The sequence below is a fragment of the Hibiscus syriacus genome, unplaced genomic scaffold (assembly GCF_006381635.1).
Source record: "Hibiscus syriacus cultivar Baekdansim isolate YM2019G1 unplaced genomic scaffold, ASM638163v2 tig00110387_pilon, whole genome shotgun sequence".
Taxonomy (NCBI): Eukaryota; Viridiplantae; Streptophyta; class Magnoliopsida; order Malvales; family Malvaceae; genus Hibiscus; species Hibiscus syriacus.
The window spans coordinates 7,769,364-7,827,537 of NW_024062717.1; the positions used below are offsets into that span (position 1 = coordinate 7,769,364).

The 58,174-nt window shown below is 36.5% G+C and overlaps 2 protein-coding genes, 1 long non-coding RNA gene, 3 other non-coding genes and 3 pseudogenes across 6 annotated transcripts; 7 read left to right on the forward strand and 2 right to left on the reverse strand.

Moving 5' to 3' along the window:
• Nucleotides 1-657: 657 nt before the first annotated feature.
• TRNAD-GUC lies at nucleotides 658-729 on the forward strand. Its single transcript has one exon. It is a non-coding gene; the product is annotated as a tRNA-Asp (tRNA).
• A 4,605-nt stretch (nucleotides 730-5,334) lies between these two features.
• Nucleotides 5,335-5,408, forward strand: TRNAI-AAU. Its single transcript has one exon. It is a non-coding gene; the product is annotated as a tRNA-Ile (tRNA).
• Nucleotides 5,409-10,437: 5,029 nt separating this feature from the next.
• LOC120122792 lies at nucleotides 10,438-13,401 on the forward strand (annotated as a pseudogene).
• A 3,009-nt stretch (nucleotides 13,402-16,410) lies between these two features.
• LOC120122830 lies at nucleotides 16,411-16,502 on the reverse strand. Its single transcript, XR_005516125.1, has one exon. It is a non-coding gene; the product is annotated as a small nucleolar RNA Z101 (small nucleolar RNA).
• A 2,588-nt stretch (nucleotides 16,503-19,090) lies between these two features.
• LOC120122700 lies at nucleotides 19,091-19,729 on the forward strand. Its single transcript, XR_005516104.1, has 3 exons — nucleotides 19,091-19,324; nucleotides 19,446-19,486; nucleotides 19,665-19,729. It is a non-coding gene; the product is annotated as an uncharacterized LOC120122700 (long non-coding RNA).
• A 326-nt stretch (nucleotides 19,730-20,055) lies between these two features.
• Nucleotides 20,056-21,676, forward strand: LOC120122793 (aspartokinase 1, chloroplastic-like). The gene is given in 8 exon segments (XM_039141877.1): nucleotides 20,056-20,211; nucleotides 20,315-20,410; nucleotides 20,667-20,697; nucleotides 20,700-20,782; nucleotides 20,961-21,080; nucleotides 21,159-21,251; nucleotides 21,338-21,454; nucleotides 21,581-21,676. Coding segments are annotated over 8 exon segments (789 nt in total). The 3' UTR covers nucleotides 21,674-21,676.
• Nucleotides 21,677-27,292: 5,616 nt separating this feature from the next.
• Nucleotides 27,293-28,817, forward strand: LOC120122794 (annotated as a pseudogene).
• Nucleotides 28,818-29,626: 809 nt separating this feature from the next.
• LOC120122580 lies at nucleotides 29,627-32,147 on the reverse strand (annotated as a pseudogene).
• Nucleotides 32,148-32,457: 310 nt separating this feature from the next.
• Nucleotides 32,458-34,455, forward strand: LOC120122581. The gene is made up of 2 exons (XM_039141710.1): nucleotides 32,458-32,906; nucleotides 33,394-34,455. The coding sequence occupies exons 1-2, from the start codon at nucleotides 32,526-32,528 to the stop codon at nucleotides 34,339-34,341; spliced, it is 1,329 nt and encodes a 442-aa protein (XP_038997641.1). The 5' UTR covers nucleotides 32,458-32,525; the 3' UTR covers nucleotides 34,342-34,455.
• The last annotated feature ends 23,719 nt before the right edge of the window (nucleotides 34,456-58,174 follow it).

The following is a 58,174-nucleotide window of genomic DNA, read 5'->3' on the forward strand; positions in this document are numbered from 1 at the left end:
GGTACTTAAATCGCTTCGGATTTTCTCTCTGTTTTCTGAAGCTTACTTTTCAAATCAAAACTATTTCGAAATTGGTCCGGATATTGTTATGGTTAATGTTTGAAGAAGGATTTGCTTATTGAAGCATATTCAACTTCCCGATAACACACTTAGCAAAATTGTTTGCAAAGAGGAAACTAAGATCGGAATCAGTTGTTGTTGAAACGACACAATCCGAGTTGGCAGCGAAGAATTGTTCTTGTAAGCTTACGTGAATCTTGAAGTAAACATTTGTTTCGATGATCTGAGGAATTTGAGGCGAAGCTGAAGTCTGAGGCTGCTTTCACAATAAGTTTCTCTTTATCTTAATCTCTTTAATTTGTTTATTTAATTATTATTTTTATTTAATTCTTATTTTTTATTTTAACCACAACTTTAAAAAAAATCCCCCTTTTATATTTATTACTATTAATATTTATTATTATATTATTTTTCTTTTTTTTAATATATCTTTTCAACTTAATCTGAAATTTTATCTTTTTCTAAAATCAAGAAAGAGTTTTATTAAATCAGAAACACCACAGTCTCTGTGGATCGACCCTGCTTCTCTATACTACATTTTCATTTTTATTTATTAAGAAGCTAGGAATTATTTTGATAACAAACGACGGTTATCAAATTGTTGTGGTATAGTGGTAAGTATTCCCGCCTGTCACGCGGGTGACCCGGGTTCGATCCCCGGCAACGGCGCCAATTTGATAACCGTCGTTTTGCTATCAAAATAATTCCTGGCTTCTTAATAAATAAAAATGAAAATGTAGTATAGAGAAGCAGGGTCGATCCACAGGGACTGTGGTGTTTCTGATTTAATAAAACTCTTTCTTGATTTTAGAAAAAGATAGAATTCCAGATGAAGTTGAAAAGATATATTAAAAAATAATATAATAATAAATATTAATAGTAATAAATATAAAAGGGGGATTTTTTTAAAAGTTGTGGTTAAAATAAAAAATACGAATTAAATAAAAGAAAAAAATGATTAAATAAACAAATTAAAGAGATTAAGATAAAGATAAACTTATTGTGAAAGCAACCTTAGACTTCAGCTTCGCCTCAAATTCCTCGGATCATCGAAACAAATTTTTACTTCAAGATTCACGTAAGCTTACAAGAACAATTCTTCGCTGCCAACTCGGATTGTGTCGTTTCAACAACAATTAATTCCGATCTCAGTTTCCTCTTAGCAAATAATTTTGCTAAGCGTGTTCTCGGGAAGTTAAATATGCTTCAATAAGCAAATCCTTCTTCAAACATTAACCATAACAATATCCGGACGAATGTCGAAATAGTTTTGATTTGAAAAGTAAGATTCAGAAAACAGAGAGAAAATCCGAAGCGATTTAAGTACCTTACAATTCTCACGTTTGGAATTGAGCCTTCGTTTTAGTCTTCGGCTTGAAAGAAAATTAGCTAAGCATGATCAAAGTCATACTTAGCATAATAGAAAAGTATGCGAAAAATAGAGAGAAAGCTAGAGAGAAAAAGAATATTTTATTCTCAAATGAAAGAGATATGTTTATAGGCTCACCCTTAGAGGGTATTTATAGCATTCAAAATCCTAAAAACAAGTTAAAACATCTTAAATCCTAATTAAAATACTTAAAACTATTTAAAATAAAATACCTAAAAAATATAATATTCTAAATCCTAATTAAAATACTAAAACCTATTTAAACTAAAATACAAAGATAAAGATAAAATATAAAAATAATATCCTAAACTTAATTAAAACTAAAAACCTATTTAAACTAAAATACAAAGATAAAATATAATGTTCAAATATTATCCTAAATTTGAGTTTAATCCAAATCCGAATTCCAGCCAGCTTTGATTCTGAAAATAAAAAATCTGCAGAATTGTGTCCTTTTTGTGCAATTTCCATAATCTTATGTCCTATACAGAAAATGAATTAAAATGAACAAATAAGCCACAAAAATCAATGATTAAAGAGTAATTTAAAAGTAAAATATTAATTAAATTAAGTACTTATCAATCGCCAAGGGCATCATTGGTTGGGAAAGTTGCAGAAGAGGTATGGACTGGTGATGATGTTACTTTTTGATCACTTACAGATTTTTGGTTGTCCTGCTTATGTGCATGTACCTGCTGATGAGAGATCCAAACTTGATGCAAAATCGGAGGAGTCCATTTTTCTGGGTTACAAGACAGGTGTCAAAGGATTCAAGTTCTGGGATCCAATTGCGAAGAAAATTGTGATCAGTAGAGATGTTGTTTTTGATGAACAACTCATGTTGCAACAGAAAAAAGACATGACAGTGGTGGATTTCAACCAGTTTCCACTTGAAAAAAACAAAAACTTCTCAACCGACTTTTGGTGGTTCTGCTACGGTTGATTTGCAGGATTATAGTATCGCCAGAGACAGGGTGAGACGGACGAATATAAAGCCTCCGAACAAATTGAGTTTTGAAGACTTGGTCTCTTTTGCACTTATTGTTAGCAGTGATGTTTCAGTTACTTTTCATGATGTTGTTACTAGTCAGGAAAACAACAAGTGGATGGCTGCCATGGTTGAGGAGATGGAGTCTTTGAATCACAATCGTACATGGGAGTTAGTTTGCCTTCTTGAGTAAGAAGTCGATTGGTTGCAAATGGGTGTATAAGAAGAAACCAGCAATAACAAAAAAAGAGGGGGAGAAGTTCAAGGCTCATTTGGTAGCAAAGGGTTTTTCAATGCAGAAAGGAGTTGATTATGATGGAAATTTTTCAAATGTGGTCAGACACACTTCAATCCGAGTAGTACTTGCACTGGTGGCTAGTTGGGATTTGTATTTAGAGCAGATGAATGTTAAAACTATTTTTTTGCATGGTGATTTAGAGGAGCAGATCTACATGTAGCAACCTGAAGGTTTCACTCAAGCTGGAAACGAGAATTTAGTTTGCAAATTGAAGAAATCTTTGTACGGGTTGAAACAGTCTCTGAGACAATGGTACAAATGGTTTGACTCATATATGATCAAGATTGACTACAACCAATGTGAGTATAATTGTTGTGTCTATGTTAAGAACCTTGATGATGGTTCTTTTATTTTTCTATTACTGTATGTTGATGATATGTTAATTGCTGTGAAGAACACGGATGATGTTATCGGTTTGAAAACTTTATTGAGTCAGGAATTTGATATGAAAGATTTAGGTGCTGCAAAGAAAATTCTTGGAATGGAAATTTGCAGGGACAGAGACTCAAGGAAATTTTGGATATCTCAATGGGGTTATGTTGAGACAATGTTAGAAAAAATTTGCAATGAGTAGCGCAAAACCAGTGAGCACTCTATTGGTGAATCACTTTAAGCACTCATCAGAATAGTGTCCTAAGACAGATAAGGAAGCTGAAGGTATGGAAAAGGTTTCGTATTCTAATGATATTGGTTGCTTGATGTATGCAATGGTATGTACTCGTCCTGATTTAGCTCATGATGTTAGTCAAGTTTGTAAGTACATGTCTAAACCTGATAAGCAACATTGGGAAGCAGTCAAGTGGATCTTTAGGTACTTAAAGGGTACTGTGGGACATGGAATTGTTTTTGGTAGTCAACGGGATAATCCTTTGGTTGTAGGATATGTGGATTCAGACTATGCGAGTGACTTGGATAATAGAAGATCTACGACAGGGTATGTCTTTACTCTTGGCGGAGGGCCTATTTGTTGGAAGTCTACTGTTCAATCTGTTGTGGCATTATCTACAACTGAAGTTGAATACATGGCAGCGGCTGAAGCTGCAAAAGAAGCTTTATGGCTTACTAGTTTAGTGAAAGAGTTGGGTGTTCAGCAAGGTGGAGTTCATTTGCTTTGTGACAATCAAAGTACTATTCACTTGGCTAAAAATCAGGTATATCGTGCTAGAACTAAGCATATTGATGTAAGGTTTCACAAGATCAGAGAGTTGGTTGCATCTGGAGAGATTTTGTTTCAGAAGGTACATACTGATGAGAATGCCGTTGATATGTTCACCAAGCCAGTTACGACAGACAAGTTCATGCATTGCTTGGACTTGTTGAGTGTTTTGAGTTCTTAAAGAAGTAAGGTAACCTAACCCGCATTGAATGTTTCCTAAGGGGCAAGATATTCACCAAGGTGGAGATTTGTTAGGTATGGCTCATAAATATACCGAGAAAGTCTCGTAGTGGGGGTTACGATTATGTGGGTTGGGGTGCAGAGGCTGCGACCCCGCGATATGGTACAGGGTTATTTTTGTAAATATGTACCAAAGTTTATTTATTATAAAATGAGATGTAACCTAAACCTATGGGGCATTGAATTGAATAAAAATTCTAGCGCCACCTAAGGCACCGAGGACGTAAGCACATTGTTGAACCTCGTTAAAATTCTTGTGTTCTTTCTGTTTTCTTTACCCGATTATTCAACAGCTTCGTTGTGATTTTTTACGCCGTCTCATTCCTTCCCAAAGCATACTTTCTTTAAAACGCCAATGGGTGTCGCCAACTCTGCTTAGCTTTGTTGTGTTTAGGCCTTGGAATTCTTTATGTATCATCCTAAGACGTTGCTGTGAAAGTAGAGTATTTAGAGTTAGTTGCCAAGGGGGAAATGTGGATGTTATCCAAAGGAATGAGTTTGAGGCTGTAAGTTTTCGGAGAAGCAGAGAATCAATTGACGTGTGTGATGAAGTTCGGTGGTTCCTCAATGGCTTCGGCTGAGCGAATTTTGTATATGCTTAGAAATAAATAATGAATAGAAATAAATTTCCATAAATAAATATTTTGTATTTACATAAGTGTTATATACATATTACATAAGTTTCTTTCAAAGGAAAATTTGGAAAAAATATATAAGAAAAAAAGAGTTTAATATGATGATTTGATTTAGTAATGTTAAGGTACATGAAGGGAGCTATGAAGCAGGATCCTAAAATGAGAGAGCTTGGTTTTGGTCGAACCAGAAATCAAGTATGTGCTCTTCCCGATTTAAGTTCATGTCTTCATGTGCTTTCCATTCAGAAATCAATTTGGATTTGCGCATCATATATATAATTTCAACTAACATCTCTATAACAATTTTGACAAATGTGATTTCTTTCAAAGCTTAGCCAACTCCAAGGCAAACTTCAAAGACCTATAAAACAGCCTTGTGTGGTAACTACACAAAATCGCTGGAATAGCTCAGTTGGTTGGAGCATGTGGCTGTAAGCCACTAGGTCAAAGGTTTAATCCCTCCTCTTAGCGTTGATTTAAGGTCGGATCTCCTGAATCTCCTCCAAATTTCTCTGTGTTATCCTACGTATATAGTTATATAAAGAAATGATTCAACCAAAGCGTAATGGCCTATTAGCTCAGTTGGTTAGAGCGTCGTGCTAATAACGCGAAGGTCGCAGGTTCGAGACCTGCATAGGCCACATTTTACATTTTCCAAATGGCGTCGTCTGCTATGCTATTGTTTCTCCTGACCGAAACTAGAATGGTGAGCTAAGACCAATGCTCTGATCATGGAGGCCAATCCTCCAGCTTAGCTGGAATCAATGTAGTGAGTGGAATAAAGGCAAATAGCAATGGTTCGGACTAATGAAAGCAGGTTCTGATGGGTCCGAACCAAATTGTCTACCTCCAGCAATGAAGTTAAAAAAAGTAGCAATCAAGGACATGGTTGGGAAAAAAGTTCAACTACTGCAGCTGCAGGATGGGGGTAACCAAGCATCAGGAGGATCAAGCATCTTGGGGTTTGAGTATGGTTTTCAGAATCGGACCGGTTAGAGAATCGATTATGCTACCGGTTCATTAATTCAACCGGTCGAATTGGTCCGATCGGTCGGGAAGAACCGGACGACGTCATAATTATTTAAACAATTAAATAAAAATATCAAAATTATTTAATAAAAAATAATTTTTTATATCACAAGTTATATTCAAAGCAAATCATAACATATATAAATTAAAAATCATAAAATCAAGTGAAACAAAATGATTCAAATTAACTAAATATTTAAGATAAAACATATTAAATAATAAATATAATTATATAACTATAATTAAAAAATAAATTTAGGGCTAAAAAAATCATAACAAAATGATATTGTTTGGTTTAATTTTATTTAAAAACAATCCCACATGACTAAAAAACATAGAAAAACATCCCAAAAGTTTAAAGAGTAAAAATATGAGAACAAAACAATCTCACATAGCTAAGAAACATAGAAGAACATCCCAACTAACTTCTATAAATAATAGATGTAATTTCGCATTCAAAATCATGGAGCCTTTTGGTGAGCATTGAGTGAACTATTCTTTCACTTTAATCAAGCTCGAATTTTAGGCTTCAATCGAGCTTCTAAATTTTTTTTAGTTCAAGCCTTTTCGAGTTCAAGTTTCAATATTATATTTCGAGTTCGAGTTGAACTTGATAATTTTTAGCTCGTGAGTTTGAGTCGAGTTGAGCTTACTTTTAAAGTTTTCAAGTTCGAGTCGAGCTCAGCAATACTCGAGTTCGACTTGGCTCGTTTAACAAACGATGTCGTTTGTTTTAATTTTTTTAAATACAAAATTGGCGGTTTTTTACGGTTTTTTCCAGTTTTCAGCTGGTTCGGTTCGAACGGTTCAACGATTCCGACCGGTTCACTAGTAACGGTTCAATCATTATAAATTGAACCGGACTAGGCAACAGTTCCCGGTTGAACCAACCGGTCCGGTCCAATTTTCAAAACAATGGGTTTGAGTAAGTCGAAAGTAGCTTAAATCTCGATGAGCAGAGTCGGGTACGGACGACCTCTCAACACTTCTAAATCTAGAGCTTACAAGAATGGACTTCACAAAAGTAAAGAGGAAAGGCAGAGGCAAAACCTGCTATTGTTTTTAGAAATCAAGCCGTATCAACATTTCACCGATTTACAGGCTCCATTAACGTTACAATCAATACCATGGGTCAAAACCCCTTAAACTTGAAGATTAAATTATTCTCTCAGTCTCATTAAAAACATATTTTTATAAATTATTCCCTTGTCTCATTAAAAACATATTTTTTATTAACTTTTAAGAGTTAAAATTATATTTAAAAATTAAATGATACATAAATAAAATACATGCTTTTATATTTTTTTTTATTAATAATAGATTTTAAATAATGAGAAAAATAGATTATAAATGAGTTAATAATAAAACTCAATTCAATCTTAAATAAGACCGTGAGCTAAGAAATTCAAATTAATTAGATATATAAATGAGTTCTATTTAAATGAGTTAGTGATAAATTTGACTTTAGTAAGTTAAATGAACATGTCAAAAATGATGTTAACTTGTTGTGATTTTCCAATAGATGTTGGATATTGTTTTATTTAATGTTTTTCTTAGAGGTTTTGAACTCAAGTAAATGCGTCTGTAAGATGTCCGTAGGAGGCGTCTGAACATATATTATCTTTTAATTGTCTTAGAATAATTAAAAATATTTTTATATAAAATATTTTTAAACTTTATTTTATCTAATTGATTCAAAATAAAATAAAATTAGAAAAATAGTATTATTTAAATTAATTATAAAATATATAAATTTTAATAGAATATAGTTTTTAAAAATAAAATGAGTTAATGGTAAAACTCGATTCAATCTTAAATAAAACCGTGGGCTAGGAAATTCGAATTAATTAAAAATATAAATGGGTTCTATTTAAATGAGTTGATAAATTTGACTTTAGTAAGTCAGATGAACTTATCAAAAATCATGTCAACAAGTTGCAGTTTTCCAATAGATGTTGGATATTTGATATCCTTTCTCAAGAGGCTTCTTCTTGTACCTTTTGAATTTCCTAGTTATCGGAGAGTTGGAGATACTTATAATTAGATGTGAGTAAAATTCAATTCGACTCGAAAAAACTCGACTTGAATTGACTTCGAGTTGTTATTTCATAAATTTAACTCGACTTGAAAAGAAAAAATTTCAAATTTGAGTCGAGTTATAAAATAAAACTCATTTATATTTCTAATTAATTTTAAAAAAACTATATTATATTAAAATTTATATATTTCTTATTTTAAACAAGACCATAGGCTGGGCTTGAATTACAGAAACAGAAAGTGCAAGATATGTCATAGAGGGATGTATATTTCTTATTTTGTGCAGGGAAACTCATTTATCATATCTCATGGGTTCTTAATGGATATGTGCTCATTGGGATGCTTGTTGCTCTTTTTTACAATGGTGTTTAATGGGTTTTGACGGCAATTGAGGACATGAATTGGTGGGTTGAGCAACCACCTCAAAGTTAATAAACTGAGGCCAAAGTTAATTCAGGAAATCGTCAAGTTGCAAAACGGTTAAAGTGATGATACTAGCAATGTGTAGGTTATTGGGCGATGAGATCAATTGAATCAAGATTGTCTGTACGAAGGTACTAAATTCGGGACAAAAGACAAAAGAGGTGATTGTATCAATAAATATTTATTAACATCTTTTTTATTGTAAGAAAAACATCATGAAGCACGATGATATTCGTGACGATAACGTCACAAAATTGAGAATGAGAGAAGATCGAAGTATAAAATGAGTGACTTATAGAGACGAGTCATGAGAATTAGGTAAAAGTTTGTTCATGACGAGGTCATCATGATATCAAGTGGGGAGAACACATCGCTACAAAATGCAGTTAGTGAAAATCATAGAAAATGGAGTTAATTGCATCATATGTTCTCAAACTATAACCCTTATTTTAAATTAGTCCTTAAATCTTTTATTATTTCATTTTCATCCTAACTATGACTCTCGTTCTAAATTAGTTTTAAACTTTTCAACATTTTAATTCTATCCCTAAACTATGACACTCTTTCTAAATTGGTCTCCAAACTTTTGAATATTCCAATTTCATCCAAATATGTAATTACTTTCAACCATAGTTTAACCTAAAAAAATATTTTTTCAAACATATAATAAATTAACTTGACCTGACGATTTTATTAACAATGGATGTGATCAGAATATACGTAAAATTTGAGATGAAATTGGAATATTCAAAAAGTTTGGAGACCAATTTAGAATGAATGTCATACATTGGGGATGAAATTGAAATCTTCAAAAGTTTGAAGATTAATTTAAAATGATAATCGTAGTTTAGGGATAAAAAATTGAATGTTTAAAAGTTTATGGACTAATTTAAAATAAAAGTTATAATTTAAGGACATGTGGTGCAATTAATTCTAAAAATGATAAACCCAAAAGTATTGTAGTATCTTAGTATAATGTATATTATATCTGTTGGGCTAACCAATGTGTTTGGAAATTGTGTTTAGTATGAAAACTAATATTTCATTACTATTATGGAAGAACTTGGACAAAAATAAAAGTGGGGGAGCCTTTCATTCTTATCGATGATATTACAATTGTGTAATAGTTGGTAAGGTTGACCAAGTTTAGACAATGTATTTATGAAGTGCTAAGGGCACTTGAGTTGGGCGTGTTTAATATATTTGAATACTCATATATCTGAATGCCCCGACAGTGATAAGGTAAAAATGACCACTCACAAAATCATAAGAAAAAAATTGGTGTTAGTGACAACGATAAACGATAAGTTCAGGTTTTCATACCACACAAAAGAATAAGATATTCTTAAGTATAAATCATCTAACTTTCAAGTGAATCAACAGAATTTACAATTAGAGGATCAAAGGGCTAAAAGCGGTGTAATTAAAACAACTCAAGAGGAGTATGTTGAGAAAAGGAAAAGGGTAGGGGTGGTCCTTTGAAAACTCAGAATCCTTGTTTACAAAGCCTAAGGTAGTGTTACAAACTTTTGAGGGCACAAACCCACGGGGTTGGATAAAAAATGCCAAAAAAATGATGGGTTCCTAAAGATTACAAGGTAGTAATAGCTTTGATGTACTTGGTGGTAAGATTCAAACTTCGTTCGACGACTAAATCATGCAAAAACATCGCGTGTATTGGCACGAGTTTGAGATCGACCTTTATCATCAATTCAGTGATCATACATTCCTAGACATAATCAAGGAATTCAACAAACTAATGTAAAGAAGGTCTATTAAGGACAACCGAGAAAAATTCGAAGAGCTAAACTACAAAATCTTACCTTAGGAGGGGAAGTTTTCATTTCCATGTTTGTGAGTGGGTTGAAGGAAAAGTTGAAACCCAAGGTTAAGGTAAAAGCCTTTTGGTAAAAAGGGTTAGTTGAAGCTTGCATATAGGCCAAACTCTATAAACTTTTGGTATAGTATAAAAATAGGAAGCAAAAGAAAAACCTTAGAATCCCACCTTACCCAACACAAGCAAAATTTTCCAAACCCTTGCATAACCCAATTCCTCCAAAACCCAATCAGGTTCCACAAAACATAAACAACCTTGTGGAATATCGAACGGTGAACCTATGATTTAAGTTTGGGGACGAGTACGCACTAGGACATCAATGCAAGCTTAGACATCTTAATTTGATGGATGAAGAGGACTATCAAAAAACGGGCGAGGCTACACCAGAGGAATCAAATGAGACATTGGTATCAAATGAGACATTGGTTCAGGAAGAAGAAAATTCGAAAATCTCCATGAATGCTCTTACCGGGAGCATTGGTCACAATGCATTACGAATTCAAGGTTCGATTAAAGGTCGACCACTCAACATTTTGATTGACAGTGCAAGTGCATAGTTTCCTAACATCTAAGTGGGATAAAGCAGGAACTGAGCTGGTCAACACACACCCTTTGGCCATTACAGTAACCAATGGAAAGTAATTGTTCAGTTCAACCAAGTCTAATCAACTCTGTTGGTTAATGCAGGGTCATTCTTTTAACCATGATTTTTGAGTCCTACACCTAGCTAGTAGTGATATGGTGCTTGGGGTCGATTGGATGCGTAAGTTTAGCCTTATTTTGATGGGCTCAATGATATGACCCTCAGTTTCAAGAAAGATGGGCAACAAATTTTCATACAAGGGCAACACAATTCCATGCTCCTTAAGTCTATGACTAGTGAAAAAATTCAAAATTTGGCAGCTAAGGATCCTGATTTGGAGGAATACAGTAATATCTTTGAAGAACCCAAGATATTGCCACCGCAGAGAACACATGACCACCCTGTTACTCTCAAACATGATGCGTCTCCAATTAATTTACTACCCTACCGTTTTGCTTACATCAAAAAGTCGAAGTGGAGAAGCAAATCAAGGAGTTGTTATCAGCCTCAATTATTCAAGCGAGCAAAAGCCTCTTTGCATCTCCTTTCTTGTTGGTTAAGCAAAAAAGACGTGGCTTGGCCATTTTGTGTTGATTATCGACAACTCAACCAACAAACAATCAAAAATAAATTCCCTACTTTAATGGTTGAAGACCTCCTCAATTAACTTAACGGAGTTGTATTCTTCTCTAAAATAAACTTACGTTTGATTTATTGGTAAATTCAAATTCAGCCGAAAAATATTTACAAGACGGCTTTTGGAACTCACGGGCATTTTATATTTAAGGTAACGACTTTCAACCTTTCGAATGCTCCAACTTCATTTAAATCCATAATGAATGATTTATTTAACCCTTATCTTCAAAAATTTGTTCTTATATCTTTTATGACATTTTAGTATACAGTCCCACCGTAGAAGCCCATGTAGACCATTTGAAGTTGATCTTACAGATACTATAATATATCAGTTAATTGCTAAGAAGTCTAAGTGTTTCTTCGGCCAATCTCAAGTGGAATATCTTGGCCACATTATATCTTCTATTAGGGTGTATACGGATCCTTCGAAGATGACAGCTATGAAGCATTGGCCTTTGCCCAAAAACTTAAAATCACTTGGAAGACTTTTAGGCTTAACCCAAATAAAAAACTGTATACTAAATTTAAATTAATCCAACAAATATATATATTCGACTAATTCAGTCACCGATGCCCTGACATCTTACCAAGAAATTCAAGGTTTCTTGACAGTCATTTCTCCAACATGAACATCATTTTGGCTGATATATGCATTGTAAGTTACTTCTTCTTTAACATGTGTTTGATTCACCCAGGGATTCATAGTGCTTGAATAGCGAAATAACGACTGCTATATCACAGGAAATAACGATATGAAGCAGAGTCACACTAATAGTGATGTATTACGGTTGCAATTTAACTGATAGAAGCCAATCCCACCAATAGCGGGCCGCTATTATGCTATTTAAATTTGTTTAAGAAAAATCAACTTTATTTTAAATAACTCTTTTAGAAAAGATTCAAGACGCAATAGCATCTGTTATATTAGTAACCACGATAAACGCAACGCAATCAAAAACGCGACCGCAATCAGGATAAACGCAACACGACCGCAACCGTAATTTAAATCCCTACAAAAAGGTGGAGTGAAAGAGGATTGGGTGGTTTTTTACCTGTTGAGAATGTCCAACCTCTTGCATCCAAGAACCTGAAGACGATGAACTAGATGAAGACGACGAACTGAAAAAACTCCATTCAGGTTGCAAAGACTGCGGCTTCTTCCGGGCTAAACACAATTCTCAATAAACAGTAACTTTTTACATCAATGAACTTAATAGTTCATCTTTATTGATGTTGACACAGTTAATCAATCATGGGGTAGCAGATGAAGTTATTGAGAAAATGAAGATTGGCACACAAGATTTTTTTAAATTGCTTTTAGAGGAGAAGATGGCTTGTGCATAGATACCAAATGAGATTGAAGGATAGGGTCAAACCTTTTTCCCCTGCCTGTGCCCTCAAGAAATATGAGATTCTGGCCGACCAATCCCCCTTTATTCTGGTAAAATCATCAATGATCGTTCAACTTCATTACCATAATAATAGGGTGTATGTAACTTGAGCTGTTTTCAGGGCAACCTTGGAGAAGTACTCAATGGAGTTGCATAAGGTTTTACAGACCCCGAGATGCTTTCGAGCTTTTCCAAGGATGTAACACAAGGAATAAGAATGAACTATTATCCACCGTGTGCAGAGCCAAGCAAGGTTCTTGATGCATCTCCACACTCTGATGCTAGAGCCTTACACTACTGCTTCAAGATGAACTATTATCGACACACATTGATCGTCAATATCAGCGACGTGATCAAGGTAAAATAACAATATTTGATTCTTTGTAAACTTAGACATAATGGATTGAATATATAACGTGCCTAACCAAAGACTAAATAACAGATTATGAGCCATGGAGAATATAAAAACACAGAACATAGAGCTGTGGTTAATCAGGAGGAAGAGCGGCTGTCAATTGCAGCGCTTCACAGCCTAAAAAAGGGTACTGAGATTGGCCCATTGCCTGATATTGTGAAGACAAACAAAGCATTGTACAAGACTATGCCACTTGAGGAGTTCCTAACACTGACGCTAAGCAGGAAAGTTAATGGGAAACTTTTGTTGGATAAAATGAAGCTCTAGTTCAAAATCTTAGTTTACTTTATCAACTCTTTGTCCATGATAAGTCTAAATTGGTACAAGGTTTGTGATTTGTTCAGATTAAGGACAGCTTAACATTAATGAGAACCAGGGCCCTGTCAACTAGGATATTATGGCCTGTGCTTTTATCATTTGACAATGATTGTGAAGTACTGTAAACATTAACATTCTTGAAGGAAATTAGAGGAGAAACAGAAAGAAAAATGTCAAAGTACGGCGTTCAAGAGACCTACAAAGAAAGAATTTGGTATGAAAATAAATGCATTAATTTGTTCTTACTCGGAGTGTGTGGCCCGTCCTTATCATATGACATTAATGCAGGGTCCATTATAAATTTCCAAAGATTTGATCCCAAGATGCGTGAAGAAGCTTTGAAATAATAATAATAATGAAAAAGAATTTTTTTTTAATATTTACTATAAAAGGGCAAAACGATTTTCATGTCGTTCTGTATTTTTCGAAATTAGAAATGATGGAAAACAACTAAAGGTGCAGGGTACAGTTCAACTTCAGCAGATTGGTTATTTACCTGTTGAGAATGTCCAAGCCCTTGCATCCAAGAACCTCATGAGCGGGGAACAAGAGGGGTAGGTGGGGCAATTACCCCTGAAAATTTTAAATTCTCTTATAATTTATATATTTTCTTTTATATATATATATATATATATATTTTCTATTGACAATAAGTTTTTACCACTTTAAAATTTTATAAGATGGCATTTTAAAATTTTATAAATTCGCTCCTTTTGACATAAAATCTTGCATCCATCAGCGCTCATAAACATTCCATCAAGATACATCAGACCAGAGGTTGAAGCCGAAGTGGTCTCCATAGCTGAATCCCTACATATTCCTATAATCAACGTGAGCGAGCTAGATCATGATGATGAATAGAAAAATCTCCATTTAGCTTGCAAAGACTGGGGTTTCTTCCACGTACCTAATCTAATAAAACTTCACAATTAACAGTCAGTAACTTTATTTTTTCGTAAATGAACTTAGTAGTTCATTTTGGTTGATGGGTAAAAAAGATAATCAATCATGGGATAGCAGATGACGTAATTGAGAAAGTGGTGGACACAGAAGAGTTCTTCTACCTTTGGAGGAGAACACAGCTTGTGGACAGACACCGAGGCCAAGATTTTATTGTATCAGAAGACCAGAAGCTTGATTGGGGCGACATGCTCTTCCTTTGTGGCCTGCCTGCTTGTGCCCTTAAGAAAAATAGGATTATGGCCGATCAATACCCCATCATTCGGGTGAACTCAATAATGATCCTTCAACTTCATGACATTAAGTGTCAAATCAGAGCAACTTCAGTATTCGACGGGGTTACCTTAGGTTACGATGTACCTCAAAAGGCTGATTCCAAAGAACATGGGGACCGATCCTAAGATGCTTTAACGCTTTTTAAGGATGGAACACAAGGAGTAAGAATGAACTATTATTCATCCTGTGCAGTGGCAAGCAAGGTTTTTGGTCTTGCACACCACTTTGATGCTACATAAAATGGGTTGAATATGTAATGCGCCTCTAAGGGAAGAGATGTTATATAAATGCAGATCATGAACAATGGAGAATAAAAGCATAGAACATATAACTGTTGTTAATCGAGATTAAAAGCAGCGGTCAATTGCATCATTTCAAAATCCAAAAATGGGACCCCAGAATTGTCCTTTGCAGGATCTTGTCAACGTTGATTACTCAATCTTGATGGGAATTGCATGATAAATAAAATGAAGAGATTGAAATGCAACAAACAGACGCAAAACTTGGTCCAAGAAAACATAATCGTGTGAAAAGCTAAACCCTGTAAATTTTTCATTTGACGGTGAAGCATTGGAAACCCTTCGAAAAAAGAAGCAATTCTCAATACTTTGGGTTTTGAAGCAAGTTATCCATCAAACTGAATATGGGAGAGATAACTGCACTCTTCTCGAAAAAACATGTTTAATAGAATTTGTATCATCTTTTATAAACTTCAGAGGTCACATTGTTCTCCACTCAAATCTCATCACAGGTCACATCCACCAAAACACTCGAACATGAAATCAAACAAACAAAGAATAAGCCATTATCCTCTTCTCAAAGATATAGGACTATTGTCATCTCTACATAACATAGTCGTAAAGTGGCAATAGGGAAAACAACCACAACCGCACAATAAAAACCAAATTCAGTCAAGTATATTACTCAAAGCTAAGAAATTTATACACAATACGACTGATGCAGAAAAGTCTACTGATTTAATTGATGGCCTGAATTTATACACAATACTCGACCAAATTCAATTAAGTATATTACTCAGAGCCATTACCCTCGAGAGATTTTGTTTGTAGCGTAGCAATGTATATGCCATTGTAGATTTACCCAAAATCTACATTAGTGGTTTTTTCAAACCCCGTCCAAATGCTATTCGTCGATTACAATCATCTCCTTATTCGTCATGAGTTTATTCAGCAGAATAAATTTTCTACTGATGAAAAAATTTGACAATCTAAAGTGAGCAACAAACTTACTAGGTTGAAGGTGTTTAAGGCATTATTCAATATTACGTGGTAGGGCTGAAGAAAATTCAAGCACAATTTGAGTGTGAAGAACCACAATACTCAGGAAACACAACCACAACCACAACCACAATGGCACCCGCTATCGTGGGTATTGCAACAATCACCTCGTTATTTACCATCCAAAACAATTATTTCATAACAACAATACCCACAATAGCACCGGCTGTTGCAGCAATCACAATAAGCACAAGGCAACTGGGAAAACTACCACAACCAAAATTTAAATCTCTAGTCCAAATATACCAAATTAGAGCAAAATAGTTGTTATCAGATGACCCAGAAAATAATATGAATAAATAAACAGATACATACTGGAACATGAACTCAAATATGAGATATAGGATCTGAACCCCAATTGATCACTTAATGACGAATCCAAAACGCTATTAAATAAGTAAAGACAAAGCAACCAAAGTTTTAAAAAGAAATAATATGAGAGAGGGCATCAGATCTCCAAAGTGATAGCATCAATATAAAATTATCAGACGCAAATTACCCATTAAAAATAAGAATTCATCAGTTGCCCAAAAGATAAACATAATGGGGAAATGGTTGAATTGATCAAAAAAAACTAAATAGAAAACCATGAATGAATTAGCATATAAAGAGCGAAATGTTACTTTAGGAATGTAATCAAACACAAAATACGCAAAAACTTCGTTGATAAAGTTATCCAAAGAATTAACCACGAGATCTGGTTCAATTACCAACAACAAAACGTTTCAAAACACACTGAAATAGAGGGCATCAGTTCTCCAAGGTGTTTTAGCATCAAGAAATGATATTTGATGGTTAATGTCGTCAAGAAATTCAATGTTCTGTCAATCCACTGATTAAAAGTTATCCATTCAAACAATGAGGAAGCAAAACACAACACCGTCTAATAATACCTTCAATTTTAAACTCTAGGAGTCTCAATGTGAAATTACCTGTCCAAGGCATGACATTGTTCTCCACTCAATCTAATCACAGGCGCCACCCACCAAAAACACCAATAAATCAAACTATCAAAGAATAAGCCATTATCCTCTTCTCAAAGGACATGTGTAATAAGATATGAGATTAATGTCATCTCTCCATGACCATGACCATAACATAATCGAAAAATTGCACTAGGAAAAACAACTAACAACAGCACGATAAATACCAAATTCAATTAGGTGTACTACTTAAAGCATTATATAACAGTTAAATGATGAGTGAACTCAGTCAACAACACTCAAAACTAACAAATTTATACACAAGCAAAGCTTCTGAGATAATTGATGGTTTGAATTCACCTCGAGGGATTTTGTCTGTATAGTAGCAGTGTATGTGCCATTGTTGTTTTAAGATACCAGCTTCCCACTCAACCATGTTTTGTTTTGACTAGAGAAATTTATTGGTTTTAGATTTACCCAAAATCCATATTAGGGGTTCTTCAAACCCCGACAAAATGTTATTTCCTCTATTATGGTAACCTCCTTATTCATGCATAATGGTTGTAATTTAACAGGTAACGGTCAATCGCGGCTATAACGGACCGTTTTTCCGTTAATCCCTATTACAACACCAAACATCGAGTTTGATTCTGTAATTCCTCTAATTGTTGCTTCAAGCTTTCATCTGAAGAAGAATAAAGCCACGGGATGGGTGTATTGAGATCCGAAGTCTAGGATAAGGACCAAGTCCGATTTGCACCGCTTTTGGATCCATTTTAAGATTAGGATTTAAGGGGATGGGTGGTGTGGTGGTGGTCGAAGTGATGGGAGGGTTTAAGGAGGAAGGCTTATGGAAATTAGGGTTTTAATATAAGCGGAAAATAGGGTTATTTATTTACATGTAAAAAGAAGAAAAATATATAACTTACTTTGTTTTAGGGTAAATTGCCTAATGGTCACTCAACTTTTAAGGCAATAACATTTCAATAAAACATCATTTGAATTTAGTAATCTAACTTAATAACGTTTAGATAATTAAAATATTTTTTATAATTTAATTATTAAACCATTATATTTCTTAGTAAACATATAATATATTAATAACATATTCCAAAAACTTAAATATAAATCAAATCTAAATATTAATTGATACTTATAACTCGAATTAATAATTTAAATGTTTTAGATCATTTTTTGGATTTATAAAAATAACTCCAAAAAGCAAATTCTAAAGGTAAAAGGAATATGATTTTTTTATAGAGTTTTTGAATTTGAGTAATATATACGTAGAATGTATATATTATGAATAATTAAAAAATTATTAAGTAAAGTTTTTTTGTCATCCCAATCTTCCATTTTGTTTTTTGAAATGTTCGGGAAATCCCTAGGGCCTAGAAAGAAAATTAGGTCTCCATGTTTGGGCTAATTGGTTACTCTTGGAGGAGTTTTGGGGTAGGTAACTTAATATAAGGTTAAAAAAAATGTGTGACCTAAAATATTATAAAGCATGACCTAAAATATTAAAATACAAAATAATATTTTAGGTTATGCGCAACCTAAAAGATCATATTTTTTAACATTTTATGTTCAACCGGAAATATTATGAAAAATGTAATATTTTTGTTGCAACCTAAAATATTACGAAGAAGATTTGTACCTGAAAAAAGTAAGGAAAAATTAACATTTTAAGAAAATATAAGAAAAAACATTTTAAATTGTGTGTGATTATTATGTTGTTTGTAATATTTTAGGTCGCGCCTTTTCAAAGACAAATAATTCGTTCTTTTATAGTTTTAAGATTTCAATAAAAATTTATTTCTTTAGTAACATCCAATTGTTGCATTGAAAACTCCCTACTTTATTTTGAACTCAATATTTTTTATTTTTTTATATGTTATGAGTTAATATAATATTCTTAAGAAATTTATAAATAAATATAAAAATAATTAATGATGATAAAAATTATATTTATGTATTAATAAAAGTTTATAAATATTACAAAATACTCTAAAAATCATTAAAATTGATTTTTTATAACTATAATTATTATATTTTATAATAATTTATACGAATTTAAAAAATAATTACGTCCGCGTTACCCGTAGTGAACGTAATAATATCTATTACGTCTGCGACCACGACTGCGTAGAGAGGTTGCTGACCTTATACTCAGTTTCCCCATTGAAAGACCCGTCATGGTCCTTTCTGCAATGGGAAAGACTACCAATAAGCTTTTGCTGGTAATCCTCACTTAATTTACCGTTTTATCTTTTGTTTTGTATCCATTAATTTCTTGGACCGTAGAAATAAAGGGTTTGTTAAGAAATTGATTTTTGCTTGATGATTGGGCTGGAGAGAAGGCTGTTAGGTGTGGCGTCACTAATGTAGATGGTTTAGAAGAGTTGAGCTTTATACAAGAGCTGCATCATAGGTCAAAGCAACTGAAAGGATTTATATTTCCTTTTTTCTTTCACTCCTTTGGGTGTTGGTTTTAAAGATAAAGGGTTATTATTTAAATTTTCTATCTCTCCTTGTCAACTTTAAAAATCCAGGACGGCCGATGAGCTTGGAGCGGCAAGGTCAATTGTCAATGGTGAGTTTATAAGCTACTATTGAGTTGACATCAAATTCTAATCTTCTTTCTTTTGTAATCTTAAGAACCTTCTTTCTTCATTTAGTTTCCCGTTGATGTCTCTTCTTCTGTTCTTTTAGCTCAGGGTTACTTATGCTGGTTTCTGTCATGCTTTTTTGCATGAAAAACCCTTTTGTAGGTCACCTGGAAGTGCTGGAGCAGCTCTTAAAGGGAATTGCTATGATGAAAGAGTTAACTTTAGGGAGTGCATGTCTACGAGGATTTTTGCAGCATATTTGAATAAAATTGGCGTTAAGGCTTCTTTTTCCTATATGTAGAAGTTATATATGTTGGTATAATTACCAAATAATTTAACCAGTTGTTTAATCTTCATCATGGACATCCTCTTAGTAAAACATCCCTAGATGTATGTTCCAACCCTAAAGTTAAATTTCTGAGGTTCAAATTTCTCATTAGCATTGGCTACGGTACATGACTTCTCCATGATTAATTTATGCTTAGTACAATATTCTCTGCATTTCCTTATAACCACCATCAGAAGGACTGCTAATTATAAGTTAGTGTCATGTATGCAGTATGACGCCTTTGAAATTGGTTTCATTACAATTGATGACTTCACAAATACGGATATTTTGGAAGCAACTTACCCAGCTGTTGCAAAAAGATTAAATGATGTTTGGACCAGTGATCCTGCAATCCCAATTGTCACTGGTTTCCTTGGAAAGGTAGAATGCTGTATGTCTTTTTGAGGTGGTTTCATTCTTAAATAGGAGATTCTTGGTGGGATCTTTTGGTATTGCTTCTTATCTTGCTAACTTCTGATTGTAGGGATGGAGATCTAGTGCAATTACTACTTTAGGTAGGGGTGGTAGTGATTTGACAGCCACAACTATTGGAAAAGCATTGGGGTTGCGAGAAATTCAGGTCAGTGTGTGTCCAAGTTCTGAATATGTATGCCATAAACCTGCTGATGTATAATGATAGGCAGTGCCGTATTCTTTTTCATATCATTTTCTGGATGGATGCCACCATTTTCATACAACATGCATCTATAAGTGCAATATGTACTGGAGACCCAAAGTTGTAGCAAAAACAAGTGCTTGCAAGTTTATACCTTGGTTATAGTATGGTGTTCCTATCTTCAGAAAAAGTTATAACAGTATTCTTATGTTCATTACAGGTATGGAAAGATGTTGATGGTGTTTTAACCTGCACCCGAACATATACGCACATGCAGAACCTGTCCCGTATCTGACATTCGAAGAGGCAGCTGAACTTGCATACTTTGGAGCTCAGGTGCTATAATTGATTTGCTGCTTTTGTTTCTTAGCAACTATCAAAATTTGGTGAAAACACATTCATAAATGTGTGCTTGACTTCTCTTTTGTCCTCTATCCTTGGAAGTAGTTACCATTTACTTGATTGAAGCATGGGAAACTGAGTGAATTTGGATTTTTGTTGTGCCCTTCTTCAGGTTCTGCGTCCACAATCCATGAGACCAGCTAGAGAGGGTGATATTCCTGTTAAGGTTAAAAATTCTTACAATCCAAATGCTCCTGGAACTCTCATTACCGGGAATAGGGATACAAGTAAGGTATGGAGCGGCTGGTTGCTTCTGTAATGTTTGTTTAATGAAGTCCGAACTGCTTTAATAATTTCCCCCCTATTGCAGGCAGTACTCACCAGCATAGTGTTGAAAAGGAATGTCACCATGCTGGATATTGTCAGCACACGCATGCTTGGTCAATTTGGCTTTCTTGCCAAGGTTAGAAGGCCATTCCTAATTTTAGTGGTAACTGTCCATTGTTTTTTCTTTTGTGGAGTTGGTTCCTATCATTTTTGTCTGTGCAGGTATTTTCGATCTTTGAAGATTTAGGTATCTCAGTGGATGTTGTTGCTACTAGTGAAGTCAGTATTTCTTTGACTTCGGATCCATCAAAACTTTGGAGCAGAGAGTTAATTCAGCAGGCAAGCATAAGGTTCCATTCTACATGCTTTAATTGATATTACCTTGTACAGATCTTATACCTGTCTGCAGAAAGATTCTGAACCATTTTCACTGTCTTTAACATCTCTATTTGTATCACCTGACAGGAACTTGACCATGTTGTAGAAGAACTTGAAAGAATTGCTGTTGTCAATCTTCTTCATCACAGGTCTATCATTCCTCTCATTGGCAATGTCTAGAGATCCCCACTTATACTTTAGAAGGTACTCCTATATGTCACATTGCATGCAAAGGAGTTTAAAACATGTAAATTATCTTCTAATTTTATTGAAGATATTCAGAATAAGCAAACATGGAGCTCTTCTTTACTGCAAGTTCTAAGGGGCCCTTGCAGATTACTTGTATTTGTAGAAATCTGTTTGTTTCGATCTGTCTGATTTCTCTTGCTGCAAAAGCTATACTCTGTCAATACTGCCAATGGATGAAAATCATGTTTGAAAAAATAGACATCGGTAACATGGATAACTGAATGTCATGGCAGGCATTCCACGTTTTAAGGGCCAATGGAGTGAATGTTCAAATGATCTCTCAGGGTGCATCTAAGGTCAGTTGATCATATCAGCAATGGTATGATATTTACTAACTTTTATTTAATGTGATGTATGTGTAACGCGGAGTTTGTGTCGATGCTTGTTAGGTTTGTTGGTTTTTGGCAAAAGTCCCACATTGGTTGTGTATAAGGAGGAGGGGAAATTCTTTTGTTATAAATAAAGCCCTCCTCCTCCTTAGTTAATCATCCCACAAATATAAGCCTTCTTCTATTTTAAAGGCTATTTGTATTCTTTCTCTCTTTGTAATATTTCCTCTATTAGTGAAATATTTTGGTGTTCTCTTTTATGTCTATTTAATAGCTATTGTCGGGTATAGTTGTTGTCAATTATTGTCCTATTAAAATTACTTGTCTTGGTAGTTCTGTCTAAGGAAAGTGGGTTTTAAGAGGGACCATTGTGACCCCTCCTCTTTCCTGGGAATCTACCTTGGGGTGATTTTTAGTACAATCGTTTTCACACTAGTCACCTAGATAATAGTTTTCAAGGTGAATTTGTTATTGGTGGAAATTAACCCGAATTTCACAACAAATTGGTATCAGAGCTCTTGGTTTATTTTAGTATGCTCTATGGTTGCGGCTTAGGCTGATCTTCCACATCAGAAAAATTTCCTTGGGATAATTGACATTCTGCATTGGCAGCTATTAAATAGAATTTGTAGCAGAAATGGCAGACGCTTCTTCATCTTCAATTTTGGCAAGAAATGCTGTGACAAATGTTAGATTTGCAGTGGAGATTTTTGATGGCACCGGTCATTTCGGCATGTGGCAAAGCGAGGTTCTAGATTCCCTATTTCAGCAGGGTCTAGACATTGCTATTGAAGGAGAGAAACCAGATGATGTTGAGGAGAAAGAATGGAAGAGGATCAATAGAATGGCATGTGGTACTATTCGATCGTGTCTTTCTAGAGAGCAGAAGTATGCATTTTCTAAGGAAACTTCTGCAAGTAAATTGTGGAAGGCACTGGAGGAGAAATTTTTGAAGAAAAGCGGTCAGAACAAACTCTACATGAAAAAGAGACTGTTCCGCTTCAACTATGTATCAGGTACCACTATGAATGATCACATTACTAGCTTTAATCAGCTGGTGACTGATCTGATGAATATGGACGTGACTTTTGAAGACGAAGATCTGGCTCTGATGTTGATGGGATCACTTCCTGATGAGTTTGAGTATCTTGAAACTACTCTACTTCATGGGAAGGTTGATGTGTCTCTCAGTGAAGTAACTGCTGCCTTGTATAGTTATGAATTGAGAAAGAAAGACAAACAAGAAAACACAAGTGTCGAAGCAGAAGCTCTTGTTGTTAGAGGCCGTTCCAAGAGTCAGAATAAAGGAAGCAGAGGGAGATCGAAGTCAAAGTCCAGATTGAGCAAAGATGAATGTGCCTTTTGTCGAGAAAAAGGGCACTGGAAGAAAGAATGTCCCAGGCTAAAGAATAAAGGCAAACCTGAAAGGGGGAAGGCTGTCTCAGAATCAAATGTGGTCGAGTATTATAATGAAGGGAATCCGAAAAAGAAACAATGTGTATTACTTTCTGGGTAGTACAATTGTTGGGACAGCAGCAGTGGCAGCTTCTACTGATGAACAGGAGTCAGAAGCAACCAGGTTATGGCATATGCGCTTGGGGCATGTTGGTGAAAAATCCTTGAAATTACTGATAGATCAAGGATTATTGAAGGGTGCTCGGGCTTGCAAATTAGCTTTTTGTGAGCATTGCATCAAAGGGAAGAAGACAAGGGTGAAATTTGGAACAGCAATCCATGATACTAAAGGTATTTTGGATTATGTTCATTCAGATGTATGGGGGCCTTCCAAGACAACTTCATTGGGAGGAACACACTATTATGTCACCTTTGTTGATGATTTTCCCGGAGAGTTTGGGTGTATCCAATGAAGACAAGGATGAGGTGCTAGGATTTTTCCTTAAATGGAAAAAGATGATGGAGACTCAAACAGGCAGAAAAATCAAACGTCTCCGTACAGACAATGGTGGAGAGTACAAAAATGATCCATTTCTGAAAGTCTGTGAAGAGGAAGGTATTGTTAGGCACTTCACTGTCAGAGGTACACCACAACAGAATGGAGTGGCAGAGCGTATGAACTGGACATTAGTGGAGAAGGTTCGGTGTATGTTGTCTAATGCTGGGTTAGGCAAAGAATTTTGGGCTGAGGCTTTGGTCTATGCTTGTCACCTTGTCAACCGCTTACCATCGACTGCTATTGGTGGTAAAACACCATTAGAGAAATGGTTTGGAGTACCTGCTACAGATTATGATTCCTTACATGTGTTGGTTCCACTGCATACTACCATGTTAAGGAGTCAAAGCTGGATCCAAGAGCAAAGAAGGCGATTTTTATGGGGATCACCTCTGGTGTGAAAGGCTATCGTCTTTGGTGTCCAGAAACAAAGAAAATAATCTTCAGCAGGGATGTTACCTTTGATGAATCTACCATATTGAGAAAGGTGACTTCAGAAAAATTGGAGCAGACAGATGGAAACTCCCAAAAAGGTGGAGTTTGAAGGAAGCAAATTTGTCCCAACCAGTAAAGAAAATGATGTTGACTCTCCTATGGTAGAAGAAGAGTCAGATGAAGAAGAGGTTCAAACCCAAGAACCTCCACAGCAACATGAATCAATTGCACTCAGAAAGGGAAAGAGGACCATTAGACAACCTGCTCGTTATGCTGATATGGTCTCTTTTGCATCACCAATTGCAATTGATGACGTTCCTACCACTTTAATGAAGCAGTTCAAAGTTCAGAACATAAAAGTGGAGGATTGCCATGAATGAAGAAATGCAATCCCTTCAAAAGAATCAGACGTGGAAACTAGCTAGTCTTCCGAAGGGAAAGAAGGCAATTGGGTGCAAGTGGGTATATGCAAAGAAAGATGGATTTCCTGACAAGAATAACATCCGCTACAAAGCAAGATTGGTGGCTAAAGGCTACGCTCAAACGGAGGGAGTTGATTATAATGAAGTATTTCTCCAGTTGTAAAACATTCCTCCATCAGAATTTTGTTGGCTTTGGTAGCGCAGTTGGATTTGGAACTAGTTCAGATGGATGTAAAAACTGCATTTTTACATGGAGACTTGGATGAGGAAATCTACATGACTCAGCCAGATGGATTCAAAGTTGCTGAAAAAGAAGAGATGGTGTGCAAATTAGAAAAATCGCTGTACGGATTGAAGCAATCTCCAAGGCAGTGGTACAAGCGATTTGACAAGTTTATGATAGGGCAGAAGTACACAAGAAGCAAATATGATCATTGTGTGTATTTACGCGAGCTAGAAGACGGATCCTATATATATCTTCTTCTTTATGTTGATGATATGCTGATAGCTTCCAGGAGTCAGACAGAAATTGCGAAACTAAAGACTCAATTGAACAGGGAGTTTGAGATGAATGATCTTGGTGAAGCGAAGAAGATTCTAGGCATGGAGATATCAAGGGATAAGAAATTGGGGAGGCTTTGTTTGTCTCAGAAAGAATATCTGAGGAAGGTACTAAAACGTTTTGGCATAAATGAGATGTCAAAACCAGTTAGTACACCTCTTGCTCCTCATTTCAAGCTCGGTGCATCCATGTCACCTAAGGATGATGCAGAACGGGAACATGTCAAAGGTTCCGTATACAAGTGCTGTTGGTAGCTTGATGTATGCAATGGTGTGTACGAGACCCGATATTTCACAGGCAATTGGGGTTGTGAGCAGGTATATGCATGATCCTGGAAAGGAGCATTGGCAAGCTGTGCAATGGATTCTGCGGTATATTCTGAACACCGTAGATGTTGGTTTGGTCTTTCAGCAGGACAAACAAGATGGTCAGTGTGTAGTTGGGTATTGTGATTCAGACTATGCAGGTGATTTGGACAAGCGTCGATCAACTACTGGTTATGTGTTACATTTGCAAAGGCACCAGTCAGTTGGAAGTCCACCTTACAGTCAACAGTGGCTTTGTCTACTACAGAGGCAGAGTATATGGCAGTTACAGAGGCTGTGAAGGAGGCAATTTGGCTTCAAGGGTTGCTTGGTGAATTGGGAATGGAACAAAAGCACATCAAAGTGCACTGTGACAGTCAGAGTGCTATTCATTTAGCAAAGAACCAGGTTTACCATGCAAGGACGAAGCACATCGATGTTCGATATCACTTTGTACGAGAGATTCTAGAAGAAGGTGGAGTCATAATCCAGAAGATTCGGACCACTGAGAATCCTGCTGATATGTTGACAAAAGTGGTAACTGCGGTCAAGTTTAAACATTGTTTAGATTTGGTCAATATTGTTACAAATTAAAAGATTTTTTTTAGAGATGTGTGTGGAATTTGCCAAGGTGGAGATTTGTTGGTTTTTGGCAAAAGTCCCACATTGGTTGTGTATAAGGAGGATGGGAAATTCTTTTGTTATAAATAAAGCCCTCCTCCTCCTTAGTTAATCATCCCACAAATATAAGCCTTCTTCTATTTTAAAGGCTATTTGTATTCTTTCTCTCTTTGTAATATTTCCTCTATTAGTGAAATATTTTGGTGTTCTCTTTTATGTCTATTTAATAGCTATTGTCGGGTATAGTTGTTGTCAATTATTGTCCTATTAAAATTACTTGTCTTGGTAGTTCTGTCTAAGGAAAGTGGGTTTTAAGAGGGACCATTGTGACCCCTCCTCTTTCCTGGGAATCTACCTTGGGGTGATTTTTAGTACAATCGTTTTCACACTAGTCACCTAGATAATAGTTTTCAAGGTGAATTTGTTATTGGTGGAAATTAACCCGAATTTCACAACAAGGTTAACATATCATTGATAGTACACAACAATGAAGCGGAGCAGTGCGTGAGGGCTCTTCATTCAACATTCTTTGAAAGTGATCTCCCTGAATTAGATCAATGTGATTCAGCATATTGATGATGAGAAATATTAATTCTTTATGAGTGATTTTGATGAGTAGCTATTTAGATAGTCAATTATTGATGAGATTGCTAGAAATTGCCTTTATGAAATTATTATTCCATCTCAATTCTATAGGACTTGTAGCAGATTCATAAACTCATTACAGTGAGCACCGGTACTGATGAATGATAATATGTGATGGTTGGTTCTGCTGCTTTTCTCGGTGAATACAACAGGACAAATCAAATTGCATTAACATCTCATGTTAAAACTTATCTACACGACAAAGTTATAAAGGAATTCAAACTCTACATCATCTCCTATTCTTAGCAGATTAGTCTTACTTTGCACTCAATTGATAGAGATGTGTATAAGTTTTGCAGGTGATGGAACAGAGATGATGACAAAATTTGGACCTACCGTAGATGATGGAATGAGCATGAGTATAATCTTGTACCCATCGCCAACCATCCCCGCCTGCCCCTTATCATCCTCGTCTGCCCAATATACATAATAAGTACAATTAAAAATTAGATACTTTTTTTAAAATAATTTTAATAACACTAGTGATATATGTATTGGTTGAGTTTTAGAACTTTTACATTGTGTTGTATTTGATTATAATGTATTTGAGATATTGTTTATATTTTAATATTATGTTAAAAAAATTATTTTTTGAATTTATTGTGAAGCTATATTTTAATTTATCAATTAAAGAAATGCAATGTTTTATTTTTTTTAAATTGGTGACAATTAGAATAATGTGACATATATGATGAGAGTCTCAATGATATAATTTTACTTTTTTCATAAAAAAATAATTTATATTTATTTGATCAATACTTATAAATATATTATATGAAATATGTTATGAGACAAAATTAACTGAATTTCAAGATATATGTGGATAATAAGACCAATAATTTTAATCTTACTGATTCCGAGAAAAATATTTTTTTATTAATATGAGATAATTACATGATAATATATGTTTAAATATTACTTTCAACCTTTTAATATTGACCGCTCGTATTTCTAATGTTGAAACCTAAGAATCTCAATTCGTTACCGAGACTCATTCCATCCGGCCCAACAATTGTTTAACGGGCGGAGTTATTGTCATGGCAATAAAATAGCCCAAGTCAAGTCAAATCCACCCTTTTATAATTCTCTCAATCCCCATGGTAAGGCAATTACAATTCTGTTTAGGGTTTACACAGGACTAAGCACTATTGATTTTCGCCGCCTTGATGAAGGCTTCGGCGGCAAAACTTACAAGCGAAAGCGCCAAGAATCTCAGATTGCTGCCGATACTGTCAATGTCAACGAAGCTACTGTAGCCTCCTCCTCCTCCATGGATGTCGATGATTCTTGTTCTCCACCCGCAAAGCGTTCGGCCGTGCCTTCCTCTGAAGACCCCAATAAACCTACCTTTGGCCAACCCACCTACGATGGCGTGATCGCGGGAAGGGTGTCGGGTCGGAACTGGAAGCAACCTAGAAAGCAGCTTGCGTCGGCGAAGAACGTTAGTATAAAGAGGCCGAGTCTGGAGGAGAGGGAGAGGCAGAAGGAGATAAAGAGAGCTTATAGAGAGAGGGTTAACGAGTTGAAGGAAGAGATAAGGCTAAACAAGGTGGAGAAGAGGAAGAAGAGAGAGGAGAGAGAAGAAAAAGAAGGAGAACATATTGAGGTCTGGAACTAAGTTTCAGAAGATTACAAATCCTAAGACTCTGAAGAAGATTGCCAAGTCCAAGCAAAAGAAGTTGCTTCAAGTTGTCCCTGATGAATTCCTTAACAAGAAATCCAAGTAATGATAATTAATAGAAAAACCCCTTTATTAGTTTCAATTTTGTCTTCTTTTTATTTTGTTATATGTGCCTTGTTGTTTCCTTGGGATTAGTGACTTTGAAATTCTGTATTTGGTTTCTTTTGAAGAGGAGTTAAATGGTGTGTTGGAAGGAGAAGATAAATGGAATCATATTATGTCATGAGCAGTCTTCTGTCCAATACAAGTTTCACCACTGAATGAACCTGTGAAATCCTTGTCTGTTTAACTCCGAATAACTATAAAATGGAAATAAAACAGCTAGGGTTGTAAACGAGATTGCTGAGCTAAACTTGAAAGTATAAAATTGAACTTAACTCCATTAAAAAAACTCATGAGCTTATAATTGTTATAATGGTTAAGTTTGATTCGAGTTCAGAATCAAAATTGAAACTTGATATGAGCTTGAAAAAAAAAATTACATTCAAAACATTTTTTTACTTAGTTCGATTGAAGCTTGAATTTGAGTTCGATTTAAATTTGAACTCGAATTTAAACCTAAATTTCTATTGCATGAAATTCTTATATTACATTTTAAATAAACGATATATAAATTTGAATGTTATTAATAATTTAATTTAAAAATTAAAATTTAACATATTATATTTTAAAAATTATTCATGAACTTTTCGAGTCGAATATTAAGCAGTTCATTTCGATTTGTTAAGTATTTGAGTCTAGTTCAAACTTGAATATAGTTCATTCGATTTGAATGATAAATGAGTCAAAATAAAATAGCTTGTGCTCTGTTTTGTCTCGTTTACAGTATTAAAACAATAGTTTACTATCACCTCAGCTACTAGAGAGACCTTATACACAGGTGAAATCAATTATGCAACGGAATCCCTTCTATAAACTACCAATAATCCCCAATCTAGGCAGTATCCCTTCTATAAACTACCAATAATCCCCACAAGAGCAGATGCCATCCTTAAAATGATGGAACCTACTTGAATCCCTCACTGTGATTTCCCTTCTAACAATCTTTGAGATTACCTTGATTGCAGCATGGCAGTCTGTGCATGCCCTTAAGTTCTTCATTACCAGTATTGGTGATTCTTCGGCTGTACTTATCAGCGCAAATGCAATTGCTAATCGCTCACTGTGGTACTTAAGAGACTCAATCTTCATTTTCTCGTCTACATCATGAAGTGCACAACTTGTGTCAGGCTTGTAACCTTCCTTCTCCATCTGTTCCGACAATATATCGATCTTTTTCCGGATTTCTTCCATCTGAGGATGTAACATGTCATTTGCTGAGAACACATGATGCTGGTGTCTTATTTCAACCCAGCTATAAGCCGGAACCTTTTTAATCCCACGCTCCTTCATTGCCTTTTTTACCTTCCCAACATTGTCCCACTGGCCGGCTGCTGCATAGATATTAGACATACTGACATAAGCAGCAGCATCTCTAAGCACCTCCATTCTGAATAGCTGGTCTGCTGCTTTCATAGCTAATTCTTGGTTCTTATGTATCCTACAAGAATTTAGAACTGATGACCATATAATCTCATCAGGTTCAAATGGAATTTCAGCCATCATCTTCTCTGCCTCATGAAACCGTCCACTACGGCATAACATATCAACCATCGAAGCATAGTGTTCTTTCTTTGGAACAAGATTATGCATATCAGTCATGGTTCTGAAATATCTCAACCCTTCTTGAACAAGTCCACAGTGGCTGCAAGCAGATAAAACACTGAGGAAACTGACAGAATCCGGCTGGAAACCAGATTGAACCATCTTTTCAAATGTGTCAAGAGTGGCTTTAGCATCCCCATTTTGAGCATGGGCTGAGATCAAGGCATTCCAAGAGACTATATTCCTTTCAGGCATGTCCTGAAAAAGTTGAATAGCATCTTTTATGGAGCCACATTTTGCATACATATCCAGAAGTGCACTTCCTGAAAAAACATTTGACATGAAACCTGATCTGATTATAAACGAGTGAATCTGTTTCCCCACTGATAGTGAAGTCAAATTAGCAGATGCTTTTAAGATGCTAGCAAATGTGGCATGATCTGCTCTTACACCAGATTTATGCATCTCAATGAACAGATTCAGGCCTTCCTCATTGAATCCTCTCTGAACATAGCTTGAGATAATGGCAGTCCATGGAACTGTGCTTCTCTTAGCCAAAGTCCTAAATATCTTTTCAGCAGCTTCAAATCTGCCACATTTCGCATACATGTCAACTAAAGAATTCCCAACCACAAGTTCTGAAGCAGCTGTAGTCGCAATAGTCAGGGAATGGATTTGCTGTCCCATTTTCAGGTCTAGTGCATTAGCTGCTATACTCAACATGGTTGCAAATGGGAATTGCCGCCGGTTAAAGCATGTAAACTGTAATTCATGAAAAAGTCTAATAGCTTCATCATGCTGCGCAAACCACGCATAGCATGCGATGATTATATTGTAAGAAATGCCATCCAAGTCCGTCATCTCGTCAAATAACTTCCTGACTCCAACTAAACAATCATGCTTCGAGTAGAAATCAAGCAATGCATTTCCCACGAAGACATTCCAAACAAACCCGGTCTTCACCAAAAACCCATGAATTTGTTGCCCGAAGGCCAAGTCATTTAATCTAACAGAGGCAGTTAAAACTCCAGCAAAAGTAAAGTCAGAAGGCTTTTAAACCAAGATTTTGCATCTCCAGAAAGAGGGTTATTGCGTCTTCAGTTAGACCATCTTTTGCAAACCCATTGATCATTGCATTAAAAGAAACAGAATCTCTTTCAGGCATGTCAATAAAAATCCGAGAAGCCAAATCAAGATGATTAGTTTTACAATAAGAATCAACCAGCGAATTACATATTAAGAGACTGGAATGGTACCCCAACTTAAGCACGCAAGCATGAACTTGAATCAATTCCTTGTCCGTCTCGGAGTCATTGCAGCCTGATAAAAGAGTAGCAAAAGTCACAGGATCGGGCTGTGTATCATGTCTTCTCATCTCAGCGAAAAGCCTAAAGGCTTCATGGAATTGACTCTTCTGCGAATACCCACCAATCATAATGGTCCAGGTAACCGCATTTTTATCAAGCATGGCATCAAACATGTCCCTAGCTCTCAAAAGATCTCATGATTTGACATAACCCGAAATCATCATGTTTGTAGAGACGGTGTTCCTGTTAGCCATTTTGTCAAACAACTGACGAGCTTCCGAGAGATTGCCCTTTCTGAGGAGGTTGTCAACCATAAAGTTGGAACGGCATGTGTTTCGATCGAAACCCGTTTTGATGCTTCGGGCGTCGATGAAAGTCTCGACATTTTGGGGGGAGATGGGAGGTTTAGAGGGTGAAAGCGAAACAAGGTTTTTAAGTGCAGTGGTTGGTCTGTGTGGTTTCATTAGGAGTCGATCTGAGCGCCTAAATAGTATTTTTAGGATCAATGTGGCACCTTAAAGCCATTTGTTTTGCTCAGTTGCATTGCAGCAATCCCTTTGGATTGCATGGTTCAGTGCGGTGAAAGCCCTGTAAACGTTCGTAACGTTAGACATATATATTATTAACCAGGAAAAAAATTTAAAACGCATAATGAGAGAATATATAGTTTGAACAATTTTTTTATATCAGTATGATCGTTTTTATTCTCAGCTAGAATCATAAACTTGGGCTACATACGGGCCTCAATTAGGCCGATACTTCTAGCATTCACTCCATTTTTGTATATATTATTATCAATTATCGTTCATTCTACTCATCCCCAATTTCCCATACACAAAACCCTAATTATTTTATTTGAATTTCCATTCTAATTATCCACCATGGAAGACAGCTTCAATGCCCGAGTCGGCAAAGTTTTCGGCTCCCTCGATGCTTCCTCTAATTCCAAACCGTTTCCTTTGAGCCCTCTTTGGACCCTCACCGACGACGAAATCGAGAAACGAGAGTGGAACCGAGACAAGAAGACTCTCCAGCAGGACGAGGACGATGATGAGGACGAGGACTTCTTCCACAACTTTCCACCAAAGGACAAGAAGAATGACATTAATTTTGGCGCGGAGCTGGAGAAGGATCTCAATGACCTGGACGACGAGGAAGAAGCTCGTGCGCCCTCTAGTAATCAGGCTAAGCCAGAGGATTACAATGATGAAGAGTGGGAGATTAAGTCTTCAATTGGAAGGGACTGTACACTTGATTATGAGGTTACATTTCCTTTTCCCTCCTTTTTTCTTTTCCTCAATTTACTCAGATGGAATGTTTAAGCTAGTGGATGTATTGGAATATGTTTTGCTCCTAAAAAATGTTATCTTTCACGATTTCAAGGTTCAACTTTTGAATGAATTTTCCACGACTAGCACGTTGAAGAGTTGAATTGGAGTTATTTCAATCATCTCCATAGGAAAAAAATATTAAAAGAGAATTGGTTTAGTTTTTCATATCCAAGTATGTTTTTGTTTGCCTTCATATCAAAGTTTAATTGCAAGTAGGAGATATAAATATTATAAAATTTGCAGAATTCTCAAGCTAATAACCAGAAAAAGCATTTGGGTGTGCTGTGGATGACAGATGCATCAGTTTCACTTGTTAAGAGTTATATGATATATCAGAGTTGCAAGAATTTCGTAGATTTAGGGTCCAGCTCTTATCTGAAATTTTGGTATTGATTATCTTTTTGGGATTCTTGTGCAGGAAGAGGAAGATGCGTATGATAAGGTTGCTGTTGGCAGGGTTAAGAACGGAGAACGTCTTTACATGAAGGATGTAAATGATTATGACATAGATGCGGATTCTGGCAATGTACTTCCAACTGCATTCAAGGATTTCTGTAGAGATCCACGTGCCAATCACATTGCTGCAAAACTTAGGCTTAAGGAAGATGAAGAAGCTGCCAAGACAAGGGTTGAAGAAGATGCTGAAACTGCTAAAAAAATTGATTCGTTGCATGTGTCTGATGGTGTTGCAACTGTTGATGCGGAGGCTCACATTAGCACATTTGAGGATGGTAACCTGAAACCCATTCTGAAGAGAAAGGGTGCTGAATCAAATTCAAAATTACAGAAACGTGTCCGTTTTGATTCTGAATGTTGTAAAAGTGATTGCAGTGAGGGCCCTGAAAGAACCAACGATGTTCCTGGGGAAGCTTGCTTGACAGAGGAAGAAGATGATATGGTCTCCAATGAGGTATCTACTTTATCTCAGGATTACCCGTCTGGAATTCCAGATTATATGTGGAACCCTTCGAAGTATACTCGATATACTTTAGACACTGATGATGTTGATGATGAATCAAATCGGTCAGCCTATATGGATTTCCTTAAACTGGTTAGGAGGTCAGATGGTGCAGAACCACATGCTGATGATGCTCCAGTTGATCTTACAAAACCAGTAACTTTTATACCAAGGAGGAAAATTGCTGATGTAGTCATGGGAGAAAGTTGCGGTGAGCCAAAACAAACCCGGGAAAGTACTGATAAGGAGCCCACGCATAAGAGAGGCTTGCCAATTGGAATTGCAGCTGAAGATACCGGTGACGGAGTTTGCACAATGGATGAAGATGAACCGCAAGCAATCATTGAGAACAGGAACAGCTCCCAGAGAGCAGGCCGTCAATATCGAATGAAATCTTGCTCAGAGTAGCATGATTAGCTTTTGATCGTCTAATGCTATACTGACTTGTAACTGTTTCAGTATGTCGGCAGGGCAAGCATGTCTGTCATCAGCAAGATAAAAGGAAAGATTAAAAAGAAGAGCTGATATGTTACATATATTCAAGGTTTATTTGGCGAGTTTCATTCTTTTTCTTTGATTTTCTTTTTGGTTATTTTTTGAGTCTTATGACTGAAAAAATAGGGATTAAAATATTAATGTTAAGTGGGGAGCAATGTGTCTGATTCGATTCAGTTTATCAGATGAAATAGTGGTTGATGAAGGAAATTAAAAGTTTAAGGTTAAATTATAAAAGAAATAAAAGTGAGTTTTGCACGATAAATATTTCAAAAGCCTTTAATAGTGAAAATATTATTCACTTATGTGATATAGAAATTGGTAGTTTGATGAGTCTTCTATATTTTGTAATAATGAAATATATGTTATAATATTAATTTTTTTAATTAATGTTATAATATTAGTTAATTGTGTTAAAAGATTTCAAGACTTATAACCTCTCAAACAAGTTGAAAGAAGAGACGGAATTTTGTTCATCTTCTTAAAACCATCAAATAATCATATCATTGGATATTCAATTTTAATAGTGAGAGAAAGCTTTGAAATTTTCAAAGAGGAAAACCAAGAATACTATAGAGATCGCAAAAGCACTATTACCATGCATAAGAATAAACCACCACCAAAACCATGAATTCATACAAACCCTGGAAAACTTATAGATGTTGCACCTACCAATTTGCCGGGTAAATGAGATACAATAGAATCAATGCAGAATGCGGATACATATACATGTATGCATGCATACATACGAAACAACAATTTCAGCACTTAGAATAACCGCTTCCTGCAACCTTCTGCTCCACAATAGCCTGCCATCCTTTTTACCTTCCCATCAGAACCATATACGCTATCAAGGGCATACCCATAGTCATAAGTAAGCTCCTGCAAGCAAGATTATAGAAAATGGTATCCAATCACTCTAAACTCCATCCAAAATAAATATCCAGCTAAACCAAGTGGAGAAAATATAAAGAAATCGTACTAATACTTATTGATATTTCAATGATGCATGGGATCTAAAAGTTAACTCGTGCTCCAAATATTATCATAATTTTTGAAGCAACATACAAGAAACTATGCTAAAATAGAGAAATCGATGCTGAACATGTTCCCAAGAAATTTAAAAGGTGATTCACTCTCCCCACATCAGAATTGGAGGAAAATTACCTGCAAAGGAGGGATGTTGTCTGCTGCAAAGAGCATCACTCGAGCTAGTTTAACATCGTGATGTGAACTCAAGACATACTGGATAAAAAGATTAGGCTCACAGCTATGATTGATAAATCTTGCAATATTTCCAATAGAACCTGCGTCAATGCAGAAATCGGGCACATTCTCTGATATCTGTTCATCGATTTTGTCCACATTCTGGATCACCGGCAAAGATCCATCCTGCTGTGGCCTCCGTCAAGGAAAAGAAAAATATTAATTACATTCCTACATGCAGGCAAAAACAACTTACGACTTCAAAGCAGTAAAACCAAGTATATCACAGATCAGAAAGATGATGTTTCATTAAAAGAAATGATTCCCTATGAACTTCAATTTATTGTTGGATGGGACCCTTTGGATGTCACTATAAGACCGAACAAAACACTCAAACATAAAGCTAGATGCGTCACAAAGCTCTAAAGAGGTCAGTTATACCTCTCTGCCACCGAGCCCTCTCATAGTTTGCAAGCAATCAATTTCAAAATATAATTATTCTCAGAGACACTATCAAGCTCTTCTGTCCTCGTGAGTTCTCCGATATATTCACAAACTGGGGCACCAGCAGGTATAAAATCCCAAGACCTAACAGCCCATCCTTTCTTCGAGTACGGAAGACCTGCAAATTCAGGTCAGTCGGGTTTTATTCAAGAGATGTTTCAACCAGAATTCATCACATGATTAAGAAAAGAAATGAAAAAAAGAAATTATTCTTAATGTAATAAGAAACCTCAAGTCGATATCTCAATCCTCTCTGAGATGTACGATTTACGCAAGTTGGACCACAGCCACAGTTAGGACCACATTCAAAAACAACATGCTTGGCTTCAATTAATCTGGAATTGAAGAAGTGGAAGAGTGCTAATAAGCAAGAAACTTAAACAATAAGATTAAAGAGGATGGCATTAGCCATTAAGACTTCTTATTCCAAAAAAATTACCTGCCACCGTCACGGTGCACATAAGGAAAATCAAAACCATTAAGCCTGGCACATTCACAAGTCTTGGGATCCCAGCAAGCTCCCTCGCAATTGCATCCAGTCGCATTAGCAGGGAGCTTTATATTCCATGCAACTTTCATAGACTTGGAATACGTGTAACCTGAAAAACAAAGAAAAAAATGAAATATACCAATTTATTATGCACAGCATTGCATCAAATGGAAACTATCTTTTAAAAAGATTGAACAAAGTAAGAGAAAAGACAGAAAGTGATAGGTAAAAGTTAAGAAAAGAGTACCAACAGCATAAGAAAGGTGCAAAACAATTGTGCAAGTGGAAAATAGTTAGTGTTAACTGATGATAGAAGGGAAAATCACTTAGAAACGAGGATGGTTGGACCTTCAAAAAGGACCTCTTTCAGTAGATCACACTGCAAAGCCGACTAGGAGAAAGATCAGCAAGGGGAATCAATCAACTATTTATTCACATGTAATGTGGTTTACAAGAACTCATGCTGAAATTGCAGAAGACAAAAAGTGCAAGATTTAGAAAATAATGGTGGATGATGTCTTTGATCTGGATCATAAGATGAGACATCAATACTGCTGAATTAAAATAATTGGCCAGAAGCCAACAAACCCCCATGTCATGAGAAGAGCAAATCTCTTGTTGTGAAACTAGTATTCATTCTTACAGCCAAATTATATTAGTAATATACTATTGATTAGATTTAGATTGTGCATGAAAATCAACATGTTAGAAAATCGAACTTGCCTGTCGGTGCAACAGGTGGATCATCAACCAAATTAGTAGCAGGAATAGGATCATAAAGTCGGAATAACTTGTTTCGAATAAATCATTTTTATTTCTGCCGAATATGGCTTACTTAAATAGAGTTTATAATGTAACAACTTTACATAAAAAGATGCATAAAATTAGCAACAGAATAAAATTGATTCTATCTAATTAAAACATATCCTATCTAATAACTAATAGAATAAAAACTGATTCTATCTAATTAAAACTGATCTTATCTAATAACTAACATAAAAAAAAACTAGTTAACAATCCTAATAATTAATTTAGATATTCTCGACACCCCCCCTCAAGCTGGAGAATAGATATCGATCATTCCCAGCTTGGACAGAAATCCTTCGAACATCGTAGTAAACAGTCCATTGGTGAGAACATCGGCGAGCTACTCTGATGATGGAACAAACAGTATGCAGATATCGCCATTTTCCAGCCTCTCCTTGATGAAATGTCGATCTATTTCGACATGTTTGGTCCTGTCATGCTGTACAGGATTCTAAGCAATACTGATTGCCGATTTGTTGTGGCAATACAACTTCATCGGTTTATCTCCTTCAACCTTCAGCTCCTCCAAGATTCTCCTAAGCCATAACAGCTCACATACTCTTTGCGCCATGGCTCTGAACTCGGCCTCCGCACTGTTCTAGAGACAACTGGTTGCTTCTTGCTCCTCCAAGTAACTAAGTTGCCCCAGACAAAGGAGCAATAACCGGTGGTAGATCTTCTGTCTGTAGAACTTCCGCCCCAATCAGCATCAGTGAAGATCTCCACTCTTCGACTTCCATTCTTCGAAAATATGATTCCTTTACCCGGACTCCCTTTCAAGTAATGAAGAATCCGGTAAACCACCTTGGAGTGTTTTTCTGAGGGACAATGCATAAACTGACTAACCAAACTCACAGCAAATGCAATATCTGGTCTCGTATGAGCCAAATAAATCAGTTTCCCCACCAGCTTCTGATACCGATTCTTGTCCACAGGCTCAGCACCATCTTCTTTTTCGAGTTTTTATTCGGATCAATAGGAGTTGCCACTGGTTTACATCCGAGTAATCCGGTCTCTTTCAAGATATCGAGGACATATTTCCTTTGCAAGATAATTATACCTTTTGAGGATCTATCCACCTCCATTCCAAGGAAATATTTGAGTTGTCCTAGATCCTTGACTTCAAACTGGTTGGATAAGAAGTTCTTCAGCGACTTCAACTCTACTGTGTCATCTCCTGTCATAACAATGTCATCTACATACACAATTAAAATAGCAATTTTACCATTATTGTGTTTGTAGAACATAGTATGATCGAACTAGGCCTGAGTGTAATCATGTTGTTTCACAGCTCTCGTGAATCTCTCGAACCAGGCTCTCAGAGATTGTTTCAATCCATAAATGGATTTCTTTAGCTTGCAGACCATGCCATCCTTCTTCAATTCATCAAAGCCTGGAGGAACTTCCATAAACACCTCTTCCTCTAGCTCACCGTTTAGAAACGCATTCTTCACATCAAACTATCTGAGTCCAATCCAGATTGGCGGCTAGTGAGAGTAGGACACGTACGGTGTTTAGTTTGGCCACAGGAGCGAAGGTTTCCTCGTAGTCAAGGCTGTATGTCTGAGTGAAGCCTCGTGCTACGAGTCTTGCTTTGTATCTCTCGACCGAGCCATTTGCATGGTATTTGATGGTGAACACCCACTTCCTGCCTACAGATCGTTTCTCCTCAGGTAAAGAAGTTAGATCCGACGTTCAATCTTCTTCAGGGCCTTTAACTCCTCAAAAACTGCCTCTCCATCTCGAAACATCTAGAGCTTCATGTATCGACTTAGGTAGTTCATCATCCATAATCCTGGTGGAAAAAGCTTTGAAATCTGGAGAGAGTTTATGATAAGACACGAAATTGGATATTGGATGTTTTGTGGTACATGATCTGACACCTTTGCGCAAGGTTATGGGTTCAAAGAATTCTGTAGAAGGCTCTAAATTTGGAGAAGAAAGAGAAGTCGTACCTTGGACCATAGTCGAGTCCGATGGTTGGCATACCTTGGGAGTCGGTGGAACATTACTTGGTCGAGTCATCCTTCTAGAATAAACACGAAGTTCAGTAGGTGGTTCCAAGTTGGTTTCTACCTGAGTCTCACGAGATTGTGAATTTATAGGTTGTGAAATCCTAGGATTAGTCCGACAAGGAATTCGATGACACGTTCTTTTTCCACCATCTTCTGGAATAGAGCCTTGTCCTTAGCACAACTCCATTCGTAGTTGATGAACATGTTTATAAGCCTTGTCCTGCGTTCCCGAGATCATAATAGGTCTCGTTCACAGTGTCGAAACAAAATTTTTTTTATTTTAAAAAAACGAGATTTTGAAAACCGCCTCAATTTTTAATTATCTTCTTTACGATTGAATTTTAATTAAAAACAATGTGACTTTATAAAATCTATCATTGCGAAAATTTGGAAATCCTTTTACGATAAAAACATATGGTTCGAGGAGTCGCCACCAATCTTTGATTAGGGTGTGATTGGGCACCCAAAAACGTTGTCATTTTAAATAAAAATTGATTTAATTAAAACGACAAATTTACTGTCTACGTTACCAAAATCCAAGTTCGGGAGTCGGTTACGTGTGGGGAAGGATTAGCACCCCCACAACGCCCTAAATCGGTACCTAGTCGATTAATTAATGTCTTTGCAACAAATTTCACAAGTTCGAATTTAATTTGATTTATGATCCCTTAAAACAACAAAAATGCAAATTTTAAAACATTCAATAAGCAATAAAATAGGTTAAATTAAAATTACCTAGCCATTAAAAAGATAAAGTATATTCGATTATTTAAAAATATTGAGACCAGATCTTTAGGTCAGTTCTAACGACCTTTTCTCAACAAATTTAAATAGCCGAACATTTCTTTTTCTTTCACTCCCTAATTTTAAAGTGAAAAATCAAATTTTTTAGTGACAATGACAGGATACACTTATAATTTAAAATCGTCAAGAACAACTTTCCTGTAAGTTAAGAAAAGCCATTTCGACAATTTTAAATTAAAAGGGTATTACCCTTAATTCGATTATGTAATTTGATTGAGTCATATATATAAGGCTAACATGCAAATATTAATTAAAAATAATAATTATCTACTTAATAAATATATTAAAAAATACTAAACAATATACCATCTTAATACAAAAAAAAATATTTACACGTACTATGTAATTATAAGTTATAAATTATAAACCATACATACTAACATATAATGTACAAATGTGACTTAAAAATAAAAACATAAAATGCCAAAGTAATAAATTTAAAATATATATATATTTGAAATAATGACTAAATTTAAATGAGTGTGAGATTAAACATGTAAATTAAAATAAACTAGTGGCCTAAATCAAAATATGCATAAATATAAGTCTATAACTAATTCACCCCTAAGATTCCAATGACTAAACTATAATTTTACCAAATATTTTTTATAAGTAACCTAAACTAAACCTAAGCTATCATTCACACAAATAATATTTTACACAGCCGCACTTCTCCTCTCTACTTTCTCATTCACGCCACACTGCCGAGAATCCCCATTATTCCACGCTTGCTTGGCCATTATCAACAATGGGTTTTACTCTGATCGCCCTAAAATCTCACATATTTTCTCTTCTAATCTTGATCTAATCACTAAAAACTTATAAGTAAACCTTAATTCCCCTTTTATTACAACTCCTAAACCAAAGTATAGGGTCAACTAAACCCCTTCATACGCTGGCCAGTTCTTCGTTCTTCGCTATAGATCGACGCCACTCTCCCGTGTACACCATCTATGGTGACCTAATGAACATAAGAATCGACCCTAAAGGTAAACTCCTCTCATTTTTAGTTTTGTTTTCTAATATACCTTTATTCTTTTTTTTCTTTTTTTTCTCTTAAGCTCTCGAATGGTGACTAATGGAAACCGACTCTTACGTTCCCTGAATTCCAGCAATTAAAATAGCATGCAACTGTCGTTCATCGGCAACAATAACCTGACCTAAACGTGATAGGTTCCCGTGAAGGAACCCGAACATCTCAGGTAAACATCGCGCTTTCTCCTCTTCCTTTGTGTTTTTATTATCTGTATACTTTTAAAAAAAACAAAATATAGGAGATTTTTGGAAATAACAAATATGGAATTTCTTTTAAAACAATATCATTGTTAATGCTTGTTTGGTTACATCGAATGGTTTATGGTTCTCTGTTACTGCTTTTAACCAGTGTTTATGCTTATCTATCAATGTTGTAAAAAATGAAGCAAAAACGTATTCACCTTGGAATCAGTTTAAATAAAAAAACGGAAAATAAAATACAGTAGAAAAGTAAATTGAAAACCTTCATATGTATCCTGCTTGGTATTACTTCTGTCGAAGAGAATAAGGAAAACTTTTACAAATTTCTCTCTTTCAACTAAGAAATTTCCGTCACTTGATGAGTGTTTTTTTTTCTCCCTGTTGATGAGCTCCCCCCTCTCTGGTTTTTGTATCCCCCTCCCTTTTATGGTTGCTTTCGATCCATCTTTTTCCTTCTTGGTTGGATTAGTGCTGAAGCAGGTACGTTTAATCCCATAATTTTCGGGATTTATTTCCATTTTAAAGGTTTAGGTAAAGGTTTGTCAAATCTCTTTGACCTTGGTGACTGATTTGTTTATTGATTTGCTTATGTTTTATCAGCTTCAATGGATGGCATGATTGGTGGCAGTGACTTGCTTGGTGATTAGCTCATGCATTGATGGAAACCGGTAACTGGGGTAATGGTCACGTGGTTGAGCTTGAGTTATAGGAAATTTGTAATCTGGGTCTCGAGCCTGAAAAAAATAATATGTAACATTAATAATAATAATAATAATAATAATAATAATATAATTTTAATATAATATTTATAATCCGGACAAAATGGATGTCTACAGCTGCCCCTCTTTGCCCATTCTTGTGTTAACAAGAATAGGGCAAAGATAAAAAAAAGACAGTGCGTTTTTGTCCAGTTCTTTCTTCATGCTTTGAAACTTGATGAGGGATCTGCTCCCTTTTGTTTGATCAAAATTCAACCAGCGGGTTCGCTCTCTATTGCTTCAGGGAGTATAGAACTCGAGAAATCTTTTGAAAACGTGTTCGCTCCTGAAGTATGGAACTCGAACAGTCTTCTACCAATGGGTTCGTTCCCTCTTTCTTTCAGGGAGTATAGAACTCAAACATCTTCAACACTCGTGTCTGTTCCCTATTCCTTCAGAGAGTATAAGACTTGAACAATCTTCAACAATCATGTCTTCTCCCTATTCCTTTAGAGAGTATAAGACTCGAACAATCTTCAACTATCATTTATGCTCCCTATTCCTTCAGAGAGTATGAGACTCGAATAATCTTCTTCTTACGGGTTCGCTCCCTCTTTCTTCAGAGAGTATAGAACTCGAATATCTTTTTTCAAACGGGTTTGCTCCCTCTTTCTCTAGGGAGTATAAAACTCGGACATCTTCTTCAAACGGGTTCGCTCCCTCTTTCTCTAGGGAGTATAGAACTCGAACATCTTCTTCTTCTTCACTACTTCCTTGTGAAGGCTTAAGTTTGATTTTCTTCAAAGGTTAAACCCTCATCTTCATGCTTCAATATCTTCAATCTTCAACTATCATTGGGAAATCTGTAGACATTCAAGTTATCATGCAATGGTATGATCCTATTCATGCCTAAAATGTATGCAATTATGCAATTTAATGCATTTTCTTCTTCAAATGAACACCATCTCCTTTAATCTTGATGGACCTTGGTTTCGTTTCGGGCATAGAGCATTTGACCAGTTCACCCCAATTAATGGCTTGATAGGACTTTGACTTCTTTCTTTCTTGAAACCTGCGTGTACCCATGACCAATCTTCTTGATGAATGACAATATCTTTGGGTCCTCTATTAATGGCTGAGATTTTCTGTGAATTCCAAAGTTTGAGCTTCTCGTAACCATACAAGCTTACATGTTAAAACCATTGTTAGCTTCAGAATACATGCATTTTCCAAAGCCTTTTGCATAACAATACAAAATGATCTCATGTATCACAAGTTAAGCTATGCGTTTTAACTTTTTCAAAATCAGATGCTTGTAAAAGGGAAATCGACAAGGAAAAATTATCTCTTTATTTATAAATACAGAGAATTTTTAGGCACCTACATGACAAACTTTAATTGGAAACAAAACAAAAGGATAGGCGTCTTCAAATATCAATGACACAAATGCTTTTGAACTGGCACGCCGTTAGAATGACTCGAGCGTAGCTTCTGTCAAAAGGACTTCCAAAATTGTGATGATGCCTAAGAGTGTGAAGCTTTTTCTGAACTCCCAAATCTCCCATTGTTGGATTCCCTAAACCAGTATTGAATCTCATGTGCATTCAATTCTCCCCTGGTTGTTTCCATCAAGACTCATTAATCCTGATCACCCACTGCCATTGTCGTTACCCATGTCGGGAGTCCTTTCTACTTCCAAAATAATTCAGATCCTCCTCTATGCACGAACTTTGAATTTAAAACTCAAGCCGCCCTTTGCGGGTTTTCAGCTTGAGACCTCCTTTGGCTTCAAGACGCTTTTCTCGAGTTTTCGTCTTGAACCCTCCCTTTTCTTTTTCTTCCTTTTTTCATTTTTTTTCCTTTTTTAATCCTTTTTTTTAAGCAAAATACTTCTTAACCGCGTCAGAGTTCACTGGATAAGGTAATTCAGACCCATCTATCTCAGTTAAGACTAGAGCTCCTCCGGAAAAGGCTTTCTTGATAACATAGGGTCCTTCCCACTTGGGCATCCATTTCCCTCGAAAATCTTTTTGAGTGGGCAATATCCTCCTGAGCACCAGATCTCCTTCGTGGATTTCTCGAGGGCGAACTTTCTTATCATGTGCTCGTATCATCCGCTTCTAGTACATCTAACCGTGACAGATAGCTTTCAATATCTTTTCTTCAATCAAATTCAATTGGTCATATCTGGCCTGCACCCATTCCGCCTCACTTAGCTTCACCTCTGATAAAACCCGGAGCGAAGGAATTTCTATTTCAATAGGGAGGACAGCTTCCATCCCATAAACTAGAGAAAACGGAGTTGCCCCAGTTGATGTCCGTACAGAAGTCCGATAGGCAAACAGAGCAAATGGCAACTTTTCATGCCAATCTTTATAAGTTTCAGTCATCTTCTCTATAAGCCTCTTAATGTTCTTATTAGCCGCCTCCACTGCCCCATTCATCTTTGGGCGATAAACCGGGGAATTATGATGCTTTATTTTGAATTGCTCACATACAGATTTCATCATCTTATTGTTTAAATTCAATGCATTGTCAGAGATGACCCTTTCCGATAAGCCATATCTACAGATGATTTCTTTCTTCAAAAACCTACATACCGTTGACTGTGTAACACTTGCATAGGAAGCTGCTTCTACCCACTTGGTGAAGTAATCTATTGCTACCAGAATGAAGCGATGGCCATTTGACGCTTTCGGCAAAATTTGCCCAATAACATCCATGCCCCACATAGAAAACGGCCACGGAGCTGTCATCACATGCAACAGATGAGGAGGGGTGTGCATTCTATCCCCATAAATCTGACACTTGTGACACTTTCGAGCATAATTGATGCAATCAGTCTCCATAGTTGACCAATAATATCCAAATCTCATAATCTGTTTGGCCATTACATGCCCATTAGCATGGGTGCCACATATCCCTTCATGTACTTCTTCAAGGATCATTTTAGCTTCTTTAGTATCTACACACCTTAATAAGACCTGGTCCATGCTTTTCTTATATAGGGTCTCACCATTAAGCACATACCCCGCTGCCATTCTTCTAATGGTCCTTTTTTTATTCTCAGTTGCTTGTTCAGGGTAACTTTGATATCGTATATATTGGGAGATATCATAGTACCAAGGTCTTTCATCCTCTTCTTCTTCAATGTTAAAGTAGTGGGCTGGATACTCATAAGCATTCATCTCAATAGGCATCATATTGGAATGCTCGTTCATCTTAAAGGCCGCTGCCAAAGTAGCCAAGGCGTCCGCCATTTGATTTTCTTCTCTGGGGAGATAATTAAAAGTCACTTCTCTGAATTCTTCAATAAGTCCCAGAACTAATTTACGATATTCCACCAATTTTGAATCTTTCGTTTCCCATTCTCCTCGGAGCTGGTAAATTACCAAAGCTGAATCCCCATATACCTTCAACATTTTTGCTTTGAGTTCAATAGCTGCTCTAAGACCCATAACACAAGCCTCATATTCAGCCATATTGTTCGTACAATCAAAATTGAGTTGACTGGTAAAAGGATAATGTTCTTCATTTGGTGAGACCAAGACTGCCCCAATCCCGTGCCCCAAGGCGTTTGAAGCACCATCAAAGTTCATCTTCCAGTATTTACTGGTGAGCGCAACTGTTTCTTCCTCCGAGATAGCCATTAAATCCTCATCTGGAAAATCGAAGTTCAATGGTTCATATTCCTCTGAAGCCCTACTTGCAATAAAATTCTGCTATGGCGCTCCCTTTAACTGCTTTCTGGCTTACATACTGGATGTCAAATTCGGACAACAAGATTTTCCAACGAACTAATCTCCCAGACAATGCAGGCACACCCATTAGATATTTCAAGGGGTCCAGCTTGGATATGAGCCAAGTAGTATGATACAACATATACTGTCTAAGTCTTCTGGAAGCCCACACTAAAGCGCAACACAGCTTTTCAATTGGTGGGTATCTGGCCTCACACTCAGTGAACTTCTTATTGAGATAATATATAGCCCTCTCCCTCTTCTCAATTTGATCATGTTGCCCCAACACACAACCCATTGAATTGTCATAAACTGACAAATAAAGAATTAAAGGCTTGCCTGAGATAGGTGGCACTAGGATCGGAGTATTCGAAAGATATCTCTTTACCGCCTCAAAAGCCTCTTGACAATCCTCACTCCATTCTCCTGAATCATTCCTACGAAGAAGGCGGAATATAGGATCACATTTTTCGGTCAGCTGTGAGATAAACGAGCGATGTAATTTAATCTCCCTAAAAATCCTCGAACCTCTTTCTGTGTTCTTGGGGCTGGCAAATCTTGAATGGCTTTTACTTTATCGGGATCTATTTCAATTCCCTTTCGGCTCACTACGAATCCCAATAGTTTTCCCGATGTCACCCCAAAAGTACACTTATTTGGGTTAAGTTTGAGTTGACACTTCTTTAACCTTTGAAAGAGCTTCCTCAAATTCTCGATATGATCCTCCTCTGTCTTGGCTTTGACAATCATATCATCGACATATACTTCAATTTCTTTATGCATCATGTCATGAAACAATGTCACCATAGCCCTTTGATAGGTTGCCCCTGCATTCTTCAATCCAAACGGCATAACTTTATAACAGAACGTCCCCCACATAGTGACAAACGTTGTTTTCTCCATATCTTCAGGATGCATTTTAATTTGATTATAGCCAGAGAAACCATCCATAAATGAGAATAAGCAGTTTCCGGCAGTATTGTCCACCAATGTGTCTATGTGCGGCAAAGGAAAATTGTCTTTCGGACTAGCTCTATTAAGATCTCTATAGTCGACACACATTCGAACTTTCCCGTCCTTCTTTGGTACCGGAACAATATTTGCTACCCACTCAGGATATTTGGCCACTGTAAGAAACCCGGCATCAAATTGTTTCTTCACTTCTTCTTTAATTTTGAGCAGCATCTCAGGTCTCATTCTTCTCAGCTTCTGTTGTACAGGCTTACAATCAGGCTTTATTAGCAGTTTATGGACCACCAATTCTGTATCCAAACCTGGCATATCTTCGTACGACCAAGCAAATACATCCTTGAAAATTTGAAGTAATTCTATCAAACTATGTCTTCTTTCAATAGACAAGGTAGTACCAATCTTAACTTCTTTTCTATCCTCATCCGTTCCCAAATTCAAAATCTCAGTATGCTCTTCGTGAGGCAGAATATGTTTATCCTCCTGTTCTACTATCTTTAGCAATTCAGAAGGTAATTCACATCCCTCATCATCATCACACCCTTCGACTTCCCCTTGACATATGGGCATCTCGAAATCAATCTCCGGGTCAGAGTCATTAGCATTCGTATCATTGATATCTGAGCTCCTGAAAGGATAACGAAAGAGAAGATATATATACATATATGCATACGGGAGAATCTTTTCCCATATAAATAAATAGAAAGAAATAATATATACGTATACAACCAAGAATGATATGCATGAAAATGTTTGCCATTTGGGAATCAAAAACATCTTTTATTGAAAACAAGTAAAAACACACAACTTAACCCTTTACATCAAATCACCTATTATCCTAGGGTATGAACAATAGTGAAGAGTTCTAGTGTATTACTCTGCAAAAGATTTGTAAACTACAGGCAGTTCCTCCGCAGTCCAGTTGTTCAACATAAATCTCGGTGGCGCAGGGTAAATACTCGTAGCTCTCATTTCTTTGAATTCCTCATCGGTTATGACATTAATGCCCAAGTCTTCCAAGGCATCCTCAACTATCACTTTACTGTTTTCCAAAGTCCCTTGAAACATATATCCTCCTGATACGAAAATGCTACTCAATGGCGGGAATGTCATGGGCTCCCAGATTGGGAGCTCACCAGTCAATCTTGCCTTCCTCAATTCCTGACTCTTCTTGATGCTTCTCAATTTTTTTTAAAGTCGACTGATACCCTAAACCGAACCTATCTCTTTAGTTATAGGGTAGATTGGACTCACAGTCCTTGCAATTGACGTCCAAGCCCTTTGCCAGCTCTCGCTCCCCTTCCAAGAGTTAGTTTAAGCCCCATTTTGGTGCAGTTTGACAATCTAGGCTTCGGGATCTTCTTTCCTTCCACCACGAACGTGGCATTGACATATTCTAAAGATCTAAAAGAACATTCAACAGCTTTTTCTTCCACTTCAATGTATGGAGCCGTAGTCGAAACTGAAGCGATAATGTCTTCTTCAGCATGAATGCATATAAGTCTCCCATCAATTGCAAATTTTATCCTCTGGTGCAAAGTTGATGGAACCGCACCGGCCTGATGAATCCAGGGCCTTCCCAACAAGCAGTTGTATGTAGGCATTATGTCCATTACTAGAAACTCTATTTCATATATCGCAGGACCAATTGTCAGAGGAATATCAATCTTGCCTAGAACTTCTCTTTTTGTTCCATCAAAAGCTCGAACCACACTTTGACAGTTTCTCATCAGGGTACTATCAACTGGCAGTTTTTTCAGGGTCACCAAGGGCATCACATTTAGTGCTGAACCATTATCTATCAGTACTCTGGATAAAACATGCCCTTTGCACCTAACTGTAATGTGCAAAGCCTTATGATTGCCAATCATCCCTGAAGGGATCTCGTCCTCAGAAAAATATAAAAAATTATCGGCCTGTATGTTGGCAACTAGTCGGTCCAGTTTTTCTGTGGGTATCTCCTTAGGGACAAAGGTTTGGTTCAAAACTTTTAACACGGCGTTGCGATAAGCCTCTGAACTCAGAAGAAGTGATAGGACAGAAATACGGGCAGGCAGCTTGTGCAGTTACTCAACAATACTATATTCACTATGTTTCAAAAATTTTAAAAATTCCACTGCTTCATTCTCGTTACTGGTCATTGACGACGAGCTCATCTTCTTTATCTGCACGTCAATACCTTTTCCTTTCTCGACAGCAATCTTCTTCTCAGGCTCTTTGTGATAACATCTACCACTCCTGGTCATATGTCCCACTTCGTCTACTTCTTCTTGTTGCTTTGTTACCTCTCCTATTTGACAAGTATATCTCCAGGGCACCTGTTTATTATCTTTGTACGGGAACGGCGAGGGAGGTGTAATAATCACTTTTGGAGCTACCTTCTCAACCACTCGATTCTTGGGAGTAATGACGAAGGGAAAACTAGAACCATATACCCCTTTGGATGATCCCTCAGAGGCGTAAAATTCTGCCTCTTCTTTCTCAGCCACTTCTTTAAAGAACTCGATTTCTTTACTATCCATCATTTCTTGCACCAGCTCTAAAAAATCAGGACACTGCTGTATATTGTGTCCTGTGCAGTTATGGTAATGATACATCTCTTCATTGTTGAACTGTTCGCATGGCAGATTGGTCTTTAATAGTCCTACTTTAACCATTTGGCACCATACCAAGACATGGGTGACATCACCTCACTAACATTCTTATAGTCATTCTTCCTTTCCCTTCAGTAACTGCGTTAATCCCGGCTCCTGCATGGTTTGGCAAGGGATTCTGGGCTATGTTTGGTTGTTCGCTGTCACCAAAATTGATGACATTTCTTCTTCTCAGAGCTTGGACAACTTTTTTGAACGTAGGATAATTTTCAATAGAATGTCCTGAAACCCCCGCATGGTATTCACATTAGCATTAGCATCGTACCATTTGGGATAAGGGGGTTGTATGGGGTCATGATAAGGTGAGACTACATGTCGATCATAAATTCGTGGAATCCTTATAAGTCATAGGAATCGGATCAAATTGAGGCCTCTCTCCTCGGATCCCTTGCCCCTTGTCTATTGTCCATTTGTGGGGTGTTACCATACCTTGAGGTCGAGACATTGTGATGTTATGGGAATCATACTGCCTAGCGTTGCTAACTTCGTTTCCTTCTTCCTCATCGGTGGTTTCTTGCTGGACTCTCCTCCCTCGAGCTTCCACTTTTAATTGCCATTTCAATCATTTCTCCCGCCGTAACTATATCAGCAAAACTTCGAGAAGGATTACCAATAAAGTGTGAGAGAAGGGAGCCTTCAAGGTATTAACAAAAAGTAGGTTCGTTTCCTCCTCTACCACGGTGGGTGGACTTGTACTGCTACTTCCCTCCATCTTTGAGCATATTGTCTAAAACTTTCATTATGCTTTTTTTCCATTGCTTGCAACACCATTCTATTAGGCCTGACATCCTTTACATGTTTATACTGGTCAAGAAATAATTTGGCCAAATCTTTCCAGGACTTAACATCAGCCCTTCTTAGTTGATTATACCACCGTAGTGCTGAACCTACTAAGCTTTCCTGGAAACAGTGAATCAATAGCTGGTCGTGCCCTACATAACCAGTCATTTTCCTGCAAAACATTGTGATATGGGCAGAAGGGCATTGGGTACCGTCGTATTTCTCGAAGTCGGGAGTTTTGAACTTGGGAGGTAGGACCAGATCAGGAACTAAACTCAGTTCCTTAGCGTCGAGACCATACAAGCTGGTGTCTTCTTTCATAGCTTGTACTTCATTTGCTAGCTGCTTATACTGCTCCTGCAACAACTTGTTTTCCTTCTTCTCTGCTTCCTCATCAAGGTCCGGGACCTGGTGATATGGACTTTCTTCGGGATGCGAGCAAGATCCAGGCTGCGGATTAACAACAATGCCAATAGGATTTATGTGTACTTTAGTAGGGACAGACGTCCCTTGGGTATTCGGAGACTGCGCCGGGGTAAACCCCGGAGGGTAATGTGGTTCTTCACTTATTTGCTCATGGGCCTTTCCGTGCTCTGGATTTCTCCCTCCCAGCATACTTGCCAATTTAGACAACATATCCTCTTGAGCCTTAAGCATATCTTCTTGCATTTTCCTTAGATCGTCTTGCAACTGCAGTTGAGTTCTTTCAATTTGAGCAATCTTATCATCCATGGCCCTCCTGGTGTTATAATGATGCTTGTAATTTCCCAGTATTCTTCAGATATATCCCTTATTGTTAATTTTAATGCTTTGAGGGTGAATGTAAATTATGTAAAGTGCGATAAAAAAATGCAACACAAAACTTAAATTGTAAATAAAATGCAAATGCATGCAGAAAGGCATTGATTCATAAGACGTGACCAGTCTTAGAACAACTTTCATTCAGGACAAAAGCATCATCTTTACAAGAAAAATCCATCACAGAAAAGGCCTAGCTCTAATGTTCAGCTCCACTATCTGATTGACAAGCCAATCAACCCTCTTTCCTATATCTGATGCTGGATTTGTGTAGCTCTGGATGACTTTTGCTTGGAGGTTCATCTCTCCCAACTGCCTCGCAATGCCGCTTAACTGATTCATGGTTTCTCGGATCACATGATTAACGTTTGTCTTCCAGTCTCTAAAGTGATCGTTTGAGTTTTGCCATTGCAGTCTGGTGCTTTGGAGGGTGCGCTCAAGACCAGCAATTTGTGTTTGGCAGCTTCGTAAGGCCGCCTCTAAATTATGAATCTTCTTTTGCAAAACAACGCTCTCCTCAAGGCCAACATTTTGATCCGTTGGGCAACGCTGACTGCTTTCTGTAAATAAGGAACTTTCAAGCTGCATAACGTAGGCACTGTACTCTTCATTCTTTGCTTTGGCTTGAGCTAACTCTCCTCATGCCTTAATTCCATTTCATGCATCTCTTGATTGAGTGCCTCTATCCGCTCATTCTTTGCTCCGCACCTTTGCATCCAGAGGAATACTTCATCTTGTTTGCCTTGGAGCACACTCTCTCGATGTTGCCTTTCTAATTTTAGTTCCTCTTTGCTTTGCCTCTCATTTTCGAGCTCGTCAATTCTTTGCTTTCTAATCTCAAGTTCATGTTGCATGCTACTTGCTTCATCTTGATTTCTTCAATATTAGCTCGTAACTTTCTTCTCGCTTCTTGCTCAAGGTGTACCTTTGTCTTAACTCTTTAGCCTCTGTCCTTTCGCTCTTCAGTGCCCTAACCAAGGACCTTATCTCGGACTCAAGTTCTTGATTTCTTTTCTTTTTTTCTGTCTCCATTTCTCTGACTTGGCGCTCTTTTTCGGCTCGGACGTCTCTAACTCGACGATCCCTCTCAGCCCTGAGTTCCACTCGCCACTGATCTGAAGTTCTTCCGAGGCCATCAATTCCTTGAGCTCGACTCATCTTTTGGTAATCATTCTGTAAACTAGTAAGATTGGCCTCGACTTCGTCTTTTCTCTTGCGCATAAGCTCAAATTGTGTATTATAGAACCCTTTATCGATATCCAACATGAAATTCTTTTGTCTAAGGGCCTCACACTCTGATTCCTTTCTGGCGATTTCCGCTTCGAATTCGCTCTTTAGTATCTCCAACTTAGACGGTACGTATCTAAACTGTACTTCCAAAGGAATTGCTTGATCACGATCTGCTAAAGGAATGATATCATTTTTCGTCCTGCTCTCCATACCACATAATTGGTGTCAGCATGACCTCGGCTGCTACCAAATCAGTTCTGAATGTTGACTTCCACGTATCTGACATTGCACGAGCAATTTTCTTGTAGTGATCTCCACAGTACACAAATTCAGATGTCTTCAGACCAGATGTAGCTGGGACGAATTGGCGTGCCCCAAATTGCCTTAGTACCATCAGCGGTGCATAGCCTACTCCCCCCATAACCCTAATAGGGTTACCCAATCGAAATCCCCACATTGTACAACATCCACAAAAGCTAACCAGGGGACCCGCCACACTATATCATGCTCTTGTAGATTTCTGAAGAGTGAAACCCAATCTTTCCTGGTGAGATGATCTGGCCACTCTTTAGTGAGGAAATCTTTTAAGGGTGAATAGGCCGTAGAAAACCATCGACTATACTCTCGGTCAATCTTCCAGAAGGACTGCGTATCCAAACAGTGAGCAACTGGACACACCCGGTGAAGCGGCTACTCTCAGCTCTTCTGCAACTGCTAAGTGCTCTGAATGTCTCGGCCAAAACTGCAGGAACAGGATTCACCTTCCTTTCCAAACGTTCGAATAAATCGACCACTGCGGCTTCTACATGGTAAAGAACTTTAGGGAAAATCATCAAACCATAAATTCCCAAGGCGGACATTTCCATGCTCTTCTCGATATCGCTATGGTTGACGATAAGCTCTTTGAGGCATGACCAAGGGAAGCAATCAAACTCTCATTTCTTTGGATTCGATCAGCAACCCACTTCTCTCCCATTCCAGTAATCCTTGCGAGTTTGATCTTGAAGGATTGTGTCCTTGAGGCCTTTGAGTAGATTCGATCTAAGTGTACCGTCTCGAAATGAAACAATGAGGTGTATTCTTAACGTGGGAGTCATGTCTTCCTTGTTGAAAGTGAAGCAGCTATATGCTGGATTCCAAAACTGGATAAGAGCTTTGATAAGGGGTTCGTTTATTTTTACGTACAACAGAAGAGCTATGTCACCATACTTTTGCCAGAAAGAGTACTTTAAATCGGAATTCCAATTTCCCAAATTTTGCGTAACTCCTGCAAATCGTTTTGCTTTAGACTGACCGGGAGCAACCTCTGGTAGTATCGATATGTAATCTTCAATCAAACTGTCGCCTTTCTTCTTTCTGAGTTTCCTCGGACCACGACCTCGCTTCTGCGTTATCCACTTCCTTGTTATGAAAGCTCTTGTCCATTTTATGACCGCCTTCTACTTTTATGACCACCTCGTGAACTAACACCTTTCTTCATGAATGATGATGCAATGCAGCAATAATAAATAAAGCACAAAACACAAACAAAAATAAAAATGGTGTTAGTATATACAATGAATAGTCGAAGAATAAATAAACAAACATGAAGATAGAAAATATGATCCTAAACTTTATTCATATGGTATCTACCCAACATGGTGTCTACCCAATCATGCTTTAGTAGATTCTACCCAACATGATATCTACCCTCATGCTTTGTTATTCAAAAAAAAAAAATCCTAACCGCATGGTATCTAATTCACATGCTTGTTCAAAAAATAAACCTAACCACATGATCTCTAGTTCGCATACTTTTTGCAAAAAATGAATATTCGAGGAAAAGGTTAGAATAAATTTCCCCTCTACGACTTTTGAAGAAAACGGGCAGAGGTTCGGTACAAAACGGGCAGAATTTTGGTATCACTAATAAGGTCCTCGAATTGTCCTTTGCTGGTGCCCCCTTGGGCTTGCCAAACCCTCGATTTTCACCCATTATAGGCTTAAAATGGATCAATTTCAATTCGAGAGGATACATTTCCCTATGTCCATGCGAGGAAACTCAATGTTTCACTCGTAAACATAAGGCATGTACCCCAGAGGTTACTTGCTAAAGCCCATGCGGAGAAAAGTAATTTTTCTCACGTAAGCGTAGCGTTCACCCCTACCTAACGGGACAGAGCACAGTTAGAAGGCTCTAAATATCAAAATGGTTGTTGCGATAGTAAAGGAGAAACCCATAATCCTTTCCCTCGATCCAATAAACACAACATACTAAAGTGAAGGTCAAAAACTGAAACATGTAAATCACACGTTAGTACAACTATTTATTTGTTAATTAAAGCGTAAATTAAAATGCAAACAACAATTTAAAACAAATCAGGGATCAAAAACCAAATTAAAGTGAACTTACAACTTTCGTTTGCAAAGACAATTAATTAATCGACTATAGGCCTGACTCTCTAAAAACGTCCCCAGCAGAGTCGCCAAGCTGTCGAAACAAAATTTTTTTTTTAAAAAAAAACGAGATTTTGAAAACCGCCTCAATTTTTAATTATCTTCTTTACGATTGAATTTTAATTAAAAACAATGTGACTTTATAAAATCTATCGTTGCGAAAATTTGGAAATCCTTTTACGATAAAAACATATGGTTCGAGGAGTCGCCACCAATCTTTGATTAGGGTGTGATTGGGCACCCAAAAACGTTGTCGTTTTAAATAAAAATTGATTTAATTAAAACGACAAATTTACTGTCTACGTTACCAAAATCCAAGTTCGGGAGTCGGTTACGTGTGGAGAAGGATTAGCACCCCCACAACGCCCTAAATCGGTACCTAGTCGATTAATTAATGTCTTTGCAACAAATTTCACAAGTTCGAATTTAATTTGATTTATGATCCCTTAAAACAACAAAAATGCAAATTTTAAAACATTCAATAAGAAATAAAATAGGTTAAATTAAAATTACCTAGCCATTAAAAAGATAAAGTATATTCGATTATTTAAAAATATTGAGACCAGATCTTTAGGTCAGTTCTAACGACCTTTTCTCAACAAATTTAAATAGCCGAACATTTCTTTTTCTTTCACTCCCTAATTTTAAAGTGAAAAATCAAATTTTTTAGTGACAATGACAGGATACACTTATAATTTAAAATCGTCAAGAACAACTTTCCTGTAAGTTAAAAAACCATTTCGACATTTTAATTAAAAGGGTATTACCCTTAATCGATTATGTAATTTGATTGAGTCATACATAAGGCTAACATGCAAATATTAATTAAAAATAATAATTATCTACTTAATAAATATATTAAAAATACTAAACAATATACCATCTTAATACAAAAAAAAATATTTACACGTACTATGTAATTATAAGTTATAAATTATAACCATACATACTAACATATAATGTACAAATGTGACTTAAAAATAAAACATAAAATGCCAAGTAATAAATTTAAAATATATATATTTGAAATAATGACTAAATTTAAATGAGTGTGAGATTAAACATGTAAATTAAATAAACTAGTGGCCTAAATCAAAATATGCATAAATATAAGTCTATAACTAATTCACCCCTAAGATTCCAATGACTAAACTATAATTTTACCAAATATTTTTTATAAGTAACCTAAACTAAACCTAAGCTATCATTCACACAAATAATATTTTACACAGCCGCACTTCTCCTCTCTACTTTCTCATTCACGCCACACTGCCGAGAATCCCCATTATTCCACGCTTGCTTGGCCATTATCAACAATGGGTTTTACTCTGATTGCCCTAAAATCTCACATATTTTCTCTTCTAATCTTGATAATCACTAAAAACTTATAAGTAAACCTTAATTCCCCTTTTATTACAACTCCTAAACCAAAGTATAGGGTCAACTAAACCCCTTCATACGCTGGCCAGTTCTTCGTTCTTCGCTATAGATCGACGCCACTCTCCCGTGTACACCATCTATGGTGACCTAACGAACATAAGAACCGACCCTAAAGGTAACTCCTCTCATTTTAGTTTTGTTTTCTAATATACCTTTATTCTTTTTTTTCTTTTTTTTTCTCTTAAGCTCTCGAATGGTGACTAATGGAAACCGACTCTTACGTTCCCTGAATTCCAGCAATTAAAATAGCATGCAACTGTCGTTCATCGGCGACAATAACCTGACCTAAACGTGATAGGTTCCCGTGAAGGAACCCGAACATCTCAGGTAAACATCGCGCTTTCTCCTCTTCCTTTGTGTTTTTATTATCTGTATACTTTTAAAAAAAACAAATATAGGAGATTTTTGGAAATAACAAATATGGAATTTGTTTTAAACAATATCATTGTTATGCTTGTTTGGTTACTTCGAATGGTTTATGGTTCTCTGTTACTGCTTTTTTTTAACCATGTTTTATCTATCAATGTTGTAAAAAAAATGAAGCAAAAACGTATTCACCATGGAATCAGTTTAAATAAAAAAACAGAAAAAAATACAGTAGAAAAGTAAATTGAAAACCTTCAGATGTATCCTGCTTGGTATACTTCTGTCGAAGAGAATAAGGAAAACTTTTACAAATTTCTCTCTTTCAACTAAGAAATTTCCGTCACTTGATGAGTGTTTTTTTTTTCCTCCCTGTTGATGAGCTCCCCCCTCTCTGGTTTTTGTATCCCCCTCCCTTTTATGGTTGCTTCCGATCCATCTTTTTCCTTCTTGGTTGGATTAGTGCTGAAGCAGGTACGTTTAATCCCATAATTTTCGGGATTTTTCCATTTCAAAGGTTTAGGTAAGGTTGTCAAATCTCTTTGACCTTGGTGACTGATTTGTTTATTGATTTGCTTATTTTATCAGCTTCAATGGATGGCATGATTGGTGGCAGTGACTTGCTTGGTGATTGGCTCATGCATTGATGGAAACCGGTAACTGGGGTAATGGTCACGTGGTTGAGCTTGAGTTATAGGAATTTGTAATCTGGGTCTCGAGCCTGAAAAAAATAATATGTAACATTAATAATAATAATAATAATAATAATAATAATAATATAATTTTAATATAATATTTATAATCCGGACAAAATGGATGTCTACACACAGCATTCCAAATGTCATGAAAAGTAGATAGGAAGAGATAAGTTCTCCCTACTCGGATCCATGAAATTTATAAGCCAAGACATAATCATCGAGTTTTTTGCCTCCCATCTTTCAGATTCTTCATCTTCTTCGACAGGTTTAGTAGTGGTACTTGAGAGATAGCCGAATTTTTTACGGCCACGAATAAACAGTTTTACAGATTGTGACCACTGTAAGAAATTATTTCCATTCAACTTGTGAGAAGTGATAGATATGTTTTGGAAGGATTCAGTGTTTAGAGTGATTGAGGGTGAGCGAGTAGAACTCATAGAGTCGATACCAGAGGTATCATCGTAGGGTTTGGCCATTTTGGCTCTGATACCATAAAGTCAAAAAAACTTGTTCCGAATAATCATTTATTTCTGAATAGGCTGACTTAAAGAGTTTACAAGTAACAACTTTACATAAAAAGATGCATAAAATTAATAACAGAATAAAACTGATTATATCTAATTAAAACTGATCCTATCTAATAACTAACAGAATAAAAACTAATTATATATAATTAAAACTGATCATATCTAATAACTAACAGAATAAAATATCTAATTAACAATCTTAATATTTAATTTAGACATTCTCGACCGATCATCCTCTTGACCATCACTTATGTCCTCGCATAGAATTGAGAGACTGGAAATAATGACATACATCAAGAAATTATTTTCTATAATATATTCAAAACCGGCGAATTTCAGAAGAAGACTTGG

Coding starts and splice junctions, on each gene's coding strand:
- LOC120122581 (XM_039141710.1), top strand. CDS start 32,526: ATGGAAGACAGCTTCAATGCCCGAGTCGGCAAAGTTTTCGGCTCCCTC. Junction 32,907..33,393: donor ACTGTACACTTGATTATGAG/GTTACATTTCCT, acceptor ATTCTTGTGCAG/GAAGAGGAAGATGCGTATGA.